Raw genomic sequence first — 72,089 nt, 5'->3', positions numbered from 1 at the left:
GTTTTGTTGGATAAGTATTTATAACTAATTTCATACCTGAATACTTTTTTTACTTTCCTGTATTGAAATTCTGGTCAATTCAGTCTCGGCATTACACGAGATTGTTTTCCAATAAGAGTTGTATCATCAGTAAAATCAAAGATATTTTCATATTATAATGTTCAATTAAATTATGAAAATCTAGAGCATTGTATGCTTTTGGGAGATAACAGTGGTCAATCGAACAAAAATTACTTATAAATCTCTTTTCTTATTTTGACGAAATGGTTCTTGTGGAAAATTAGAAACAAAACTAAATATGATGGGATAAAAATGTCATCTACAGATATTTTGAATCTTTTGAAATCAAATATGATAAACAATCTGAAATATGTACCCAGCTATATATCTAATAATACAATAGACAAAGAAAAAATAAACATATTAATTAATTATATATGATAATAACTAACCGTAAAGGAGAGAACAGTCCCGATGTTATGTGGTCTGTTTTTAATGTACTCTTTAAAGTGTATTACGTAGTCTATTGCTCAGCGGTGCACTCGGTTGTGTTGTAGTGTTATATTATTTAGTATTATTATCTAGAAAGCTGGTTTTTTTTCATTTATTGTCGTGTAAAATTAAAAGAATTTTTATTATTATACTACTGTTTCATGTAATAAATGCTGAATGATTTTGTTTATCTTAAAGAACAAAGTGGACTTTTGTTTTCAGGCTCCTGCTTCCCGGTCAGTTTCTTTTAATTGTTAGCGGGATCCTTAGTCTGCATCTTGGCCAAAAGAGAGGCTAAGGACACCAAAGGAACAATCAAACTTATAAGTCGAAAATAAACTGACAACGCCATGGCAAAAAAAGAAAAATACAAACAGACAAACAACAGTACACAAAACACAACATAGAAAACCAAAGACTGAGCAACACGAACCCCACCAAAAATTTGGGGTGATCTCAGGTGCTCCGGAAGGGTAAGTAGATTCTGCTCCACATATGGCTACCGTCGTGTTGGGCAACTGAGGAAATTGTAAACAGAAAAATGTTTGAATAAACAAGTACATGTATCTATTTAAAAAAAAAAGAAAAAAAAGAGTTGTATATGACGTGGCTGTATGCAATCTTTTTGAATTATGTAGCAACCGAGCGAAATGATGTCATTTCAGCAGATTTATGAATTGCGAGCAGTCTTCAATGCGGTATAAAAAATTTATTATTATTTTGTTTTTACTTGTGCTTTTGTTAACTAACAGAGGGGCCCGGAATTGCGACATATCTTATACTTTACTGAAGTATCTGACATATTTTCTTTTTTTACTTTACTGAAGTATCTGACATATCTTTTACTTTTCTGAAGTATCTGACATATCTTTTACTTTCCTGAAGTATCTGACATATCTTTTACTTTTCTGAAGTATCTGACATATCTTTTACTTTCCTGAAGTATCTGACAAATCTTATACCTCAATTAAGTATCTGACATATCTTATACTTTACTTAAGTATCTGACATAACTTATACTTTACTTAAGTATCTGACATAACTTATACTTTACTTAAGTATCTGACATATCTTATACTTTACTTATCATAAGTATCTGACATATCTTATACTTTATTTAAGTATCTAACATAACTTATACTTTACTTAAGTATCTTACATATCTTTTACTTTACTTACGTATCTGACATATCTTATACTTTACCTAAGTATCCGACATATCTTTTACTTTACGTAAGTATTTGACATATCATTTCCTATACTTAAGTATATTAAATATCTTTTACTTTACTTAAGTATCTGACATATCTTATACTTTATTTAAGTATCTGTCATAACTGACACTTTTTTTAAGTATCTGACATATCTGTTACTTTACCGAAGTATCTGACATATCTTATACTTTACTTAAGTATCTGACATTACTGATACTTTACTGAAGTATCTGACATATCTTATACTTTACTTAAGGGTCTGACATAACTTATACATTACTTAAGTATCTGACATAACTTATACTTTACTTATGTATCTACATATATCACACACATATATAATGCATTTGTAATGTAGTTTCTTTTTAAAATGCAGATTCATTTATCTTGGAGATAACTTAGTTTTAATCATGTACAAATCCGCCCGATGATTACATTAAGTTTGATTAAGTTTTGTCTTCTTATTTTTAGTAAAGCATTTTCTCTGTGACTGTTTTGTATAACTTTTGTTAGCGTATTAATCGAGTTTAAAGAGCGGCGGGTTTGAGATCTAAAGGTTTTAGCACGTCACCTGTGTCATTCAGGAACCTCGTCAGTGGTTATTTTAAGATATATCTGAATGTTTGTGTTAGTGGAAGATCCTTGATCAGTTTCTGTTTAATTTATTCCCTGGACGATTTAGAGCTTAAACTATTCTATGGACACATGTCTACTGTTGACGACATGTTTTGTCCTCTAGAAGTGTTTTAGCTACTAATATGTTTTTTTTTTTTTTTTTTTTTTTTTTTTTTTTTTTTTAGGGGAGATGAGGATTCACCGACATATACCCTTAAACTATTTTCAAATTTATATTATATATAATTCCTATAGAAGGTCAATTGTTGGTTTCAATCATTGGATTTTTTGCTGATCTTGGATTATTGACAATTTCTGCTGTTAACTGTTCTTGCCTATCTATATGAGTTTTCAATATAAAAATCAAATTGCTTAAAATAACACAAATATGTCCTATAAAGGCAATAACTACTATAAGGAGTCAATGGATTGTTCCTGTTACTTTGTAGTTTTGTCGATGTTGTATTGCTGGTCCATAGTTTATTCCTGTTTATATAATAGTCAAAACCGCTAAAATCGGTCAGTCATTGTCATTTCATGGCAAGAACTCCTAACAGCAGTCGTCTAGAAGTAATAGCGGAAATGGAGAGTTTACAGAACTTGACATTCTTAACATGTTTGTTCAGTAAGATTTCTTGTGTTTTTTGGGGTTCTCAATATATTAAGTACTTTTAGCTTACCCATGTGTCTTATATTTAGCCTGATGACCACATATTGGCTGATGGACCAAACAAAAATAAGAAACTATACTATACACCCTTAGTATCAATCATGTGACATACGTCAAGTGATAGCACATTGGTTAGCTGAGCTTACGATTAATGAAACGAGAATCCGCTGAACAATTAATGTGGCGTTATGTTTCACTGAGTTACAATAAAGCAGTAAAATACAATTAAACCTGTTTTAAATACTTTATACATTTTAATACGTGTGACTTAGTACACATAACTATCAATAGTTTTGGTCTTCAAAAAGCAGGATTTATGTTGAACGACTTCAAACGTGTTGTAGATTTGTTTAAAATTTGATTTGATCTATTTGAAATATGAAGAATATGGATGACAAAAGATTTTATAATTTTTTATCAATATGCTTTGGATTAGAGTTGTTTACAAAAGGAATATATGATTTCGTGGTAGATAACATAAAAACTGAACATACAAAATTGTACAGAATATGTGCAAGTGGTGCATGTACAAAACAGAACTGTAGTAAAAGATTTAAAATGTTTAGCAATTGGTGTCAGAGTTGCAGAAAGTGGAAAGCGGAACTCAAAAAGATAAAAAGTGGTGAATGCCGTCATTGGAATGAGATAAATTGGCAAGAATTAAGTTCGTCGGACTGGCCGCAATCAATCGATGAAATGGCAAAAGTATTTGTAAAGAATCCAAGCTTACATTATAGAAACGGTGTTTTTACGACATTTGTGCCGTTATGTCCATATTTACAAATATGAACATATTTGCGTTAGATAAAACAACCATGAAGGAAATCATACGCATAAGAAATGATTACTATGGTCACAATTATACAGTTGGTATTCATGACGCCGACAGAAATATTTTTTTGATAGAATTTTACATTTTATTAGACTCCCAGCAATACGTGGATATCAAAGTGCTATTGAATGTACTCTGGCTTTGGAAGAATTACAAAAAACTAAACATCTCTCGCAGAAACTACTGGAGAAGCTTTTGGATAAGGATGGTTTACACGATGTTCGCGATGTTCTTCTGCATAATGTTCCCCGTATCGATTCTCGCGAATGAGTGATAGTTGTTCAAAACCATCTTGGAGGAAATTAAACGCATAAGAAACGAATACTATGGTCACAATAATACAAATCATTTACACGACGCCGAAAAAAATATTTTCTTTGATAGAATTTTACATTTTATTAGACTCAAAGAAATACGTCGATATCGAAGTGCTATTGAGCGTATTCCTGATTTGGAAAAACTACAAAAAACTGATGACCTGAAGAAGCTTTTTAAAAAGGATGGTTCAAATGATTTTCGTGATGATCTTCTGCAAAATTTCCCTCGTTTCATTTCTCCCGAAAGAGCGTTAGTTGATCAAAATGAAATTGCAGCCAATAGCCAGTTATATTCAGATTTTAAAAGTCGTTTAGATGAACTTATAGTTAAAGATGAACTAAAAAAAGAATCTGAAATTATAGACAGCAGATCTTTTGTCAAGAAACAGACTAAATTATGGACTAAATTTAAAATGAGATACGAACATCTATTGCGATTACTGTTGTTTTCCGCACTAATTGTGATGTTGGAGAAGCCGACAGCTGACCCAGCAGGTATTTCATTTTAAATGTATATCAGTTAACGTCTTTGAATAATATTCTTGTTATATACATGTTCTGTGTGTTGGAGCTGATATTGCTCAATCGGACAATATTAGTTTAATCGAAGTATTTTAATAATATTTTTGTTTTTTGATTATTATTTCAGAAGTGAAAACTATAACAACGCACATGTAAATATAAATATAATATGCAATAATTGTATTAAGACATGAAGGATCCCCGAAAATTGTGATAAAAATGGATTAAGACAAAGAAAACTTTATTTCAATTCGGCATAGTATACATTTGTAAAACATATAAACAAAAGCTCAGTGACCGAATATAAAATGAATACAATAACATTAACGGTACCAATGTTTCTGCACCAGATGCGCATTTTTACAATAAATGTCTTTTCAGTGATGCTCGAGGCCAAAATATTCGAAAATCCAAAGCTTATTAAAAAAAGAACTTTTTATCAACCAAAAATGACAAAAAAAAAGTATAGCCAAAGCGGGGCAAGGAATCAGAGCACCAGATGCGCATTTCGATATAAATTTCTCTTCAAAAAGAACCAAAAATAAAGTATAGCCAAAGTCGGGCAAGAAATCAGAGCTTTGCACGCCGCCTTTTAGTTCCCGAGGGTATCACCAGCCAAGTAACCATTTTAATTAACAGTTAATAAAACTTAGAATTTTTAGAAATACTAATTATTTTCTACCCCAGGAATAGCATGGAGCTTTGATATAATTGTAATCTTTTACATTAAAGACAAATTTCCACAAAACAGTCCACTGTAGTAGGTGCAACTACATATGGATCTTTTGTGTCCATAAACATAAATTCCGCCAAACAAATTTAACCGAAAGATAAAAGATTGATCTCTTTAAAGCATTTATATGCATCTCTACCCCCTATAATTTTTTTGGGGAAAAATTCTAAAAATTAGCATTAATTTCATCGAAAAGTGAAAGTCGAGTACACCTTTTTATAGTCAGGCGTGTTTGAGTTCACTATTTTTGTCTTGAAAACGTATAAATCAATTTCCCCCTGACAATCTATCTCAGGCGGAAACCCAGTTGAAATTAAATAAAAGAAATGGAACTCTTTGTTAGAGAAGGTAAAAAAAGGCCAAGTTGGTATTTTTTGAATTGTTTACATCTGTTATTATGGGGTTTTAAAGTTAAAAGAATGTGCCTAACTTAGAATTGTATGCATCTTATGCATTTGTTTTTATTAAGTTATGGTATGGAGCTTCGAGATATTTGTAAACTTTTAAATTATAGACAAATTTTCACAAAACAGTCGATTGTGGTAGGTGCAAATACATGTGGATCTTTTTTGTGCATAAGCATATAAAATTCCGCCAAAAATATTCCAAAGAAAAATAATAGATTGATCTTTTTAAAGCATTAATATGCATCTCTGCCTCCGGCGACAGTTTTTTGGGAAAAAATCATCAAAATGGGCAATAATTTTATCGAAAAGAGAAAGTCGAGTACACCTTTTTATGTTCAGGCGTGTTTGAGTTGACTAATCTGTTTTGAAAACGTATAAAAGAAAACTATTTGATACATCATCTCGCTTCAGATTCTATTATTTTTATATATTTAGGCTCTAGGTTGATATAATGACATTAAACATTTACAGTAGTAAAAAATAAAATATATGGGTCAAGTGAAATACCTTTCTAATGAGTCATAACAATAGAGTATGTGTGTTCGAATAACAAATTTTTACTAAAAGTACTTGACGACAGACTTTTCAAGTGGATCTTAAAAATGCATAATTTCAAAAAAAACTTCATTTTTTTGTGTGTGTTATCTAGGGTAATTAGTCTTCAACCGACATATGACCTTGAAAAATATCAACCGGAAGTGACCCTGAGTAAACTGGAAGTAGCCATTTCTGCACTGATACCATTGAAAAGTACCTAGAAACTATATATTTTTAAAAAATGCATAAATAAACCTATCATTTGAGACCGGAAGTGACCTTCACTAAACCGGAAGTACCTAATATCTCCCTTATTACGGGCAAAAGTATATAGAAACCTGTATTTTTGGAATCAGTGTAAAAAAAGCTATCATGTAAGACCAGACATTATTAAAACCGGAAGTTGACAATTATCTCCCTTATTTCAGGCAAAAATATAAAGCAACATTTATTTATTGAATCAGTATGAAGAAACCTATGCTTGGACGCCAATAGTAACTTTGAAGAAACCGGAAGTTGCTTCTCATCAATAATACAGAAAATAGATGTGGAAAGACCTTCAATTGTTCTCTGAACAAATGGATTTTAATTTTTATTATATTTGTGAAAAAATCTTGAGATAAACTATACTTTGGAAAATTATAAAAACAATCTATCGACTTTAATTTAAACCTCCATTTATCTTTTTTTTTTATTTCTTGTCCGGGTCCTTTTTGCTTTTATCGGCTAATCAACGATCGTATTAGGTTTTGGATTTTCTAATATTTTGGCCTCGAGTATCACTTAAGAAACATTTAGCGCCGCAATGCGATACTGGCGCAATAACATTATACCGTTAAATGTAATTACTGGGGCGCTATTTCTGCTGGTGGATTTTAAGTCCCGAGGGGTATCATGGGTATCACCTGCCTTGTAGCTGGAACTTCGGTACTGGCATGGAAATACGAACATTGTTCATTAACATTCGCTGAAACAAAAGTTTGTAAATCATTCTAAAATCGTAATATACCATCTTTGTGCATAACTCTAATTCCTATTCCACGTTCGGCTTTACTTTTGGTCTATTTTTTTTAGTTTTATCAGTTCTTCAACATTAATATTAATATCAGGTTTTTTTAGATTTCCAGATAGTTTTGCCTACATCATGACTGAAGAGACATTAATTGTCGAAATACGAATCTGGTGCAGTAAAATTGGTACCGCTAGTATTACTGTTAGGATCTACTATATATTCAGTGAAAATAACTGGTAAACTGGAAAAGTACATCTTCAAGAGACAAAGGTTACAAAACCAATACTTTGTTTTCATTAGTAACAGTGGTTTATTGATCATACACATTTCAATCCCCGGTACAGCAAAAACTTTTTAATGGTAAATGTTCCTGTTTATTTTTGTTCATTACATTATGAAAGGATTCTGTCTTATGATAATACAACATTAATCTTCAATTCGTGAACCGAAAACAACCCCTTTTTAAGATAATTTATATCTCGGGAATAATATACCGGTATGCAAATTAAAAATTAAAGATGAATTGTTTTTCTTGTTTCTTGACATTGTAGAACTTGTTAATATTTTTCTCAGTTTGTTCTTTGATAATCATCCACAAGTAAACCGATTTTGATCTGAAATGGTCACTTTGACCTGAATAGCTCATAAAAGACTGAACAATAAATTATTAAGTAACTTTTAGTCTATTGGTAAATTTTCAGACTAATCAACGGTGGTACTGTTTGCTTTCAGTCAATTAAGATCTGTTCCACCTGTCTTCAGACTGTTCCGTAGTTTTTATTTACCTTTACAAATCAACAACGTACTGAATTATATGAAAAGTTACTGTACAGAACTGAATTGACCGAAAGCGAATCATAATTTAGCACTGTGGATAAGTCTGACAATTGACTGAAAAACTGGACATGACTTAATAATTTATTCTTCAGACTTTTCAGAGTAACAATATTTTCCACTGTATTGTTGTGTTCAGTATAAAAATGTTTAGTAATAGCGACAATTTGTCCTTGTAAAATGTAACAGTCATAATAATTAATTAATTAATTACTATGACAGCGATTATTTTGGCATTATAGTAAACATTTTATTTGCTAAATGCCCCTTCAATGTTGCATTCTTGCTGTGTGTCCAAACAATCGCTAGAAGTGTTAGATTTCTATTGATGTTTGAGTATGCGATTTCAACATTCCTGGATGAGCGATATAGATTTTTATTTTTACATACATGAGCTTTACGATGCCAGTATAATGGATCGTGTCTGGATGGAACCTGAAGTGACTTCCGTTCTTAAAAAGAAAAAGGATGTATTATTATCAGCACAACTAGGCTACGGAAAGTCTTCCACTGTTTCACAGATCGTATGTGCTGAGGTGTACTCGCCTTGGAATCACATTAGAACAATGACAGTTGCCTATCATATGTGCCGCTTTAATCACAAAGATTCGATCCAGTCTTATATTTTCATTCGTAATCTTGCAGGAAAAATTGTGAATGATGTCCCTGAACTAGGTAATGCCATATTGGCTGATGAGTATGCACTTGACTATTTAGATTTTAAATGTAAACAGGACCCGTTTTCGTGTTTAGAGGTTGTTTTCAGTTCTCCTTTGAAACGTATACAAACTGATACAACATATCTTGTAATTATTGATGCATTAGATGAATGTGATACACCGATGGGAAACGATCTATATGACTTACTAGCAAAAAAATTAGCGGATTTCCCATCATTCTTTCAATTTCTTTTTACATCTAGAAAAATAAATAAAATACTTTATGAGTTAAAGACACTTCAACATATAATGGAAATCGATCTGAACAGTTTCACAGAAAGGAATATCCTTTACGCACAAAGATTCATTGACATAACATCAAATTTAACCGTCGCAAACAAACTTCAACTTATAAATGTTTCTGATGGAAACTTGCTTCATGTTAACTCGTACCTTGATTATTGTAGAGGAAATATATCATGTGAGTTTTCAAAAGTTCCAAAAACGTTAGAGTATATTTACCATGTTAATCTTGAAAGAATTGTAGGTACGAATGGGGCTTCATTTGAAGATTGGACTGCGATATTTGAGGTTCTATGCGCTGCAGCAAACCCTATCAATATTAACCAACTATTCGAAATTACAGGTTTAGACGATGACAAACAAAGAAGAAAATTTTCATTACTTCTAGGCAACGAATTTGGTCACTTCCTAAAAAAACAATCCGATAAACTTTCTTTTCAACATAAAGCGTTCAAGAAATTTCTAACAAACGAGTCGAGAAAACTTAAGCTATTTTATATCGATATAACAAAAGGGCATAAGTTATTCTCCCGTTATTATCTACATTTACATACACCACAAAATATATTTGAAGAAAAGGATTTAGTAGATATAGCATATCATGTGGCTTTAACACATAACAAACAGATTGAAAAAACATTTCTACAGTTATACAATAAGACAAATTTACAAAATGATAAAATTTTATACTATTTAGCACGCGAGGTTCATTGCTATGACACAGCTAATCTGGTTATTCATTTAATTAATCAGTCTGGTTTAAGCAGTTCAAACATGTCTGTTGCTGCGTTTACTGCCTCTGCAAACGGCAATCATAAAACATTGATTTCATTTCTTGGACACAATTTTAACTTCAAATCGGAGAATAGTGATATTCTGGAACATACAATGAAAGGAGCTGACTTAGTATACATGTGTTAATTTATGTTTTTCTGTGGGTACAATGCATTCCATATTGCGGCTCAAAGGGGATATGTCGAAATAGTTGAATATTTACTGGAGAATTATCCTGATATTCTTTATGAACAAAACAAAATTCAGTTGAATGCATTTCAACTTGCTGCAGAAAACGGACACACCAAAATAGTCAAAATATTTCTAGGTGTGAATTCATCGCTTGCAGATCAGCATTCTTTATATTACGCGTCCCAACAAGGACATAATGAAATTGTATCACTCTTGTTAAAGTATGTCAACGATACATGTTTACCATGCAACGGAACTATATATTGGCTACCACCCTTATCATTTAGGAAACAAAAATATATAACATTTCCAATTGAGGCTCTGGATAAAAACTCCATTCACTTTCAGACTCTTGACTTTTTGCAAATTGATCAGATATTAAGTAAAGCAATACTGATGGACGACTGGCGACTAATAACGTGTGAAAGCGCTTTAAACGCAGCTGTCAGGAATGGCCACTTAAGAATAGTAAAATCTTTACTGGAAGAAGAAGTAAATGCTTTGCATTGTTCAATGTTTGATGGGAGTACACCCTTAATGACAGCAGCAAAGTATGACCAAGCAGAAATATTTAGATATTTACACAATTCCGGTGGAAATCTTGATGATCGCTGCAATAGTAATTTGTCATATGAGGATAAAATAGAAATAACGGAATTAGATTTATTAAAGGAAAAGGCATGTCCAGAAAATGGAAGTATTTCTCATTTGCTAGCAATTCACAACAGCTATAATATTATTAAATATTTGCTGAATAAAGGTTTTGACAACTGGGAAACACATGATAGCAATGGACTTACTCCTTCTCACTATGCATTTTGTTGCAATAGCAATAATTTTATAAATTTTGTTGTATTTGCTAATGCAAAGACGGGACATTTGAATCTTAAAGTAAAGTCACCTAATGGATCAACCTCCTATCACTCTGCAGCAATCTGTAAATCCCTTATTCTATCTCATTATTATTGATACGACTATCAGAAAGCTGCCCGACCTAGTTGACAATAACAACCGAAGTATTTTACACTACGGACTGATGCCACCAGTAAGTCAGGAAGATGCACTAAGAATTGATCGAGTTGGAAAGGATTATTTTTCTGACTTATTGCTAAGAGTGACTATAAACAATAAGCATGACTATCTGAGGGTAGACACCGATGGCAGAAACTTTTTGCATTATGCGGCATCGAGTGGTAACTATTGGACGTTCTTGAAGATATTACAAATTTTAAAGAAAGATGATATTAACGTACTGCTTAATCGTAAAGACAATATAGGAAATACTCCGCTAACAGAAGCATTTAATTCTTTGACTCATCGATGAGCGTTTGAATCGCTAAAGATACCATTTAACTGTACTCTAAATGAACTATTTTCAACCACATGCAAGAAAAACTTGTCAGTAATTCTTTTACCACATGAATATTTGATATTAACTGTCTCTAAATACCTTTCAACTACAAAATATTTCATGTCATCAAATGTAAAAGACTATTTGATTCTAGCTATAAATAAGTCACGTATTTATCCTATTTTAACGTTGAAGACGTACGCATCGAAAGAATTTGACGCAATTCTGTCATCTTTTACAGAAATGCCAACCTTACTGGCTAAGTCAGATATGCACATCATAGCTGAGTATATATTTAATGCTGATAATTCCTTACGGTGTAATAAAACTGAAAGCCCGTTGCACCAGCTGGTGTTAAATGCAATGAAAGGTCAGGATATTTTATCGTAAATTCTTTTCTTATTCCTTTTTTAAAAAAATTTTCGTCTCAATATCTGGATTGTTGTTATGATAAATAGGGATATAATATATTACACAGAGCTGCAATGGGAGGAAACATTCACACAGTTAAACTTATGCTGACAAAAGGAATGAACGTTTCCTATCCATTGAGGAATGACCAAAATGTCCTTGATATGTATATATACTCTTCGCCATTCTTAAAAAATTGGCACGTTCCTTCATATTATGTTAGCGGTCCTAGATTTCATATCCTAGAATATGTTTTCCAATCAGAGACATTAAATATATCTATTGACAGAACACGAATTGTTGACTTTGATAGTACCGCAGATTTCCTAGTGAACGAAATGTCAAGGTATATTGAGAAAAATAGAGACAAACAACTACTATGTGACGACAAAAATATTGGTCTATTGCATATTGGAGCAGCCAAAGGTCTCTTGAAATTCTTAAAACGCGTACACTCAATTTTTGGTACGCACATTCTTCGTTGTAGTTAAAAGTTCAACGTTTCGCTATATTACCTTGCTCAAATTTATAGACAAACAGACATTGTGAAATGGATGAACAATATACAACTTGAATTTAGAACGCCTACAAAAGTTATTCAAAACGTTCTAATATACAACTTCATTTCGAATTATTTGACAGTATCGCAACATGACTGGACTTGCTTCCAGGATTATACATTCAAATACCGTGGACTTATGACAAACCAAGCAATGAAATGCCTTGCTCGAGTTTCATCTACGAAGATACTTTTCAAAAATGAATATCAAAGGAATGTCAGTGCATTTGTGTACAAAAGCATTTCTTCCGATCTTACAGAGGTGAATGAATATACAATTAACAGTGAATACAGATTCGTCATAGAAATATGGAAAAACACGCGTCAAACAGTCGCCAGCGACCTTACTCAGTTATTTGCTTTCTGTCACATGAAAAGATTTGCAAACATTATTCGGAAACAATTGCTTCTTTTTCATGAAGAGGATGGAGAGTTTTTCTTCCGTTATTTACAGACCAAGGGGATGCAAACTAAAGAACCATTACGTGATTATGAAATAAATGAACTTTATCAAGCTGTCATTAGTAAAACGTACCAAGATTTTCAAAAACTACAAGTAAGGAGAGATTTACATAAACAGTGGCTTCATGATTTGATAATAGAAAAAATAGGAATTGACTTTGATGTTCGCGGTTTCTTCAAGTTTATAACGAAACGCATAAAAATTACATTGAAGCAGTTTAATGATGCTTTGCAGTTAGGGACGCACCACAGTCTGGAACGTATCAATTTTGCAGTCTCTGAGTTTGATTTTGGTATCTCTTCTACTCACGAGGAAACATGCTTTCTTGTATTTAATTATATTTTGCAAATTTTATCTATAAACGATTTTCGGCAGTCATACCTCAAAATTCTTTTTCTATTTGACAAAAGGGAAGTTGTTCACTATGTTGAATGTTTTTTTAGAACTATCATAGATCAGGTCGATGATGAGTATACGAAGAAAATAAACAGTTTGAATTCATTAATTGACAAAGCACTTCAGAACAATAACTGGGATATGGGTGACTTTCTTTCAAGCTCTTTTCATTTTGTTCTTATTCAAATTCGTGACCTTTACACAAAATATTTTGAAAAAAGGATTGATTATACTGTTTTTTTGTCTTGACATACATTGCATAAAACATAAATCATTTGATAGAAATTATTTAGGCATAGTGTATATTATATCATTTAAATATTTTTGAGTGATTAGAGTTTCCTCTACACTGGACCATTCTAGTCCCCCATCACTGAACCTATATACTATCTCATCAACCGCTTAATTAGCTCTTTTTTATTTTTTGCTTTCTTTACCACATGGTTTTCATTGATTTTTTATGGGATTTCATTCAATTTTAAACTTTTCATGAAAGATTAAAAAAATATCAAAAGCGGCAGAAGATACTATAGGGAGAATAAAAAGAGAAGTCGAAGAAAAAAACAGACAATACATGTACAATAGTCAAAAAGATAAAAAACAACGAAAAGACAAACGACTGCCTATAAAACAGAAAACTAAATACTGAGCAACACAAAATCTACTAAAACATTGGGGTGATCTCAAGTGCTCGGAAGGATACGCAAGTCCGGCTCAACTGATGGTACCCGTTGCACAGTTGCAACACAAACGAATGTAAATCAAAACACTTTTTATACTTCATTTGCTGGGGATCATATGAATGTATGACTGAATCTGATGAGTGAATGTATTCACTAAAAGTAAACAAACACTTGCTTGGTTAATCATAATTAGTTATGTAGTTGATTGATTGTAAGCATTATCATGATTTTGTTTAGGTGAGAGCTGTACATTTGAAAATTTGATTTAATAAATGAAACTAATTTAAATATAGAGTTCACTACTAATAACTGTGAAATTATGAAATTTTCTTTGATAAAGTCCGTTCACTATTTTTTATTCTTAAAGCGGTGACATTGTTTTCTTATACGATATTCCCGGGCTTGTGTTTTCTATCATGATTTCCTTGATAGAGGATTGCTGCTCACAAGGAAGCTATTAAACCAAGAGTTCCAAATGGTGAAGTTGAAATCATCCCTTCGTAAATTTTACGGACGCCATCACGAGTTGGTTGAGCGTTATGGAATAACCGTTTCACAGATGATATCGGATATGTTCCTTATGTCGTAACTACAATACCTTCCCTTTTCACGAATGTGACTTACCGAATTATACTATTTACCGGATTTGTAATAAATAAGCAACACGACGGGTGCCACATGTGGAGCAGGATCTGCTTACCCTTCTGGAGCACCTGCGATCACGAGTTTTTGGTGGGGTTCGTGTTGCCTAGTCTTTAGTTTTCTATGTTGTGTCATCTGTACTATTATTTGTCTGTTTGTCTTTTTATTTTTGACCATGGCGTTGTCAGTTTGTTTTCGATCTATGAGTTTGACTGTCCCTCTGGTATCTTTCGTCCCTCCTTTGTTGGGTTTTTTGTTGTTGTTTTTGGGGGGTTTTATTTTGTATTCATATTTCTGGGCTTTGGTGTATGGTCTTTTTGTTTCCAAAGATAAACATGTAAGTAATATGGGAAATTTTGTATATGGGTTATTTTATGAAAAGTACTGGTAAAGTTTATTCAAAATGCTTCCACGTTTACGCCGTTCTTATATTTTCAACTTTTTTATAATAGGACGCTCATTTGATTTTCTAAGAGGGCTAACGATTTTTTCCGGATGGAATATTCATAGTCATTTATTTTTTGTACAGCTTATTTATTTTCAATTTAGTACACAACTATTTTCTGCATTGTCCTGCATCTTGTAGGAAAAATATACCTTCCATCCTGTCTAGGACAAGGCTATTTTTTCAGATATTACCCGGTTAGAATATAATTTCCAAAATCCTACACTCTCCCTCCCCAAGAATATCCAATTGTCATCCTCTAAAATCAGATGGTATTGCTTGGTAAACTGTTAGACGAGTTTGCTGGTAAATTCTACTCCTGTATTAGAAATTTACAAAAATATTTGACTTCGATGGGGGAACGTCTGTCGTATAGTTGTAATATATTAGACTAACATAATAAATTAAAGTTTGGTGTGACGGCATAGTAAGTAACATCATCCATTACTACAGACAAAACATTGCTGATCTGAAATCCATACGCGTATGATCGGGGTAATAATAATACCATTAACGTTGAAAAGCTTCTTTTAATGTAACTAAGTGAACAGTTTAACAAAAAGTCAATTAGTTTACCAACAGGCACTTGAGACATTGAATCCTTTTTGCAATTTTTTTGATGGTTACATCTTTTTTTTAGTAAATTAAATATTCAGTCAAATTAGTTTTAGTTATTAAATGCGTTGTTTCTCATATTCATGCGATCTTACATTAACCGTAGTTTATACACGCTGTCGCTCTATTTTTACGTGCAAAACTAATTAGAAATTAGAAGAATTTTGTTTTCAAACTCATCTCAGCACAGAGTGAAAAAACCAAAACAAAGACCATGCCCTAAATACGTGTGGTAAATTATTTAATTCCAATTATTTAATCAAGTTTCCGATATTGAATCTATGAAGGAAACACATACAGGAGGAGTGGCCAAATTTTTTTCATACCGACACCCAACTATCCTCCAACAAAAATAAAGAACAAAGAAAATTTAAAACCTTCATATTATTTGATTTCCAATGAGACAACCTCTGCACCAGAGACCATATGACGTAGAAGCTATAAATCAGAGGTCTGCGTGCGGCCTCTAACAATGAGCAAAACCCGTACCGCATACCAAGCCATAAAAGGCCCCGAAATGTCAAATGTAAAACAATTCAAAAGAGAAACCCAACGGCCTGATCCAAGTACAAAACAGGAAACGAGAAAACAAATATGGCACAGCAGCAAACGACAACCACTGGGCTACAGGTCTTAGATTTGGGACAGGAACAAAAGTTATGCAGAATTTGGCGGGTTAAATGCTCTTGCGGGAGCTCCTTCCCCCCGCCCCTCACCCACCCAACAAACCCGAACAAGAGCAAAAAACTAAAAGAACAAACCACAAAAACCAATTGAAAATGGTTCAAACCATCAGATGGACACAATAAAAGCACAAAAACAGTAAGAATAAACCAAAACCCTAAAGACACAAAGTTAAGACCTGAGAGCACTCTCAGACACTAAAAACCAGTCCAAAGACTGAAATATCAATCCGTACACATCCAACATCTAATGGATTTAGTCTAAAGACGTCATTAACAGTCAGAGAAAAGCATGACAATGCCAAAACATAAGTAGCGACAGATTGTAGGACCATTAATGTTTATATGTGTATAGCTGGGTTATAATTTATTGATAACAAAATCAATATTTATACCGAATAAAAAAATATTCAAAGATCAAATTACAGTTTTGAATTGGTTACTTTTTGGAACAAGTCTATTTAAAGGATCGATAAGTTTACGGCTCGGTAAACAGCATAAAAAAGTGCTACCTCGTTTGTAATAAGTTTTCCACAGGAACAGCCAAACTTCCAAACCAAATATTTGTTTTTATGAAAGTGTTTAGTAAAGGTTTTAAGTAATTTGTGGTAACGAAATACTTGACTTTATCATTTATCAGTTATACATAGATTACGTTTATTGGAATCCAAGACTTCACTACAAACATGGGCATAGCGAACGAGTTGGGATATATAAACAACCCGTAAGATTGGGCTAAATGAACATCACTGTCCAAAACAGGAACATTGATAATAGGGAACGAAAAATCGTCTTCTTTGTCTTAAATATTTGTGTAGAGTTTCCAGCGTGAAACTGAGATGTCTAAATCTAGGAATGGACAGTTATTACTGTTTATATTTGATTTCCTTAAAGTATGTTCCTTTGGGTACATTTCGGCCGTATATTTAGAGAATTCTTATTATAACGAAAAAATGTCATCAAGATAACGTTAGGTGTTGCTGAATTTATCAATTAAATGGAATTCAGATGGGTCTAAACTGAGTTTGACCATAAATTGTGATCATAACAATACAGGAACAAGTCTGCTATATAAGGGAAACAATTGGTCCCAATAGGAGTACCTACAATATGTCGATACATTGTATTGCCCAAACTTACATACATGTTGTCCGGAGAAAATTTACAGTGTTAATAATCTCATCACACTTCTACTAAGTATTATAATTTTTAGCAAATCTAAACTTTTCATTACAGAAGAAGACTTTATATGAGTTGCAGCAGATAAAATTTGCAATCATTTTGAATACTAAGTACGACCATTTGATTAATTAGGGAAACTGTTGTTTGATAAGATTGTTTGGAAGTGTTGTGTAAAGATTTGAAATTTAAAAACTGCCAACCGAATTAAAAGGACCATCAAAAGCACGCGTAATTTATCTAAAACATCCAAAACCTTCTACTCTAAAAAAAATTGTTAATTCCTCTTTTTTCATATGCTTTATTACAAAAGTTAATGATAATTTCTTTAATAATAGTTAAAGTGCTAGCCTAGTTAGTCTTTTTCCCTTGAGCTAGTTGTGTTATGCATGCCAGCATTAACACGACATCACTTTTAGAGCAGCTATTACATTTTAAATCACATGCTTTTGTGAAATACTTTTACTTATTCATTTTTTAAAGCTGTTACAAAAAGTTCAGTTTTTGGCAATTAAACCAGAAAAAGACAAGATAGCACAGTAGTCGATATTGCCATACAAAAGCAGTTATAAGGTTTCATTTGATGACAGAAAAAAAGACGCAATTAAGATTTCATTCCAACTACGAAACATCTTCTGAAAGTGTTCTGCATTTAGAAAATTTGAAATAATGACCATATTTCTGTTTTATCAAAACTAATTGCTCTTTTAAGAACAAGAGAAAATTAAGATAAAATAATTATTTATTATCTATTTGTAAATCAGATGTAGTCGTCTCATATCTTCGGGGTTGACCGAATTCATGAAAAGAAATGTGTATATATTTTGATTATGTACACTTCACTGAGCTGCATCTGACATCCTGTACTTGCAAATAATCAATTTTATCGATATACAGTGACACACACGATAAAGGTTAATAGTTCGATAATAGCAATAACATACTGGGTGTCCATATTCAATTTTTTGTGATTTTCATTCGACTGCTTTTCGTCCTTTGTGCCAATACGGAAAAGGCCGTCGTGTTCCATGGGCTATTAATAATCATTTCGGGTTACAAATGTTATAGGCCTCACCAAACTTTGGTTGTATTTTGGTGCATAAGACATTTTGTTTCTTGTTTTGTTATTTTTAATGATGAGGACAAGTTAAAATTATATGTCCCTTGCTTTGTTACGACTGAAAATAAGAAAATCCACACATTCGATATAATAAGGCTGTAAATTTTTGTTTTCTGCTTCAAGTCGCGTTATCTATAATGACATCCGTATATGAATCAAACCTTCTTACAAACTCGACATGTTAATATATTTTTAAGTTTCAACATTCCCTTTACAGAAATTGTAAAACTTTTATTGATATACTTTGTTGCCTGATCTAGTCTTAGAAAATGAGAAATGAGCACTCTGCTTCAAAAAATGTTTATACTCTATTTGAGGTCTTGATCATAGTGGTACATTATAATATGAATTATTTAATTTCTTTTTTGTCCAGCCTACGATGAAGATCACAGAAGCAAAACATGGCGATATTACATTTCGAAGTAAGCGTCGTCAGCGTTGTAAAAATTTAGGTTTAGTCTGTGGTTGAAGTTTATTTAGACATCAACAAATTTGTCAAGCCGTCATGGAATTATATGAAGCTTGCATAGAAGCGTTTTCATGAGAGAAAAAAACCAACATAATCCATAGAAAAATTTTGAAAATATATTTTTTAATTTTTCCGTATTTCATTGATAAATGAATTGGTTTTTTTACGGTTAGCCTTTAGATACATTCTAGTGTATGGTGAAGGTTTTTCAGTACGTTTGTCAAAATTCATGGATTTTAACTTCTTCTCGAAACTTAGAAAAAAGCTTCTTTATGATTAAAAGACAAATCCAAAGGGAAATTTGGAAATATTTGTTTTTTTCATTTTTTTATTCCGTATTTTTACTGATAGATACTCGTAGATATTTGCAGTTAACATTTACATACAGGCTAGAGAGTTTTATTTTGATATCAATAAGTTTGTAAACCCTTCAAGAAATGTACGATACTTCTACAGAAGCTTCTTCATGATTATGAAATAACATCTGAATAAAAGAGCCTTATTTTTTTTTCACACCCCCCTCCTCCCGTATTTTACTGATAAAAGAACCTGGTTTATGGCACTTAAAATTACACTTTTTACACCAGCGAGCAGCAATCGCAGACGAAAACAGAGTTTATATTTAAGTGACTATTCTCAATAAGCAAACTTAATAAAAAAAAAATATATGTATACATCTTAAACGTTCATATATACACCATCTTTTATGGTAATATTCTATAGAAAACAAACATGTCGTCATTCACCTCAAAAGCTAACCAAACATTTAAACAGCATATTCAGAAGGGGTATAGTTACAATACTGTTGTCAAGTCATTTTTTGGAATTAGTATTGATTCACTCGTAGGGTCTTTGCATCGGAAATAAACACCTTTATTCTAAAACCAGTTGTTGGCATGATGCTACACAACTAACGGGAGGGATTGTGCTAGATTTTTATATGATGGAGACATAATCTTAAACATAATCTTTCGATCGGTTTAATTGTGGTCTGGAGCTGGCATGTCAGTAACTGCAAGTAGTCCTTTGTTAATTTATGTTAATCATTTTAAATTTGCTTAGTTTCTATTGTAACCTATTTTAACGAGGATTCAGACTTCTTCTAAAATGAGTTTCACTGTGCGTGTTGCTGCGTGTTTGTTTATTCCACATTGTTATAGGGATGGGTTGAAATCTCACAAAACATGGTTTAATCCGACGCATTTTTGCGCCTGTCTCAAGCCAGCAACCTCTGGCCTTTGTTAGTCTCGGGCGTTTTTTTTTTGTTTTTGTTTTTAATTTTGGTTCATTTACATGTTTTTGAGTTAAGTGTGGCGTCCATTTTCACTGAACTAATATGCATTATTGTTGAGTGGCCAGCTTAATCCTGACTCCGGGTGCGGGATTTTCTCGCTGCGTTGAAGATGCATTGGTAGCCTTGGACTGTTTTCTGCTCTTTAGTCGGGTTGTTGAAAATAAAAAAAAACACATCGGGTTCGTACAATATCATTTCGTTTTAGACATTTCAAAAGTAAAAGGCCCCATCCTAAACAGTTTTACGAAAAATTATCTAACAATTTTAAATTATAATATATTTCAACAAATAAGAAAATTGTTAAAGTTATTAAGTTAAAAATAGATACAGGTTTTCCTTTAAAGCCAGAAGTGTTAAGTTGACAGAGGTAAGGGGAAGAAAATGTAGAGAAGAGATGGAACAGCCGAACGCCAAAGAAAAGTGACATATAAATATTGCAAATCAAAGACAAATGAAAGCGGTGTCAACACAACGAAATGTAAACAACACATGTACTATCAAATTAAGTTGTAACAAGTTGTTATAGAGGAACAGTATGCAAGGGCTCCTCTGTAATGTTTTGAAAAGGAATTATAAACTGTTATCCATATTTATAGACAGAAAACACAACGACCTAAAAAAAAACCCAACAAAAATCAATAGAGCACGATATAAGATTTAAACCAGCTTTCCTGGAATCAGTGGTAGCCACTGTGCTGTTCACTACTGAAACATAACCGTGGATAAACCAACATTTAGTGAAGGTAAGCCACATCGTAAATAGAAACATGAACATTTCATTGATATAACTTTTATGCAAGAACACATCGGCCAGTAACAAGAAAATTTCTTCTTACCAATTGTATGAAATATTTGCCACTGGATTTTAAGCAACAATCAATCAATCAAGCTTACCAATTAGATAGATGTCTAATAGAACTGAAACATGTAAAATTGGAACTGAGAAATTTGAGTTTGGAACTGAGAAATGTGAGGTTGGCACTGAGAGACGTCAGGTTGAAAGAAAGAAATGTCAAAATGGAAATTAGATATTTTCAAAATAGAATGTCCCTACCAGTTTTTCATACAAAACCAATGACAATGCAGTGGCTCAAGAAGAAGACCAAATGTATTAAAGTGAAGGGCAAATATGTGAAACAAAATTTAAACGAAAAACTTTTGTGTTGTGTTGTCTTTGGGATGTTTTTGATATTTATGCAAATTCAATTAGTCTTTCAAAATATATGAAATTACTCTGTTTTTCAGACTAGTACAATAATTTTGTAATCCCTGTTTTTGATATTTTGTTTATCCCTTAAACTAAATCGTTTTTTTTAAGCTGGCACAATAGATAGAATAAAAGAGATAGTTAACGACAAGTCGGCGTTTTGGTTTGGGACGGGTGTCAAATCATTATGTAGCAAAGAACGGCCTACCTTTGCTTGTAAGATGAATAGATTTCCAAGGCAATCTGACAGTATTATTTCGAGATTTGGAGGAAGCATAGACATATCAGGTGTTGACAGATTAATGAAAATACAATACACGTATGAAAATGGTAAGCACAAACTATACTATGTCCTGTAGATGACACTTAGATATACTAAAAATTCATAGTGTAATTAAGTGTAAAAACCTAACCGGTTTGAGTACCAGAGATTTGTTAACATAATTGGTCTTTTGTGAGATTACAACTTTTATATTTCAAAGGATTCGCCTCATATTATGTCTTTCGTTAAATGGAGATAACCCTGGGTTCTTTCAAAAGTTCTATTCAACACTAAAACATTTATAAACATTATTTCGTGAGAGGGCAGACTAGAAATTTTCAGAAAAAAAGACTAATTGCCACAACAAATTTGAAAAAAAAGAAATATAATTTTATACCCTTGTTTAATTGTTCCAAGAAAATCGAATGAAAATACCAGTAAAAAGAGCATACTTTAAGTTTTAACAATAAAATAACGCAATTTTTTTTATTCAAACACATCTACACTGTTTTGAAAAAAAGTATAGAATTTAACACTGCTCTAGTATTTATTGATGTAGGAAAATGTACTCTGGAGTATTTTTATGAAGGACTGTTAAAGTTTTCCCGAACAATGTATCATTAATAGTCTGGAAAGTACAAAGAAAATGACCATTGCATGACATATGCAACATTGGGGCGTTGATAAAAATAAACAAAATAATAAAAAAAAATGTTGAAATTGCATCTGAAACTGTATGAAATCCATAAGAAATCGGAGGTGGAGATGCATAATCGAAAAAGATTTATTTTCTATAAGATGGGGAAATATATTCATACCATACATTGTTTTACCAATGGTTTTCTCTTGGTACAATTATACTTTATATAAATCTTTAATCTGAACATTTTTTTTTATAATGTGATAATAGGCACTGTGAACGCTTGCAACGATGACTTTTCACTTCCGGGAGGTAGTTTAGAAGTTGACCCACTGTCTCCGACTGTAAACCATGCATGGCAATTGCGTAATTTACCAACGATGAAATGGACAGCCAAGCCATCAGATTATTCTACATTAGTGTTGTACGATATTGGGTTTACGTATTTACATGCCTTGTATGTAAATATTCCTGGTAGCAACATCACAAAAGCCGATGTAAGTTGAATTCATTTATATTTTTATCATTGTTCTTTGTCGTAAAAACTGACGCAGGAAAAGGTATATTTTCTTTTCTTATTTTAAATTGCATTATACGATTGAGTGAATTAGAAAGAAATACTGAATGACAGTACAAAATTAACGTATATCCGTTCTTTGGGGCAAAACAATGCAATGTAAAGCTTAGTTTCTTGTGAACGGCATGAGTATTAAGTTTTCGTTGAGTAAACAAAGTGACAATCACATCTTCTTTAGGGAAATTATTATCACTATTTGGTTTTACCACCAAGGAACTTTTAAATATAGCACCTTTCTTTAATTTCTTTATTTAGTTAACCCTTTTCTTTGTGTCAACATTTTACTTACCTTTATTGTAACCATTTTTAGATGCAATATTATTAGTTACATAGTGTGCTAGTGACCTAATACGATATATATATGAGATCAGTAAATTCCATATTGGGTGACCCCATATATATCGTATTGGGCCACTAGCACACTGTGTAACGAATTTATCTTACCGACTATCTTAACAAGTTGTATTTAGACTAGTGGCCTATCAAAGTGATCAAGTTTTCAATACTTAGTATTAAGAACCTACTTCCATTGGTCTATACAAAAACGAATGCCAACAATAACAACTTGTTAGCTTTAAATGTGTTTATGAATTTATTTCAATCGTTCATCATTATCAAAATCGTCTGTTGAAACCTTTCGGATTTTTCCTCAAAATCGTGTTGTTTTTACAAAGGGACGTAACACCACTACTAACCGTGTATTGAAATAAACCATGCCTACTAACCCCACATGTAATAAACACGGTCTCCACGCGGTTGCTTTTAACCAATCATATTCCTAGAAATGTGTAGGAGGTAAGATAAAAAGCAATATTATATCACTGTAGGAAAAATATAATCTTTTTTGTATTCGATACGCATCTGTAAAAGGGCTCGAAAAACCTCGCCCATCCCAAGTTTCTTAGCCGCACACAAATGTTATGGTTTATATAATTTAGGAAGTACACCAATACAGAGGACCTGGCAACCCAACAGAAGTTGTCAATCCTTATATTTACCTACTTTATAAACAACAAGATCATCTACAATTAACAGACCCACTCCGACAAAACTTGAATAAGAAACCGCTAGAAACTTTACATAATGAATCTAATTTCTATGGTAAGTATGATCTTTAACTCTTCAATCTATTGGTGTAGGCATTACAGAAATTGTCAAGATGATTAACGGCAATGCAACGATGTTCAGACTTTTTGTTATTGGTTCATTATTGTTTGTTGTAATTAATGTCAATACATGATTTCCAATGTGTCCATTTTCCTAAACAAATTTGACGACACAAAGCAAATTTCTTCACTTCCTATGACGCTTTTCTCCCGAATGAACCCAAGTCAACAGTGCAGTTGATTAATAGAACAAATATTAGAAACTGGTCTATGTCTTCATGTATGCAATATTTTGCACTTATTAGAATTTCATCGTGAAAGAAAAAAAAGTGTTGCTGAATACTTTCACTTCAGGTTCCAATATACTATATTCAAAAGATTGTCATGTATGCTTAAAAAGATATTTAGAAGATACCAAGTGGACATTCAACACTCATAAGTCGTATAGAAACTGACAACGCCACCGCAAAAACAAGTCCACAAAACACTACATTGAAAACTGAGCAACATCTTTCCTTTCTAGTCTTGTTTAGTCTATTTTTGGCAATATCCATTTGACGTGGCTCGGTACTTATACATCCCGTCATTGTGTTATTGCGCTTTGGTAAATTTTTGTATTCTTGTCTTTCGTTTTTACTAATGTGCTTTGTCTATATGCCTTTTTGTTTTTCTTTGTTGATATATTTGTTTTCATAGTGATTAAGATTATAACACAATGATGACTGCTGTACCCCTATTTTTGACATTTTTACCTATGATGTCTGTTTGTTTTGTTCACAAATCGTTGTCAATATAATGGAATTTGATGCGACTGTCATACAAGTGAGAGGTTTAGCTAGCTATAAAACCAGATTTAATCCACCATTTTCTACATAAGAAAATTCCTGTACCAAGACAGGAATATGACAGTTGTTATCCATTCGCTTGATGTGTTTGAGCTTTTGATTTTGCCATTTGGTTAGGGACTTTCCGTTCCTCGGAGTTCGATATTTTTGTTATTTTACTTTGTCCTTTAAAAATGTCTCTTCCCATCACTAATGTTTTAATCTAGCGACTTAAGTTTGTAAAAGAGACGCAAGTAAAAAAATAACAACAGCAAAAAATCACATTTCTATTGAATTTGCCCCTATGTATATTTGAAATTATGACTTCTTTTCAACAATAAAATTACATGTATAAATTTACGATATAACGAAAATCTCATATTTTCTGTGAAATTGTGTTAAAGGGACAACAAACTATACCAAGAACGTGATAGCGTGCATGCTCGCCTCTAGTGCGAGAGGTCGTGTGCTCGATCCTCGGTAGGGTCAAACCAAAAACTAGGATATTGGTATTTGCTGCTTTTTCTCTAAGCACGCGGCCGTTAGGGTTTTGAGTGAAGACTGGTCGGTCCGGAGTCAGAATAATGTGTTCGGGTAGCATTAAGATTGTTACCTAGTGAAATAGCACGTTAAAATCCGACTCAGCGTAACTGTCTAGTAAAAAGCAAGGTTCATATTTATCAACATTGTTTTCGAATAAGCATTTAACTTGCCATTGGGCTTTTTTTTTTTTTTTTTTTTGTCTTGTTACAATTTATGTTCTATTGAAAAGTCAGATTATCATTAAATAAAAAGTTGAATCTATTAATAGATCAAACTTTATTTCTGAATTTGTTTTTGAGTTATTTGCTTTCAAATGATAATGTGTGCCACTAAATCGGTTTCTACCTACACATTGGCAATTTCACTAAAGAAATAAGTAATCTATACCGATCATTTCAGGTCTCAGATGGTCGCCCGAGTTGTCATTCTCCCAGTTTACATTAAAACTTTACAATATATTACATACATAATCACGCTCCAACTTCTCATTTGCAGATTTGAAATCTATTTCATGGGTACGAGTTTCGGCAGATCCATTTTCTATTGGTAGGGTAGAAAAAGAACATACAGTAAACAACTGTCCTCTATTGGTCTCAGAAGGTGAGTAAAGATTCTACTCGATATCTTTTGTAAGTGCCAGATTCTACATGTTTAAGTCATATCAATACTGTCTGGTATTATGATCACATGAAATAATACAAGGTATGCGTTTATCGGAAACTTTTATACTTGGAATGCAATTTTCCCCACCGATAAGTTTCAAATTTCTCTTTCATGAATAAAAAGAAGAAAAAAAGCTAAATATATAGCAAATTCAGCAATTATAAGTTAAATTAACTACCACTGTGTTAATATTACGAGGGTCTGAATGGATGTTACAGAATAGAGAATAATTCGACAAAAAACATCGAAAATAAAGGACAAAATGAAAGGAAAAGAAAAAAGGCCAAAAAATGGAGAGCTGTAATATAAAGATTAAAGAATAAAAAACAATGGATTGATAAAAATGGCCAAAAAAAATACAGAATATAGGAACTTAGGTGTCCGCTCCTTAACCTTATTGTATTGTTACATCTTTGACTATCCATGACACCATTGTGGATAGATGACGATAAATCCATGTGTATGAACACAGCATACAAATGCTATATCACAAATCATAGAGAAAGGATAAAAGGAGATGTTTCTATTTTTATGTATTTTTGTATTTATCTAAATACGATTTCGCCCTATTTTTTTTATTCAAATGTAAACTTAAAAACTTAAGATGTGTTATAGTCAACCATTATAATAATTTTGAATTTTGTTATCGAACATTCTCCCTTATATGATGGATTTTAATTAAGTTTTGAAAAATGTTTCAGGTTTTTTTTATTTATTTAAATGTACATATAACTTATTTATTCGTTTTAAAACTAAGGAACTATTCGAAATCTAGACCATCGTAGGAAAGAGTCCAATATAGACTTAGGTTTTGACAACCAACAAAATATTTAAGCAATATCATATATTCCCATAAATCAAGAAAAATAAGTCGATGATTTATTTAAAATGTTTAAAGTCTATCATACGCATGATAGTTTATTTTTGTTTAATTTTCAGCACTTCAGCATCAAGATAGACCGTTTCTACCTCATAATTTTAATCTTAACATGTCTGTCGATGTGTCATATTTGCCGTCTGCTATTACTTTTAAATCATGCTGTAAGACGTATGTTTATCGGTAAGTCAAATATTTTTTTTTCTCATCTTAACTTATTTTCAGGTTCTATTTGGTCAACTGTTCCGGTTCTTATGCATCCTGGTGTTTCAAATATTTTAGAAACAAAGGCGTCGGCTCTCACAGTTAACTCCTCCTGATTATTTTGCTTTTAACAAGTAAAACCTTGAACAGACCAATACCAAACATGATTCAATTGTATACAAATATTGCTAGCTAAATTAATATTTGATTGGTTAATGCAATCTCACGTGACATTGAACACGATGTCGTATTTTCACATGATCATCGTAGTCTTCTCTGAACATCGATCGTTATACAAATAAGGAGATGTGGTTTGATTGCCAATGAGACAACTATCCACCAAAGTTCAAATGCAGTGGATGTAAGCAATAATAGGCAACCATACGGCCTTCAACAATGAGAAAACCCCATACCGTAAGTCAGCTATAAAAGGCCCCGACATGAAAAATATGAAACAATTCAATTGTTAAAACTAACGGCCTAATATATCTACATCGCGTAATGCAACTCGCAGTTTATGTTGGTGTATTATAAAAAAAAAGTCATATAATTAAAGAGTTAATTTCTGATGTACTTTTGTTGTACTTTTTATGCTATGTGATTATAAGAAACCAAGGGGGATAAGAGAAATTTCATGTTACTGAATATCCCCTATTAAGGATCTCAAAAACAGGTATATATGTATTGGAATAAAAGACTCATATACCTTGCCTATATATGTATTGGAATAAAAGATTCATATACCTTGCCTATATATTTATTGGAATAAAAATTCCATATTCCTTGCCTTAGGGACAATTCAACATACTTAACATTCAAGGCGAGACGTTAGAATATCCATTTTACTATTATAGAACTTACTTTGCAATAAACTGTTAGTATATGTCACCTTGATATGACATTTGCCATATTCAAACATTAAATGCTTTTGAAAATATAATTTGACGTGATAGTACATTCGTTTCATGTTAGTTGGTTTATTTATAAAAAAAAAAAAAGAGGGATGTGGGATGATTGCCAATGATTCAACTATCCAGCACCAGACGTGGATATAATCAATTATACTATATATATAACATGGTCTTCAACAATGATCAAAAGCCGTACCGTATAGTAATTTAGTCATAAAAGGCATCAATGTGACAAATGTGAAACAATTCAAATGAGAAAACAAACGGCCTGATTTATGATGTTTGGTTTTGTGTTTTTTGTTTAAGAGAAACGTCAGTGGAATTAAATCCAATTGGAAATATGACAGTAAAAACAGCTCATGTCAGATCATCACAAATGCCTTCTGTAACCTTAACAAAACAGGATCCTTATTTTCGAGCCAACAAGTTTTCAGGTAAATACAGTATAAACAGCTCATGTCAGATCATCACAAATGCCTTCTGTCACTTTATCAATCAAATTAATTTCAATATAAAAATAAATGACACTTTGGCGATTATATCATTATTGCAAGTTTTATCCAATGTTCACGCGTTTTTAAAACCAATTTCTCTTATAGTAAAATCATCTTTTTCCATTTCGCAAGCTTCACTTCAAATATAAGTTCGCTTACGGTCTTGATGATATTGTGTCAGTAATTAAGACTGTTGTTAACATCAGACGTTTTTAAGCTTTCTGTGTGCTTCACAATTAAATCAAATTCAAATTTGACAAAAAGAATATTTTGAGGTGAAACATGTGAGTGTTTTGTTTATTAATGAAGAAATCACACATCTCCGTTGCCATGGGGAAATGTGACCTTTAATTGACTTAACGAATAGCTAGTGGAAATGGCACGATTTCGAAATACATCGCAGGATAGGTCGAACAAATTAACGAACTTTTGTATCATTTATTCATACCACATTCCGTTAAGTGTAATACAAGAAATATGTCTTCATGTGGGAAATGACAGGCTACAAACATAAGAGAATTAGTAATAGCTAAAACACGAGTGACATTAAATACAGCGCGAACAGTCATATGTTTGAACATACAGTTAACACCAACAGACATAGAAATAAGAAGATGTGGTATAAATTCCAATGAGACAACACTCCACCATAGATCGTTTTTGCACGCAACGATAAAAGATCTTTGAACAACCTTTACAATTTCCCCTAGGATGAGCCTTTACAAGATCATTGATAACTAAAAAAACTACAATCTGTTTTGCATATGAACCTTTTTGAAACAAACAATACTGTTAAGGAGATGTGGATTTTAACGTCAATGAGACAAAAAAGTGCACAAAACACTACAAAGAAAACTAAAAACACAAACGCCACCAAAAACTGGGGTTGATATTAGGTGCTCTAGAAGTGTAAGTAGATCCTGCTACACTAGTGGCACCTGCCGTCAAGTATTTTCAAACTTTCGTGCGGACAATTGCAAATATCTTAATTCACAGAGTATAATTTATTTTCATTTTCGATTATAGATGACGAGTTATATTCATTGATAATGGTAGATCCTGATGTACCAAACCCTAAAGTCGGCAGTAATTCTCATCCTTTGATTCATTGGATGATTCTTAATATCCCAAAAGGGAATGTAAATGATGGTGTAACAGTTAGAGAATACAAAGGTCCACAGCCACCTAGCGGTGTTCATACTTACTACTTTCTACTATATCTACAAAGTTCTCGAATAAGTCCATCAGTGATCAGTAATTACACCACATCATGTACTAGGTAAGGAAATCACCAGGATTAATCCACCATTTTCTACATCAGAAAATGCCTGTACCAAGTAAGGAATATGACAGTTGTTATCCATTCGTTTGATGTGTTTGAGCTTTTGATTTTGCCATTTGATTAGGAACTTTCCGTTTTGAATTTTCCTCGGAGTTCGGTATTTTTGTTATTTTACTTTTGATTGAATAGAAGATTCACTTGATATATCAAAAATAGGTAATTTGTATTTGTAAGCACCTGTCCTAAGTCAGGAGCCTGTTGTTCAGTGGTTGTCGTTTGTTGATGTGGTTCATAAGTGTTTCTCGTTTCTCGTTTTTCATATAGATTAGACCGTAGGTTTTCCTGTTTGAATTGTTTTACATTAGTCATTCTGGGGCCCTTTATAGCTTGCTGTTCGGTGTGAGCCAAGGCTCCGTATTGAAGGCCGTATAAAACCTATAATTGTTTACTTTTTACACATTGTGACTTGGATGGAGAGTTTTCTCCTTGGCACTCATACCACATCTTCTTATTTATAAATTCAAAATAAGGGCATGGAAACAGGTGCTGTAATTGTTGTTTTTACTTTGTTAACTTGCCAGAAATGGTTTTCATATTTGCACTTGTAAACCGTTCTGGTCTTACAACCTATAATACGACGGTTTCATACACTCCATGTAAATCAAGAATGAGTTTTGAAATATAATAAAAGAAGTATTAGATATGTTACACTTTTCGATTACCTTATCAAATGTTGTCAATTTGCAGTTTAGAGTCGCTTAATGTGATCAAGGGAGAAAGTATTGTAAGGAATAATATAAGGATGTGCGTAAAACACACAATCAAAAATATGAAGGAGGTGTGATAAATGGTGAGGTAACAATTTTGGCTCTTTTAATCAGAAAATAAAAACATGATTTAAATCTTCCAAGTTGCACCGTTTACGTGTTCACAGGGCTTTAGTTTGTCAGATATTATTCATAGTAATTTGAAATTTGTCCTTTAAGGTGGTACCAAACACCTGGACTAAAATTAATTTGGCTGGTTTAATTTTCATAAAATGTTCATAAAATATTTACTTTGACCCTTTGACAAAAATATAAAAATTTAAAAAAACTTGAACCACACACTTTATCGGAAAAAATTCATTGGATATATAACAGTTTGACAAACACTAATTTTGATCATTGAGAAGCTTAATATTTCCCTAACAATGAAACGCGATTAAAACGTTCAGCTGATTTTTACAGAGTTATCTCCCTGTATAGCTATGTACCACCTTAAACTTCTTCCATTGAAGGAAAAGCGATCAAGATTGACTCTATTTGAGAAAAAAGTAAAATAAGAAAAATACCGAACTCCAAGGAAAATTCAAAACGGAAAGTCCTTTATCAAATGGCAAAATCAAAAGTTCAAACACATCAAACGAATGGAAAACAAGATTTTTCCTTCAACATTTAAATATGAACAACCGATTGGCTCTACAAGATAATTTGATACCAGTTGTTTTATACAAAGAAGTTGAAGAGGGTCAAATATCTTGTTTGGGGTAAAGTTGTTGCTCATATCTGACGTTACCCAATAATTGTAAAATAGACTTTGTTTAATGTGTCAAATATGTCGTCGAAATGTTATAACATCGATGATTGGTCACGTATGGATTTAGTGTAGTGACCCAACTTTATCGTTATATTAATGGTAACAAAAACAATTGAAATTATTTAGAAAGACTGAATAATTGTCTCTTTTTGCCAATTCAGGGATTTGATGATATATCTCTTCAAACCTTCTCCTTATCAGCAACCTCGTAATTCTAAATTTGTAAATTTATTTTTTATCTAATTCATGTGTTCATGTTTGTTTAAATAATTCGATAAGAATTTATTTATTAAACATCTAAATTAAAAACGTATATATATAGACAGAACAAGAACTAAAATAATATAAATGAAAAAAGATGGGCGAAAAAAACAGCCGTGAAGTTATAAAGCTATCTTTTTTAAGGCGAAGGTATATTTTAGACAAGAGGAGAGGTTTTCGCTGGTTTGAGAAATTAATAACGTTATATGTTATATGCTTACCGAAAATATTAGTAGTTCTACCTGATTTATGTGTTTCACATAATTGGCCTGATTAATGTACAAAACAATTAACGAAAAAAAATATGATATACAACAACAAACGACAACCGCACTGAATTACAGGCTACTGGTTTGGAACAATATGTGGCGGGGTTAAAAATGTTTGCGAACGTGCCAATCCTCATGTAATCTGGGGCAATCGTGTAACAGCACAACATAAGAACAAACTATAAAATTGAAAAGGGTTTCACTCACATTACAGTTTGGTTTTGATATTCCATAGGTGTCTGTTTGATATAAACGATTTTACAATGGATCAAGGATTCACGCTGGCAGGCGCCACTTAGTTTCGAGCTGAATATGATGAATATGTTCGCCATCAGAAAGTGTATGAAAGCGGCAAGGATGCAACAGCAGAGTGTGCCAAAGAACCACAATATCCACAGTCGTGTTCTGGCGTATCTATATCTCATATAGTTGGATAGTTGTTGTGTGTTATTTTTATGACAAACCGTTAAAGACTTGAGTTTTGCCCTTGGTATCGGTTCCTGTAAACTTCTATTAGAACAGGAATTTTAGCTCCTACTATTCTGAAAGACTTCATAAGAATAATGAAAATGGGCATGCTTTGAAGATAAAATAATTTAATTGTTTTGAATTATTAACATCTGAATATTCATGATTGTAATATTGTGTTTCAAACTCTTGTTGAAACCCCAATATAAATCTGTAAATCCCAAAATCGCAAATGTCCCTTGATTACATAAAGCGACTTTAAACTGTACAGTTGTCCTAATGATAACATCTTTGGATCGGGTAACTATCTTAAACTTCTCTAAGGATTCACACAATGTTTAGGTCACACATCACTAGTTACAGAACCACATTTATAGCAGAAAATGCCTTAAAGACAATGAGTTTGTTTCGATTTTAGTTTCTTCTGTGTTGCCTAATTACTTGTTTCTTGCATTCTTCTTTTTGGATAATTGCTTGGTTGGGTTTTGTGTTTAGAGAAAGGGGTTTTGTTTTGTTTTTTTGTTTTTGTTTTTGTTTACGGGTGTTTCATATTATTCATTTTGATTTTCTGATAACCTTAGTCTGTATGGTTAATTTAACCGAAACTCTAGGTCTACACTCCTAAAGACGCCATAGGTATAGGACAGAGCCTAACAAACAGACCAGGATGGAGATAGTAGGCCAAATTTGGATACACAAACCAGAATAGAAATGTTCTGTCCTGAGCTTGCGGCCTTCTGCGTCGTTGAAGAGACATAATAATTGTCGAAATGCGCATCTTGTTCAGTAAAATTGGTACTGTTAATGTTATTTTCAGACAACTTATGTTTGAATCGTATTGGATTTTTTTATCAATCTAATATGTGTCCTTTCCCAAAAAATGAGACTTGCATCAGCGCTTGGCAATTTTTTTTTTTTAAATTTCATGAAACAAATTTGGAAAAATGCTTTCAAACTAATGTGAAAATTGTGCCTAACAAATATTTTACAAGGGAACTGTCTAATGACTCTATTTCACTAATACCTAGTTATCAATTTCCGCCATTCGGTTTATCTAGCACGAGTCCGTTGATCTTTATATAAAAGTAAAAACGTAGTTAAATAGAGAAAACTGACAACAACAAAAAATGTTTATGACATATATTATGTAATAACAATTTCGACAATAAAAATTTGGTTTCTAGCAAATTGAAGGATTGTCACTTATCCTATGCAATAACGAAAATTGGCTCTTTCTGTTACAGTATTAAGAAAAAAAAATACAAAATGTGCATATTCCTTTAATTTATAGAAAACAATAAATTTGAAATCAAAATTTCTTTGATGCTTTACATTTATTGATTAGATTATTTTCTAGAAAAATGTTTTTGTCAAATGTAATGAATTGATATTCATTAGCTCAGATCTGTTTTTATCTAAAAGAAAATTCGGTTTACAAAATACATTGTATGTCGGTAACGGAACAAATTCCTAGATAATAACATATAATATCAACAGATCCGGAGTGCTTATTTAAAACAATGACTAACAGTATGATCAGACAGTTCATTACAACTGACTTAGCACTAGTTATATGTATTTAAAATTGTTTTGGGAGTATTAAAAAAAAACTTCATCAAAGATACCAGGCTTATATTTAACCTAGATGCGCGTTTTGTCTACAAAAGACTCTTCAGTGACGCTCTAATAAAAAAAAGTTAAAAGTACGAAGTTGAAGAGCATTGAAGACCCAACAATTTCGAAGGTTTTGACAAAACCAGATGATGTAATCTATTCCTAATGGTAAAAATCCTTAGTCTTTCGTTCAATTCAATTTTTTGAAACCCGGTAAAATAACGAAATTTGAATGATATGTCAGGACAACACGGAAGTGCTGACTACTGAGCTGGTGATTCCCTCGGGAAGGAAACTCCACCAGCGGAGGCATCGACATTGTGGTTGTAAATAAACTCACCAAAGAAACTAGGCTTATAATTTTGTTCGCCAGACGCACGTTTCGTCTACAAAAGACTTATTAGTGACGCTCAAAAACATTAAACGGTCAAATCGAGTACGAAGTTGTAGAGCATTGACCCAAATATTCCGAATAATTTGACCAAATACAGCCAAGGTATTCTATTCCTGGGGGTAAAACATTCTTACTTTTTCGAACAATTCCACAATCATGAACTATTAATCCTTCAGGACTTTCAATAAGTATTGACCTTATTTGATATCTTGTATGTTTCTATCTACTTTGCGTCACTTGTTGACAAGCCTGCAAAGAAAGGTTTTATCTGTATCTTACTTGTTGGATCGATATTTTGATTGTCTGAAATAGATAAGAAGGTCAAACACGTCTTAAAAGTTTATCAGGCCTGATCCCTGTATTTGTTGTTACGTAAACGGATCAAAAGATGAGACTGTTAATAATTATTTCTGCAATTATAGTAGTTTCTAACTGTTGCGAACAAATTCGTTCGCCATTATGTCATACTGGAATAGGATACAATTTAACAATATTTCCAAATTTAGCCGGTCATTTATTTCAAGGTGGAGCAATTGTAGGATTACAAAATATTAGAGCTTTAGTTGATCGAAAGTGTAGTCCAAATATCCGAGAATTTTTGTGTAGAGTTTACATACCGGAATGCTATCAAGGAAAACCTGTTCTGCCAAGCTGGGAGATGTGCCAGGAGGCTTACGAAGGATGTCACCAGTTAATGTCCTCTATTGGATATTCTTGGTCATTTTCTTTAAACTGTTCTAAATTTGAACGTAAGTAATAAAATTCCCTAGATACGTTTTTTTATGAGCATAGGTTTTGATTTGTTTATCCTTATAAAAATAATAATGTAAAGAGCGTATAGCTAAATACGATGTCGAACTATAATTCTTCGTATAAATTCGGAAATAAGATGTACAAAATGTTTAATTTGAATAATTGATAGAAGCTGCAGGGGCAGATCCAGCCATTTTTAATAGGAGGGGTTCCAACCATATGTCCCCATTCAAAAGCATTGATCGTCAAAAAGGGGGTTCATACCCCCGGACCTCACCCCCCCCCCCCCCTTTTGGATCCACCACTTGTTCAAGCTGGAGACAATTTTTTATGTTTTCTTCCCTTCACTAAATTTGAACAATGTTAGGGAAATTTTGACTTTTTGTCTATGGTAGGCGGAAAATGTCATGTTCAAAAATTTTAGAGTAAGTGAACACTTATAATCTAATACTACCTGTCCTTTCAACACAATAGTAGTTAATAAATGTTTAAATAAACTTTCGAAAAAAATTAGTTCTTAGAAGGGTTTCAACAACTTAGCTTAATACTGTTTAAACTTTACAATGAGAGTTTTTTGGGGGGTTTTTCACATTCATTTTATTCGGTTTGTATGTCAAAACAAATCTTGATTTGTTCAATAATAAAACAGATGTTCCGTTTCACACACAGTAAGATAATAAAACAAGGGAGATGTCATTGTTAAAGAATTTTAACCTTTGAAATTGTTATTTAATGCAATATAAAACGTTATAATTGTTAAGTCTTCCAAAAGAATTTAATGCATAGACTTTTTGGGGAAATTTGAATATAAAGTTTGAAAATGGATCACCCATCATCAAAAGACAGTCATTCCACAAACGCGTGTCGTCTACACTTAAAAAGGTAGCATACGTATCTTTATGAGGAAATATCTGTTAACAGCTATAAATTCGCAATGAATTCGACCTGTATGTACCTAAGAACTATCCAACACATCCCGTTTTATTCTGCAGTAGTTTACCCTTTGATAATGGTACAAATAAATGTGTAAACATGTAGATTAGCAGATTTAAAAAAAATCTAAATCAGAACGCCTTTGGTTTCTATTTTGAATTGTTCACATTTCGTTGTGTCGTTGCCTTTTAAGAATTAATCATTGGTATGGTTATTGCTCATTTTAGACCTATACTTGTACTTGTTCTCAACTTCGTTCATTTGTCTCTTTAGCAATTATAAGTCATCTCCTTATTTTCATATTATTTGTCGTTTGCTAGATAAACTAGTGAACTGGGCTGAATGTTTTCTTCCATAATTTTCAACTTGTCTTTTCTTTTTTGATTTTGGTATTGCAGTACGATGGAAGTTTTTACTTCGAGTTGTAGACCTTACACATCAAATAAATAACAGCAGTTTAAGCGCTGTTCATTTTGCTTTTTGGTTTTATCACGCACGTGTATGGATTTTGTGTCATGAATCAATGAACTATTTTTCTTCTTTTCCTTTTAAAATCATTGTAAAAATGGGCTTGGTGTTCGTCGGGTTTGTTGGGTTTCAGGTACGAAAAAGCCAACTAGCTATGATCTTACCAGGACACTTATACATAATTCAATTTAATATTTAACAATTTAAAACAGTTCTTTTCCAGTATAAAATATTCTTTGCATAATTAAACACAAACAACATAAGATTATATGGGATATTTTATATTTTTACTAGAAAGTACAATTGAAGCTATAAAGACTAAATCCCATGATAATACAGAATTTTGGTTTGGAACTGGAGTTAATAAACTGTGTAATGCACCTCATGCAACCATTGCATGTAAAAGAAACAAGCATAAAGGTCACATGGACAGTATTGTGGCTAGATACAATGGAAATTTAGACACTTCACAAGTAGACCGATTAATGCAGATCAATTATACATATAGTGCAGGTAACGTATATTATATAATTACAAAACATTAACTACCTTCCTATTGAATTTTTATACGGACATCCCTCCATCTGAGCGCTCAAGTTACGTAAGTCAATTAAATTGTATATTAGTATTATAGATATAATGTTAGATTATTGGCAATATAAAGCCTTTTTTAACAGTTAAAGGACTACAACGACCGTATATGACGTTTGCGGAAACTCAACGGCAGCGGCAAGATTCCAAAACAATTTCTTTCCCCAAAATTCATCAAAAGACATTTAATTTAATTGTTGTTTTTATCCTAAAGTAATTGGCATTATTTTTTTTTCTTTTTCATTTCCTAATTATTTCCACAAAATCACTCCTTGGTTAGTCATAATAATACTTATCTAATCATTTGATAAAATTGAGAATGGGGAATGTGTCAAAGAGACAACAACCTGACCAAAGAGCAGAAAACAGCCGAAGGCCACCAATGGGTCTTCAACACAGCGAGAAAATCCCGCACCCGGAGGCGGGCTTCAGCTGGCCCCTAAACAAAAATGTGTACTAGTTCAGTGAAAATGGACGTCATACTAAACTCCAAAACATATAAATGAACTAAGATTAAAAATCATACAAGACAAACAAAGGCCAGAGAATCCTGACTTGGGACAGGCGCAACAATGCGGCGGGGTTAAACATGTTTTGTGAGATCTCAACACTCCCCCTATACCTCTAGCCAATGTAGAAAAAAACAAACACACAGCAATACGAACAGTAAAACTCAGTTTAAAAGAAGTCCGAGTCCGATGTCAGAATAGATAACAAAAGAAACTAAGCAAAATCACAATAATACATAAATTAACAAAGGACTACTAGCAGTTTCTGACATGCCAGCTCAAGACCTCAATTAAACTGATTGAAAGATTATGTCTTCATCATATGAAATTCAAGCACAATCCCTCCGTAAGGGGTTTAGTATCATACCATCATAAAATATATGAGAAGAACATAACCCGTATCATTCCAACAACTGTTTTTAGAATAAATGTGTTTATTTCCGATGCAAAGACCCTATGAGTGAATCAATATTAATACCAAAATATGCCATCTTTAATGACCTGACAACAGTATCGTAACTATATCCCTTCCGAATAAGTTTGTTTAAAGGTTTGGTTAGCTTTTGAGGTGAATGCCGACATTTTTATGCTTTGTAAAGAATATTACCATAAAAGATTGGATGTGAAATACCTGAACGTATAAGATGTCTGCATGTTGATTTATATTTACGAATGATGTCCTTGTACCGATGATAAAATTTAGTAAATGTTTTGACTAGTTTGTGATATCGAAAACCCTGGTGTAATAATTTTTCCGAAATACAGAGATCAAATACGTTGTAACATACACGAGCAAATCGAACAAGTTGAGATATATAAACACCATAAGATGGTGACAAGGGAACGTCACCATCTAAAAATGGATAATTAACAATATGAAATGAAAAATCATCTCTTTTTTTTCATAAATTTTAGTATTAAGCTTCCCGTTAAAGATATAGAAGATCCAGGAAAGGGCAGTGTTCATTGTTAGTATTATCTTTATTTAAAGTCAGTACAGCAGGATAAATCTCTTTAGTGTACATACTGAAGTCGTCATTATTGAAAGCCAATATATCATCCAAATATCTAAAAATGTTATTAAATTTTTGTATCAGATGTTGTTTCGATGGATCTTTGCTGATTTTAGTCATAAATTGTAACTCATAACAATACGGAAACAGGTCCGCAATAAGTGGTGCACAGTTAGTCCCCATTTGGAATTCCGATAACTTGACGATATACGGAATCTCCATAGCGAACAAAAATGTTATCTATTAAAAATTCAAGGGCAGTTATAGTATCAAAGCAGGTCCAATTGACATAGTTCTTTTGTTTGTTGTTACTAAAAAATTACCTAAAAGAGTTTGAACATATATATTCGCATTCTGACTTTTTTAATGCCCATTTCATTAGGTGTGTGATTTTTTTCTTAAAAAGATTATGAGGCAAAGTGGTATACAGGGTAGAAAAATCAAAACTTTGAACAGATTCGAAATCACCAATATAAGCATGTAATTTATCGAGTACTTCCAAAGAATTTTTGACACTCCAAAAGTAATTAATTCCACTATTTTCAAAGGCCTTATTTGAACAATTTATTACCAGGTTTTTGATTGTACCAAGTGTACTAGTAAGTGGAATAGACAGTTTAGTAGTGAACAATGGCTTGAAGACGAAATGAATCTATATTTGTAAGGTGTTTTGTGCAGCTTCGGAAGCCAGTACATTATTGGAACTTTCATTGTGGTTGGTTCTGCTTGTAAAGAAGTAGCTAAAAGTTTATGTTTGTTACATATGTCATTTTCCGAAGAAGCTTTTCACGATGAGAAAAAAAATTTGGAACACATTCAATCACCAAATGGATCTCAATTAACGTACAATGGTAGGATAAGAACATAAATAGTGTGTAAACGATGTAAATTGATAAAACAGGACCCTCTCCTTTCCCCCGTTTCCTGCCAAATTAAAAAAATAAAGGCAAATAGGAAGCAATTTTTACACAATGTACCTTGAATTTGTTCCAAAAAAAAATACTCGAACACAGACATCATAATGTTTATGATGCTGTTCTGCACTTTTTTAACTTTGAAAAGTTGAAAATTACCTCAAAATTAAGATTTGATTCACAAATCATGATATGCATATACAAGGATACCTCAAGCTGTTTGTATTTGAATTACAAATAATCGTGTTACAGTTGTTAATTACAATGACACATTTTGAAATTTGGAAATGATTTCAATAAAGGAGAACATTGCAGTATAGAAATAGGAAGGTGTAGTATGATGGCCAATTAACAACTATTCAACATAGGCCAAATGGTGTAGATGCAAGCAACTATGAATTCAACAATGAGTTAAACACTCACAGTATAATAATCTATAATAGACCCAGAAAATACTAAATGTAATACATATACTAGTATGTTATCATGAAAACATTGAAATATGAAGCCGACTGATATCAGGAAAGTTGTAGTTCTTGCAATGACAACATTAATGGTAGTACCAACTTTTGCTACACCATATACACATTTCGATAATCGATGTCTCTAAATTGATTATTGGGTTCAAAACATATAAAAAAACAAACCTAATACATTGGAAATAACTAGGGATGTCAACGAGTACTCGACTACTAATATTCGAGTATCGCTCGGTAGTACCGAGTATCGAATACCTAAACGATACTCGACTAATCGGTTTCCTGTTAGAATATTGCTGTCTTCTTTATATAAAATTGATCTTCTTGAGAACCTCTTTCGGAAAATTAAATAGGCATCACTGATTAACCAAACTAGTAAATAAAATACATTTTGTTTCGAATGCTTGTGCTAAATGGTCATTTCAAATGCCTCCGAAAATACGTAGGTTATACCTAGGCTAACACTTTAAACTAAACATGTCTTAGCCATTCCGTCACATCGGTACGGTCAGAACAAATATTTTCGTCTGCAAGACTGTAATTTACAAAGTTGCAAAACCGACTGTCCCCAATATTAGTTGTCAAGAAAAATGTTTCCAAATAAAATGAATGCATTGCATCCTCTGGTGACCCTCAGTGAATAGTTAAACTTCTAATCCTTACGCCTTTGTAAACATTAAATGTGTTTTCTTAACGATTACCAAATACTATTGTTTGATATGGGTTTTCCTTGTTATAATTTATAGATAGGTGTTCATTAAATTATATTGATTAGATTATTGTTTTTTTACTTAATTAGAACTTGTAGGTAATGAGCTATTAAATATGGGGTGTAATACCCTGTCCCAGATACTTATGTAGATGGTTTTTCGTGCGTTGAACAACAAACCACAGAAAGTAAAATACGTATTTTTGTGTTTTCCGTGTTGTAGATATATTCCCAAGCGAGTACTCGAATATTGCTCGATAAAACCAACGAGTACTCGATTATTTATAGAATAACTAATCGAAGAATTCAAATAGAGAAAAATATTCAACGAGTGACCGAACAACACATTAATTCACGAATGCGCGTAGCGCATAAGTTAATTATCAGTGTTGTTCGATCACGAGTTAAATATTTTTCGATATTTGAATTCTTTGATTAATTATTCTTTTTATTACATTGGCAAATGGCTTTTTTTAATGAAATTAATGTAGAAAATGTAAGGAACTATATCTTTTTTCTACGCATTCACAATTTGTTTTGATCCGACGTTATCGACGTATTGACAACGCCTACTGTTGTATGACGTCAGAGAGTGAAATAACCACGTTTATTTCACATGTGAAATTATCGGTTTTTATTTGACTGGGAAATCAATGTAATTCATTGCTACCAATGTAATAATAATTGTTCACCGAGTTGACATTCCTAGAAATAAAAGTTGATAAATTTCATACGTCCGAAGCGCTTTTTAATATATCTTCATCAGGAACACTTGAACCCTGGAAAGCCAGGAATGTATAAATACGCAGAGACGTAAGGAACAAATTTGATCTTAAAAATAACTCCAACTTAATCTAAGGTCATCTTTGCCGGAGGCGTTGGAATAAATGTAAGAAATCATGTCAGTACCGAAGTAAAGACAACTCATGATACCTTCGGGTACTAACAGTCCATCATCAGTGGTATCGACCCAGTGCCAGTAAATGAAAATAACACTTTATAAATTGCGTGCATCCAAAGCGCTTTATGGATTAAAACTGAAAATCTTTTTCAAATAATGACTTTATCATCAAAATATCGATATACTAATCAACTAATCTTAGTAAATATGTATATGATTGTATTGATATGATATAATCATGGCGACAAGAAATAATATTTTTTCAGGGACTATCACATCTTGTTTTAACTCTTATTCGATGCCCGGTGGTAGCTTTCAGGTTGATCCATTGTCTCCAGCAGTACATCATCCATGGGAAGTTCGAAATAACCCAACTATTACTTGGACAGCTAACCCATCTCAGTACTTTACATTGGTCCTTGTTGATGCTGGAATGGGTGGAAACGCTTATGCCGTGTTTATTAACATACCCGGAAATGACTTTTCTCGACATGAAGTAAGTAAACTACACCATTCTTAAATATACATTTTAGACAAAATGGAAACGGTTGAACTTCTTTAACTGAATTAAGGACATTACAAAAACTGAGACACTTGAAGAAAGACATTACAAATTTCTTTTTAGTCGTTATTAAATACTTGAAAACACCATTACCTTTGGAATGATACTTACGAAAAGATATATCTTTATAGCATGCAAGACTGTATATCTCTTATAAATGTAATGACATTTTTCTTTACGATAATATATTTGGCATGTTTTGTCACTGCCATCAGAACCTTCTGACATTTAAATATATGAACAATTTGTATCATGACGCCAGAGAACTGAACTTAGTGATATTTTTTTATCTAGTTTTAAACTAAGCTCTACAAAACTACTGAGGCTAAACACTTTACTTTGACTCCCTGTTATGGGTATCTGGTACAAATCATAGAAAAATTAAGAAAGGGAGGATTAGATTTGTATAAATATTGTAAAGAAAAGTTTGTTTAGAAAATTGGGAAATATCGTGCTATTGATAAATTAAAATCGAAATGGTTGTCTTTTCTCCATAATATGTAAATTCTTGAAAGAAAGTCTCGATCATATTTCTTTTGCCGACTATAACTAGTACAATCAATAATAGTAACGGTTAACGTTGCTTTGATTGACCTGCCATTTCCGTTCTGCTGACACGAACCTCCCGACTTACTGCTAAAATGAATTTTTCTACTGGATAACAAAGAATTGGAAAGTTCCTATTATATGTGTGCAGCGATTTGCTAAGTTTATTAATTCATAGCATATAAGTCGAATTTACGAGTATATACATGTCGTGTATTGGTCGAGAGGAGAAATTTGAATGTGACTTTATTTTCAGGTATTACACATCATGCATACAGACTACAATTTCCGTTTTATTCATCTATGAGATGAATTCACCAAATTTTAAACAACATTTATGATTATCAAAAATTTTGGCCTGATCATTACTGAAGAGACATGATTTGTCGAAGTGCGCATCTTGTGCTTCAGTTAAATTGATAATGCTTAATGTTATTGTGTTTACAATATTAAGGTTGATCATTAACCAACCGTCCTAACTTTTTGTATGATTCGGACCAGAAAACAACAATACGTTTTAAGCAACTCGGTATTTTGGTTCAGAATTAATGATTGACCAGGCATAACACTATAAGCTTTGTATCGATATATTTTGAATATGGATTGAAAATATACTCGGTCTCTTTTTTCTTTGATTTGCTTTTTTCAATACATTTTTACTCTTCTATTAGGTAATAATACTTAAGTACATTATTTGTTTTACATCTACTTTTCAGGCGGTAGTAGATTATCGAGCACCTATGAACCCAGCAGAGGTAGATAATCCATATGTATTCCTACTATATGAACTATTTTTTCAGGCGGTAGTAGATTATCGAGCACCTATGAACCCAACAGAGGTAGATACTCCATATGTATTCCTACTATATGAACTATTTGTCATGCGGTAGTAGATTATCTAGCACCTAATAACCCAGCAGAGGTAGATAATATATATGTATTCCTACTATATGAACTATTTTTCAGGCGGCAGTAGATTATCGAACACCTATGAACACAACAGAGGTAGATAATCCATATGTATTCCTACTATATGATCTATTTGTCGTGCGGTAGTAGATTATCTAGCACCTATAAACCCAACAGAGGTAGATAATCCATATGTATTCCTACTATATGAACTATATTTCAGGCGGTAGTAGATTATCGAGCACCTATGAACCCAACAGAGGTAGATAATCCATATGTATTCCTACTATATGAACTATTTTTCAGGCGGTAGTAGATTATCGAGCACCTATGAACCCAACAGAGGTAGATAATCCATATGTATTCCTACTATATGAACAAACAGGACGTATATCAGCTACTGGAAGTCTGATACAAAATCTTACTAGTAATACCATAGCTACTATGCACTCAAATTCTCATTTTAGAGGTACGTCACGCTTTTTTCCCTACTAAAATTTTTTTTTTATTTAAAGCTCTTACACCATCAGTTCACCTGCTTACTTTTTTCCCTGGTAAGTTTACATAAAAATGTAACATATTTGTTTGTCAAATTTGTCCAGAGATGTGTGAGAATCATTAACACAAATGTTTAAATATTTCTTTTTTTTTTTGACAAATGTCGCGCTTTCATCAATGCGGAGGGAAAATGTCTTTTAATTTAAGTTTACTGACATAATACGCTAAAACGATTTATTATTATGTAAAGCAAATTTGACCTTAGATTGATTTGGCTAATATTTTTATGTTCTTTTGGTCATATAGCTCTTCAACTATTTCGGTTCTTATACATCCATGGCTTTCAAATATTCGGTTTTGAGCGTTACTGATGAAGGTAAATCCAGAACAGCGGTTTAGGCGCATGAAATTTATATAAAGTGTTGTTTTCATTTTTTGGCGTCAATTTCTGCTTAATGGTTATGATAATGGTCTGAGGCAAACGCAAAAATAAAACTGTTATAGGGTAACGCTTTAAGTGCATGTTCTGGAAGATAAAAAAAACATCAACTTCCTGCCCTAAAAGTCATATCATAAATCAAATATTAGTTGGTCGGCAATAGTGGAGTAGTTTTGTACCAATCGGCAACATTTTTATTTGTGCGAACATTTTGTTCAGAAGTTGGTTTCTAGTATTTGTTTCTTGGTTCTTTCTGGTTTACCTGATTTTTTTTCTGTATGGTACAGTCATTTCTTAGAAAACTTATAAACAAAAAGAGGTCTCTGCTTAATTTTACCTGAATGAGCACAACATTAAAATAGCTCATTAGGTAAAAAACTATTCCTGAAATGAGTAATATTCATAAAATATGAATAGGAAAGAAATTTCATTTGATTTGATAGCTTCTGTTGAAAATGACCTATACAAAAGTTTAATCCTGGTGTCTATGATGAGTTTATATCAATGTTAAACACGGTTCAACGTCACCAAAAAACTCTAGATGACTTGATAAAAACTATTTCTTTATTGGGTCCAGCAGGTGAAAATTCAGTTTAAAAAAAGGGAAAAGTTGTACCATTCGAAGCGATATTGACATGCTCAATGAAAAGTGTCAACTCGAATCTTTTCACAAAATAATAGATTTAATTGGACATGGTTATTCATTTGTATGACTTTTTTTTTTATTCGTTATGTACGACCTATTTATATTTTTAATTTGATTAATAAGTTTCTTCTGTAAAACAAGCGTACCCAAACAATAAGCGCTGAAACGAAGTGAATCGCATGTTTTTATTTCCGTGATCGTCGCGATGTTCCATTTTATTTGGATTCAACCCAGCCTTTATATCATACATGATTAACGACATATATAGAATTTGATGATTGTAAGTCTCTCGATAGAATCACCATCATAAAACCGTACCACACATATCCCTTTGCAACATTAATAATACAATATTCGGTGATATTTATTATACTTTCATTACTCATTCATGTAACTACTTTACAGCTTGTTTATTTTCTAAATGGATAAATCAATTATTGTGAGATGTTTAAGAATATATGAAAGTAAAACTATCAAACTGGAATATATATATATATTTTTTTATTTAGGTCCTAAAGCAATATCTTGGGTCAGAATCAGACAAGATCCGTACTCTATAATGTATCTTGGAAGCCAGAGTGTCGTAAACAATTGTCCTTCTCTTGTGTCAGAAGGTAGGTTTAGCTGATGGCTTTATAGATGAAGGATATCTAACATTTTTTGTAATGTATAAGTATATTTGTAATTGTGTTAAAAAGTTTACTTTCCAGTACAAAAAGAGAAAAGAGAATGAATTAAAACAAGAACAAAAAGTCATTAATTAACATAAATATTTACAGTTCGGGTATTTTAAATGTGATCATGTGAGGAATATGGTTTTTAACTTTGTCTTACGTGTATGACAAATACATACAAAAGAATGCGACATAGGAGACATTGATTAAAGATCATTTTCAAGAATATTTATCCGTGATTTTATTTTTATTTTTAAATATGAGCAACAGCCTTACCCAAAAAGACATCTTGCCTACACAAGTGTTCCAAAGATTTCTTGTTAGTTAGATTTTTTTTTGTGTGCTGCTATTTTTTAGTTGTAGTTTTACTCCAAGCATGTGAGATTGTTGTACAATTTGTCAGTGATGATGTGTTTCTGGCATTACAGTGACAGTCCAAAAAGAAGAGGCGAAGGGATACAAAAGGGACATTCAATATTTTTTCCGTAAATAATCAAGAATTCTCTAAATATACTGCCGAAATTTACCCACAGCAACTTACTTTAAATAAATCAAATATTAACAGGAATAAGTGTCCTTTCCTAGATTTATATATTTTAGTTTTACACCAGAAACTCTACACAAAAATTTACGACAAAAGGGATGATTTTTCTTTCCTTATTGTTAATTTTCCTTTCTTGGACAGTGATGTTCCTCTGGCACCATCTTACGGTGTTTTTATATCCCAACTCGTTCGTTATGCCCGTGTCTGTAGTGACGTTTTGGATTTCTATGAGCGTAAATAAAGGCAACAGTAGTATACCGCTGTTCGAAATTCATAAATCGTAATCTATGTATTACTGGTAAATAATAAAGTCGGGAATTTCGTTACCACAAATTACTTAAAACCTTTACTAAATTCTCTCATAGATACAAAGGTTTGATTTGCAAGTTTGGCTGTACCTGTAAAAACGTATTTCAGACGGAAAAGAACATCCTAAATTTTACGGTGATGTTGTTTACCGAGCCCGGAAATTTATATACGATCCGGGTAAACTTATCAATCCTTTAAATAAACTTATTCTGAAAAGTTACCAATTCAACAAACACTGTAATTAGATCTTTGAATATTGTTTTTATTGGTATAAATATTGATTTCGTTATCAATAAATTAAAATCATACTAATAGTTTTGTTATACGCATATGCACTATGACGGTACTACAATCTGTCGATCCTTTATTTTGGCATTGCACAAGGTCATGTTTTTCTCTGACTACACTAAGTCAATCGGATGTTGGATGTGTACTGATTTATATTTTAGTCTTAGATACATGATTTATTTTATTATTTGTAATTTGCTTTGAACTAGCTGTCAGTAACTGCGAGTACTCCCAAATCTGTACTTAGTGTCCTTTTTGTTGTTAGGGATGAGGGATTATGGATAAATACCCTGCCACGTCCGCGGTCTGTGTTTATGTTTGATGTTTTTCTGTTTTGTATCGATCTGATGAGTTAAGCCTTTTTCAACTGATTTTTATATTTTGTTCTTATGTTGTGCTGTTACAACACTGTCGACGTCCCAGGTTAGGGGTAGGGTTGAGCGCTCATAAACATTTCTAACCCCGCCACATTCTTTATGTGACTGTCCCAAGTCAGAAGCCTGTAATTCAGTGGTTGTCGTTGGTTCATGTCTGTCATATTTGTTTTTCGTTAATTGTTTTATAAATTAGGCCGTTAGTGTTTTCAATTGAATTGTTTCATATTTTTTATGTTTTTATAGCCGACTATATAGTATGGGTTTTTCTCATTGTTGAAGGCCGTACGGTTGCCTATTATTGCTTACATCCACTTTATTTGCACTTGTTGTGGATAGTTGTCTCATTGGCAATCATACCTCATCTCCTTATATTCAAACTCATAAGTCGAAAATAAACTGACAACGCCATGGCTATAAACGAAAAAGGCAAAAAGACAAATAACAGTACACAAAACATAACATAGAAAACCAAAGACTGAGCAACACGAACCCCGCCAAACACTGGGGGTGATCTCAGGTGCTCCGGAAGGGTAAGCATATCCTGCTCCACATGTGTCACCCTTCTTGTTGCTCGTGTTACTACAAAACCGGTGATAAGTCTTATTCGGTAGGTCACATTCGGGGAAAAGGGGACGGGATTGTAGTTACAACAATTGGAACATATCCGTTGTCATCTGTGAAACGAATACTCCAAAGTGACAAAACTATATGAATTATCAATAATATCAACAAACTAAATAATATGTGTGGAAATTTCAGAGTTCACGAACGGCTGTTTCCATAACTTCTCCTTCAGAAAAACTGATTATTTCAAATAGTCAGTAAACTTAAATATTATCCATCAGGACCCTTTGTAGTCACGAATATTAAAACTTAAAACGAACAATAAGAAAGACTAATAAAGCATTTAATTTTAACTTCAAATAATTAGATATCATCAATATTTAAAGATGTCGTGGTTTTCACAGCCTTTAGCTCTACATGATCGTAAAATTTAAAATTAGATTTTAACTTCGAATTTATTATTGATTTTTCGTTTTGTAATTTTTCAGCTTTACATCACCACCCAGAATCATTCATTCCTTCTAATACCATACTGGATATGTCTGTAGATGTTACATACACACCATCCAGTATTAGTTTTATTTCATGTTGTAAGACTTATGTTTACAAGTAAGTTTTACTTCAATAACTTCACCTGGTTGGGCTTTGCATATATATGTGATACTAGTAAGATATTTCATACTAGGGTTACCCACCGTGAGAGACCCTTATGGGAAGTAGAGGTCGTTCAAAACCCGCTTAGTAGTAGTTCTCGGATTAGTTAAAGCTGTTGCGCATCGCTGGTATCGTAAAACAAATCTACCAAAACTAGTCAAGTGTAGTACCTGGCCAAAGACCACAATTAACGAATATAGTTCCTTTTAATTAGAGTGTATTTTTTCTTAATTTTTTTTCTTTCCCTTCCTCACTCATTTCTTAGATTTTTTTGGATGGAAATGAAAGAAGAGAGGTGAAATAAACTTTTGGATGTTGTATTTTAACTGATTTTGATATGGAAAGAGTAATTAGGCCAGGTGCAAAAAGGTGATATTTACAGTTTTCGGAACATCTCTTGACTTGTCCATAGGGGTATGGATGTGTATTGGCTAAATTTGTAAGATGCTGGGGAGCGATATTTCTGAATGTTTGATATATGTTTGGACTAGTACTGTACTTTACACACACAAAATATTTGACAAAAAGAACCGGAGCATTTTTTTTAATGAAACAAAACGTTATAAAGAACTAATAGAGAATTTAATTGTGGTCTGTGGCCACCTGGTGTGTTTCTCCTGCATACACATTGAGCAGAAATTGTTGTTTTTATGCATAGAAGTTTACAAATGTTAAGTTCTGTCTGGTTTTCCGTAGGTCGTCTTGTATAATTATATTAATATTTCAACCCTTTAGTTAGGTTGATTAATTGACGTTTGCATTGCTTAAAATCAGTTGCAAATTGCTCATGCATGTTCAACAACCGTTTAACTTAACGATTGCTGTATTAAGGCTATTTTATACTTTTATGTCGTGCACAACTTCCATCACATTACATAGATTACGTAACGACTTAAATGTCAATCACTATTCTAATTTATTTGTTTGTAAATGTTATTTGCTAATCTGTTTACAGTGAAAAGTCATTTTCTCTCAATCCTATTGGAAACAACACCGTGAAAACAGCACATGTCCGATCGTCTGCAATTCCATCCGTTTCTCTTTCTAAGCGAGATTGGTACCCTGACGCCATCCAGTTTGCAGGTAATCATTTCATTAAATGTATTATCTTAGAAATTTGAAATCGATTTATTTAAACACAATTGATAATTGACACACCAACCATGAATTCAATATACTTATCTGGTCCAATGGCAAATAGTTCATGCATAATCAGGTGTGTAAATGGCTGCTGTAAGATAATGAAAATAACACTAACTAGATGGGGTGCCTCCGAGATGATTTTTTGATTATATCTTCACCAGAAACGCTCAAATCAAAAGATTTGTAAGTACCTGAATACGTTCAAGACTTATATGATCAAAAATGTCTAAAACGATTACTAAACTTCATCTAAGGTCAACTTTATCCAAGAGAGTGATGCAACTAATATGAAGCTTTTCTCATATAACTGCTTAAATTGACGAACTTTATGTTATTGTTATGAATGATTTTCTGTTAACCACAATTACTCACTGTGTAAACTTTATTAAATAATTATATTTGAAATATATTAATACATGAGTGAAATTTGAATCAAATAACTTTTCTGTATATTATAATAAGTAAAAATAAATTTGTGTGCATGGTTAAATATTAAAGATTTCAAATTTCCTTTCAAATTAATTCACAAACTTTACGAACTTACTCCTTGTAGAGGAAATATTAGTCATATCAAATTTGAACAGTTTAAAGTGGTCACAGTATACATGTCGTTTGTTGGTTCGTCAGTACATGTGTTAAACGGTTGTTTATTTTTCTGTTAGTCTGTACACGTGTTAAACGTTGTTTATTTTTCTGTTCGTCAGTATTTGTGTTAAACGTTGTTTATGTTTTCTGTTCGTCGGTACAAGTGTTAAACGTTGTTTACTTTTCTGTTCGTCAGTACATGTGTTTACAGTTTTTGCATTGTCTTGTTCGTCAGTACATGTGTTTACAGTTTTTATATTGTCTTGTTCGTCAGTATATGTGTTTACAGTTTTTATATTGTCTTGTTTGTCAGTATATGTGTTTACAGTTTTTGTATTGTCTTGTTTGTCAGTATATGTTTTTACAGTTTTTATATTGTCTTGTTCGTCAGTATATGTGTTTACAGTTTTTGTATGGTCTTGTTCGTCAGTACATGTGTTTACAGTTTTTGTATTGTCTTGTTCGTCAGTAGATGTGTTTACCTTTTTTTATATTGTCTTGTTCGTCAGTACATGTGTTTACAGTTTTTGTGTTAAAAGTTGAGTATTGTCTTGTTCGTCAGTACATGTTTTAAAAGTTGCATATTGTCTTGTTCGTTAGTACATGTGTTAAAAGTTGTATAATGTCTTGTTTATCAGTAAATGTGTTTAAAGTTGTATTAGTCTTGATTGTATTCTTTGCGAGAAAATAAAACATAATAAAAATATATGTCTTCGATAACCACTGGCTAGTCTTATTTGACGAAACGCGCGTCTGATGGACCAAATCATAAGCCTCGTATCTGACGATATTTTGTATTGTTTCCTTTTCTATAATAATGATCTAGACTATTATTATATAAGCTGGATCTCTCCCTGGCAGCGAACATACAGGTATCTGAGTTACCCTTATTGTCAGAGCCAAACATATAAAAGGAAAGGGAACCAGTCTTAACTTTTTTATGGACAGATTTTTTTCATATTGTAGACAATGAACTGTATACCCTTATGATGGTAGACCCTGATGCAGGATCGTCTCCACGTCTTCACTGGCTGGTATTGAATATTCCAAAAGGAAATGTCAACGATGGTGTTTCTGTACGAGAATATAAAGGTCCACAGCCGCCAAGTGGTGCGCACACATATTACTTCCTCCTTTATAAACAGACCGGCAAAATTAATCCTTCTGTAATTGGCAATTATACAACATCTTGTTCTAGGTAAGAAACTATGACAATAACTGCCCTTGGAAATGAAAAGTTGATTTTTTTCTCTAATAATTTTAATCTAAATATGGGGAAACAATGAAATTTTTCGGAAATAACACACGAAAAACTTACTCTGATAAGAAATGAGTTAAGGTAATGAAAAACCATAACTCGTAAACGTGAAAGAAAAATTTCAAATTGTAAACAAAACCAAAATATAATGCAAATTATACTAACATGACGGATACAAAGAGCTCACTCGAACCAAACCTCGGTGAATACTCTGATTATTAAACATTCAATCACAAACTTATCAGTTGTCCAAACACCTAATAGACTTGTAATAAAATTCGAAACCCAAACAGAAGAAATAAATAGTATCAACAATGATATATACATCAAAGATTGCATTTGAGACCGACTTCAAGCCGTTTCTACAGAAATTGAAAATCAAACTACAGTCGTAGCCAAAGTCAGAAATCAAAATATAAAAAAACTACGGAATTAAAATTTAATGAAATCATACGTGGTAAATTTAGAAACTAAACTTGATTGTCAACTACTAAGTAAGTCAAATAGCAAACCTTGTTGAACGTAGCATGAAGGAAAATACTTCTGTAATAGGATTTCACAAACGAAAAGACGAAAATATAAAACCTGAATTAAACTTGATGTTCAAGTATGTTTTGAAAATAAATTAAAAACTCCCAATGTGTCCAAACGACAATATATTGATATATATGTGATACCCTTTTCAGATGCACATGTAGTAGCCGTTGTGTGTGTGTTTGTGGTGGTGGGTGGTGACAAACAAATTAAAGCTGTATTTCAAAATGTTATTTTGTCATGGACCAAAACAAAATTTAACATCATTATAGTAAAAATTACGAACAAATATCGAAAAAAAATCTAAAGCATACAAAAAGACCATAAGATCTGTGCACATCGATGTCAGATACATTAATTTGTACAATACCTCAACATGTAAGTAAATCAGTCGCAGCATAAAATAAGGAATAAAAAACAAACTGGTGTGGATAAAGCAGACGAAATATAGGTTAAAATGTAAATAATAAACAAATGGATCAAATAAAGCTTTGTTTTATTTTTTATTGTATTTTTGTAGATGTGGCTTTAACATCAATAGCTTCGTAAGTAATAACCATTTGGATCTTAAAGGTGCCAGTTGGATGCTAGCATCTCATGATGAATACGTCCGCCATCTTCATGTAGACGAGAGTAGCAAGGACAGGGCACAGGTTTGTTCTGGTCAGTCGGGATTTCCAGCTTCATGTACTAGTGTTGGTTCGTCCGTAACAGTTGGATGAAATTAGATTTATTTAAAATAAAGATTTTTCTATTGTCTTCTGCATTGTTAATGTCGTCGTTAGAATTGTGGCAGATAACAAATTATTCACATTTGAATATAATTAGAAGGGTTTCATGTGTTGAAATCATCAAAGACTAATAAACCACACATGCCCTGCAAAAATTAAGAAAAACATTATGTTCAAAGCCATTAGAGCTGCGCTATACAGTCATGTTTGTATCTCATGAAATTTAAGAAACAATATCAAATCCCAAAACTACGCAGGAATTGTTGATCGTGGTTTACATAAATAATCATGAATGTAATACAAAATGTATGTCATGTTTTGTTGAAAGATAAACACAAGAAGAAATGTGTAGATTTAGCTTCAAGATTGCTTCTTTACCACGGTTCAGTAAACATATGATAAGTCCAAATAGAAAGAGAAAAACTTTGGAATGAAAACAATAAGTATTGTCTGAACTGTAAATAGATTGATACCAACAGCGTCGACACGAACAGCATCTTCAATCTGCTACCCATGTATCGCACGCTTTACGATATTAAGTCATGTGTCAAGTAGTGTCAAAAACAGGAACATGATAAAACAAGTGATAAATGTTCAGCGTGACAATAATTGCCGTGTAGGATCTGCCATATGTCGTGAAAGGAGAAGGATGATAAGAACTATTATTTGGCCTCTAAAATAAAACATAAAAACAACTATCCTTTCAATATGATTATGTTCTAGCGATACATTTTAGTTGTGATGTAACTATAACGTTAATGACATATTAAAATTGACGTATTTGTTGGAAAAGGGCCATTTTACACATAGGTTTTGACAAAATATGATATGAGACAAGACCTTACCCAAAACAATATTTAACTTGCATTAACATCGTTGTATAAGACATCTTGCAGAACAATATCTTTTTTTGGGGTGAAACCTTGGCTCATATCTAAATACTAATGACCATATCTCAAATTGGGTCTAGTTTGACAGATATATGAATACATTTCTTGAAGTTTTACATAAAACACATAAAACATGAAGCTGTTAAATTACGGGAAGTCAATTCTTATGACGGAAGTAGATGAATGGCATTATTTATATATCGACTGAAGGCGCCGTATGAAGAATTCATGAAATCCGTTTGATTCGAAAGGTTTCCTATATTTTTTTTTATTTTACCCTTTCAAACTTATCGGACTTTCTGATTTCATGTATTGAATGCGGAGTCCACGGCGCCTTCGTTCGATTTAATCATTCTGAGGACTGTACATTTAAAAATTCTGAATAGCTGAGTGATTGTATATCCAAACCACTAACAGAAATGAAAAGGTTTTTTTTTTAAATCGATACACGTCATATTTTATATGGTTGATGGAAAAAGTGCATAAATTGCACCGGAGGCAAGCAGATGCAAAATATTTAAATTTTAGATTTGTTCTGCCTTGTGTAAAATTAGAAGAGAGAGGCAGCATATATTAATACATTACTGTTGTTATATTGTTGTTGTCTGCCTTGTACGAATCATTCGTAGCAGGCCTCCCCAAGTATGTCAACCGTAATTATTTCGTCTACCAACAGCGGATTGGAAATATAAGACTCGTAGTAAATAGTTAATTATAACTGTCCCTTTGGTATCTTTCCCCTCTCTTATATATATCTCGGTTTCTGATTGGTCAAGTTTTATGGGAAGGTCTAATGCTAAAAATAAATGTTTCTTGGAGTTATCTCATTTTATATGTAAAGTCCAGAGAATGATATTGATGGAATGGGAAAATTTGAGTCTAAAAATAGAAACTTGTAACTCTTTAGACATACCTCAAATAACACTTGTTATATTTTTTTCACGGAATCTTTTACAAATTTACTATATGGATGATAAGTTCAGACAAAAACTAACCGGTTTTTGGGAAATACTTTTTATAATCAATCGTTTACTGCGAGTCTTATATTTCCAATCGGCTGTTGGTAGACAAAATAATTACGGTTGACATACTTGGGTAGGCCTGCTACGAATAATTCCGACAACAAAGGTAGGCGTGTTATACACCATTGTGTAGATAAATCAAGTCAGATTTACGACATAACAAGTTTTAGTGGGATTGACAACCGAGAAATTGAAATATAACGGAATTTCGCGACAGGGTGACATTTTTTCAAAAATGCGAGTTAAGTACCAATTGTGTTATATTAAGGTGTATAGGATTTTTTTTCAGAGACAAGTGCCTGTGGTGTCCTTGCCCAAATCCTCAGTGATTTGTTTTACTTTTTAAAAAATGTGTTAAAAGGAAAAGTTATGGCGGTTTATAGTTGTCATGTTTTAATAGCTATACATGTAATAAAGTAGAATATTAGTCTTGATTTTTTAACAGTGAATAGCGAAAAGGGAAGTTACATCAGTCTTGTGATAAAAAGATGTTGTTGATGGAACGTTTGTCGAAAACATCTTACTTTTTAAAACAGGATTAGAGTGGACTATCGTTTTAAACTTTGTTCTTTATTGCCATGCTAGACATTTCACTTTTTCTGTATATTTCATTCATATGTAAATAATGGAAAATTACTAGAAAATGACATGTCCAGGATATGTTTTTTTAATGACCCTTTTATCAGTTTTAGTTTGTCTATTATGTTTGAAAAGAAATTAAAATATGAATAAAAGGAGGTGTGGTTTATACGTGAACGAAACAGAAACACAATGACAAAAATAACTTGGAGTCATCTACAGTCTTCAATAATAGAAAGATGTCTATCATACGTCAAACTCTAAATAGAAATTAAGTCTAAAAAAAATCTGTATCGTAATTTTTTAAGCCATTATAATTCTTTATGCCCTTTATTCTCTATTCTTTATATTTTAGCACCCCATTTTTCCATAATTTTTGTTGGTCTATTTTTCTCTATTCTATTTTTCTTAGTGATTTATTCTGCACTTTTTGAACGCAAGTCATTTCATGGATATTATCAAAGGCTCATGATCATTATTGCAGAGTGGCCGCATGAATATTAACGTCGCCAGCTACCTTCACACTAATACTTTTTGCACATTATACTCTATTATGTAAACCCCATCCAGACCCTCATTAAGATCAACACCAAACTCACAAAGTAACAAAATTACTAAGATATGACAAAAGACGAAGCTTAACGATGTTCTCATTTGGCGGGGTAAAACTGGATTTTTAGATGAAAACCCAAGCCACATTTTATCTGGATCAGAAGACTACCAAAAGGTACATAAAAGAACACTCACGAATAATCAGTACAGCAAAAAGTCAAGCTCAGATTCATAGAAAACTGGTTTTTGTTCAAACCTTCAGTTCTACAAAAGTTTTTCTTATCTTCAAAATATAATTTCTCTATGCCCCTTAAGAAAAGAAAAATAAAATAATCGTAGAATGATGGTCTATTTTATTTGTACTTTTCAATTCAATAAGTGCGCAGTGATGTTTTTTTTTTTAAATTAAAGTCAAACAAAAACACGTTGAGGGCATGTCACGGTCTTTTGGAAAAAAATATTATGCAATCTTTATTACACTGTGAATTTATTAAGATAATTCAAGCCATTAATAAACGTATATTCTTGACACTTTAATTGTAATTCAAAAGTAACTTAGTACATGGGCATCGTTGTTCCCAGCTTCGAAGAATCAATGATTTGGGCAAATTCATTTTTGTGAATGCAAATCTATAATTGGCTTTCCACAGAAGAAAAACACCACCATAAAAGTTATTCTGGAAATAAAAGGTCCAATGATAAAAAATCTATCAACAATAAGACATTTTATTGGATATTTAAACCGGATCTCTAAGCCTGAGTGATATCGTCTTTAAGTTCAGGAATGCAGTTCAAGTATAGTATATATACATTGTACATAAACACGAAGTTTCAATGAGTTGTTTAGCGAACAGATACAGGTGCATCAATCATTTATCATTAAAACAAAATGCTTTACATACTGGTTGCTCTCGTTTGTCTGTTCGGATCCCTTCAAGCAGACGACACTTGTGAAGAAATTACAGTACCAATGTGTAAGAATATCGGATTCACTTTGACAAAGTTTCCTAACAGCTTCGGTCATGAAAAACAGGATGACGCTGGACACGAAATACACCAGTTTAGTCCATTAGTACAGAAGGGATGCAGTCCTTACTTACAACAATTTCTGTGCGAGCTGTATATTCCTAAATGTGATCCATCCGAAACCAACTCTCCGATCACTCTACCTTCACGACAACTCTGTGAGAAGGCAAAACAAGGTTGCGATTCAACAGCTTCAGAATTGGGAACTTCTTGGCCTGAGGGGCTAAAATGTGATAAATTTGATAGTAAGTATAATTTATAATTTCATTAGTATTTGGTTATAAAATGTACAAAGAAACGAATATACAAAAATGTAACAATGTTTATATTAAACGTGTGGCTTTATAACTACTCCGACTATATTTAGCGTATTCCGGGTGCATGTTAACTACTCCGACTATATTTAGCGTATTCCGGGTGCATATTTTCGACTCGAATGATATTTATTTTACAGGTATGATCTGTTGTATTTGTTTAAAAAAAGTATTAATGAGGGGGAGTCCATGAAACGTGACAAAATCAAACGCTCGAGTATATCAACCAAAACAACGGTCATATTCAAAACTTATACAGACATTTTCCGGGGGAACAAATTGGTTTTATGGCTAGCTAAACCTCCAACTTGTATGAAGGTATAAATTTGAGAGCGATTGCATTTAAATTTCAATAATCATACAGAACGGAAGAGAAAAATGAAGATGTAAGCATAAAAACATGAGTGCATACGCCTAAAGCACGGTATGACGTTTAGATGTTTCACATTATGGTATAACGGAGGTCTTTTATTGCTTATATTATGATATGGACAATATCAATCTATTGAAAAATGGTGACTTATCGATTTGTAGTTATTCACCTTCACATGTTTAAGTCTTGCTTTACAGTTGTCTCATTTCTAACCATACCCCGTTCTCTTATTTTAAAATTTATTCCTATATTTCAAATCTGCCTCTTACTGAAAAATAACATTTACTGTGCTCAAATCTAGTGATAACTATGTGTCTGGTTTGTGTTTAAGATGGCCCTACTACAGATGAGGATGAGGATGACGAGCGACCTTCTTCGACGTTTCAATTAAGCATTAAATATTCCGCTAATGCTATAACATTTGAATCCTGTTGTCACGTTTATTATTATTCGTAAGTATGATATCAATAACCGATACATTGCTATTTGTAAGGTATTGTATGTTAAACTTGCTTTTTAAGTCGAAGTCTCATTGAAATAAAATCCATTACATTTATGTCAAATATGTGATTTTTCATAATATAATTGAATGCTGTTTTTTTTTTATTTATACGAAATGAAAGCAAGTGACCATGAAATTCGATAATAATCTTATATTATACATTTATATCTATACCCATATTTGAAAAAAACTACGTTTTTTTTTAAACTGATTACAATTTTTGATTTTTTTTAAAAACCATAATCGTTTGCACGAAGAACTTGTTTTATATTACAGTAGGTGTTCAATTCATTTATTTTAGGCTGAAAGACAAATCATTTGATTCCGTCACATGCTTTCATTTCGTATGAAAACAACCCATGTCGTATGAACGCAATTCATTTGAAAAAATAAGTTGACAACATATATCGTGGATTATAGATAATTGATATAAATACATATCAATAAACTTTTATCCAATGATAACATTGATTTCACGAGAAATGATACTGCTTTCGTCATACTAGACAATTTCTGCTGCAGTTTTGAGTTCAGATTCAAAATATTAAAACACAGTGACATTTTATTTTTTTTTTGTTTCAAAAATTTGTAAATGTAATAAATTGAATGCTGTGTTTTTGAAAGTTTATACGAAATGAAAGAAAGTGATTTAATTCGTATAAATTTAAAAAAAAAAAAACATCATTCAATTCTATATTGTATATTACTTTTCATTATTTCCTTTGATAGATATTTCTTGCTGAGGATTTCCAAATGATATCTTATGTAAAACAGAGGCCTAGAGAAGTCCAAACTAAATACTTCTAGACTCTTTTTATTGTAATACCTTTCAAAGTTATTTTGAACAGATCACTTTATGCTTCATTTACAAAAAGTGGTATGCATTTAGTGAAAGAAAACTCGTTATTAAACGAACTTTATTTTTAAAGTTATCTGACTGACTTCTAAAATTGTTGGGGTCAAGGTGTTATTTAAGAAGTTTGTTTATGTGTTTAAGGATTAAAAAAGAATAAATACCTTTGTAGACAAAAAATATTCTTCTTGCCCTCTGATGAGAATGTGATGGTGAAAACAGCAGATGTTAAATCGTCAAATGAACCTAAAGTCACGTGGAAGAGGGAAAGTGGATCAAAACGAAAAGGTTTATTTTTGTATTTTTGTAATATTAAGCAATTGTTGATGATCACCGTGAAATAAACTAAAAAAGATGGTTACAAAACCCAAAAAATACTGAGATATTAAGATACCGAAAAGGAGGGGTGATTGGTCAAAACTATACAATGGGAAATAGAGTAACGACGGAAAGAGTAGCAAAAGTCCAAAAAACAATTCCAGAACTTACAATTGAGCAATACGAACCCCACTGAAAACAGTGACAAAATCATGTTTTCAGGATGGGAATATCAAAATGCTAATGACATTTTAAGTCCGGTGACCACAGTCGTATACGGTCACCGGGATGATTAGTCATGAAAAAAGGACAATTTCATAAAAATGTCAATATAAATACACAAATCTTGCTTTCGGAAGGGAAAAATCATACTTTGTAATAAGTTACTTTAATTCTAACAGAAGAGAGACAGAAAATACCAAAGGGACAATCAATAATCATAAATCAAAGAAAATCTGACAAAAACATGGCAAAAAAAAACGCCCAACAAAACAACGAAAAGACAAACAACAGTCTAACAATATATTAAAAAAGAAGATGTGTTCCATTTGCCGAAGCCAAAACTCCTTCCTTCTTTCTTAGGTTTTATGCCAAATAACTTTTTAGGTTGTCGTAAATGTAAAAACGCATACTTTTGTATCATTACTGACTTTTTAGCCCAATGACTCTTTCCGAATGATAAAGTGATCCTTTTCATTACAGGTTACTTTGATAATGTGTACACTGAAAACTACGTGTTAAAAATATTCTTAAACATTTTGACCCTATATTATAATGTAATGTTATTGATAACCATAACTCATAACTTATAATAGCAACATTTGGCGTTGAAAATATATGGCAATTTTGCAAGACTGTAATTAATTTCGTTGCCTGTTTTGATAACACTAGACCACATGTACTCTTTATAGGTGATTATTCGACTTTATTAATGGTAACTGGTTACAAGAAGTCTTCTAACAAACAAGACTACCAGCCTCTTATTTACACCAACTGGATGGTAGCTAACATTGCTAACGGACAGGTCTCCAGTGGAATAACAGTGAAAGAATACGAGGGTCCACAACCAACACCTAACACTGACAATAAAGTTTACTTCCTATTATATCATCACTCAAAACCTCTGGAAATATCTTCATTAGGAAAATACAGCAACCCAGAAAACTCAAGGTAAAATTAAATTTTTGATAATATCAAGCCAGGTTTAACCCACCTTTTTCTTCGGAAAATGCCTGTACCAAGTCATGAATATGGCAGTTGTTTTTTATTTGTTCTGTTGATTGATAGTGTTTGATTTTATCAGTTTTTATGGACTTCCACTTTTGAATTTGCCTTGGACATGTATATTTGTTATACTTTTTTGAACAGATAGAATACCAATATGAATAAATGGAAATGTGGAATAAACTTCAATGATGTAAAAAAAAACCTTCACACAAATTATTAAAAAAAACAAGGTTCTTATGTGCCTAGTGTCTATGCTACTAGATATTTCGTCAGTCTAAATGTTTTAGCACTTCGGGAATTTGGTGTGATGGCAGCTCTGAGATAGTCTCATGTTAAATTCATTCAACATTTTCCTACATTTGGAGCAATAACAGCTTGACGTATTTCATCAACTTCAATTATGATAGATTATTGTTTTAAAACATTATTGTATAACTGTCAATTGACATGTGATTTCAGAATAGCATTCATAGAATATATAGCGACACAGATTTTGCATTTTCGCTTTGTTGTCATCCGTCAAATTCTTCTTTCAAGGAGTACTGCAAAAATATTGCTACAGATATTGCAACAAAATATACTTTTGGTTAGAATGGTCCGGAAAATCGTTTGATCTGCTATAAGATTTATTTCTGGGGCAATTGTTTCGTACAAAATCACTATATTTTAAGATGCAAGATCATTCAACAGCAATAAAAATTGATTATATGAAATAAGGCCAACAAATATATACTGCGTTCCTGCCTCCATGTAGGTTAAAAATAATTGTGTTACTTTAATTATTTACATTTATTATATAGGGAAGTACATTTACATTTTTCTCAAAAAGAAAAATCAGAATTTATCAGATCAGCCAATAATTTTAGAAATCCGTTGGTGAATGTTAGACTGCAGTACTGAAATTATAGTGTCTTTGTGTGGTAATGCAATCGTTGTAACGTTATAGGTGCACACCATTTTAATACACATTCTCCTTTACAACAGTCGTAAAAAATTGCATGTTGAAATAACGAGCATATGCTTTAACCCAGATTTATATAAAAAAAAATGTTACAGTACTGGATCATCTGACAAGCCGACCGTTCGAGACTCACAGGGGTCTTTAAACATCAACGCAGTTTTCTGACAAAGTTAACAGAAGTAAACACTGCGAGAAATTTAGATAAAATTTGATATAAACAATTTTGAACTCCTTTATTAACGTAATTTTGAACTCCTTTATTAACGTAATTTTGACTGGTTAATTACTGGTGAGCGCTGAATGTCCAGTGGCAAATATTACATTTTAAAATCATTTTCATGTAGTTTAGACGGAACACCCGGGTCGGATACAGGATTTTTGAAAAAAAGGAGGTGGGGGGGGGGGGTAACTCCATACAACGGATTATATATCGAAAAATCATATAACTCATAAAAAACATGAAATAAGATGGTGATCTAAGAGGGGCGTACGTCCTCTATGGCCCCCTCCCTGGATCCGCCACTGGACATAGTGGCTCTTGAAAAGCTACTTATTTATCCCGATATGTACGAATAAGGTGTAGGTGCTGTAGGTATATGCTACTGTGATAGTATGCGGATATGGAAGGGGGTCCTTCATTTCTATATTCTTTAATTTTTTAAGACATTTTTCTGCATTCTTCATATTTTGTGCCCATTATTCTCTATTCTTTATATTCTAGCACTCCATTATGCCCTATTCTTTATTTTGGGGGCCTATTTATCTTTTCTTTATTTTTTGGTCCATTTTTCTGCAGTATAGGCCCATTATTCTCTATTCTGTTAACCCCATTTAGACCCTCATAATATGTATACAACACTGTAACCTCTTTAGAAAACTATATTTAAATAATTATCAACATACTCGAACTTATATATTTAGATACCAGCTGGACTTAGATGCAATTTTGAAGGATAACAAAATGGATTTAACAGCGTCAAAGTATATGTTAATGGAGGTTGATGAATATTCTCGGTTCAAATCGATTCAGGACTCAAATAGGCCAGAATCTGAAGTTTGTAAAGGTGTCATTGGATATCCAAAACTATGTGGAAAGACACTGCGAAAGAATGTTCCATTGACCATCAACAGGAAATAATAAATAAAGAGTACCCAAACTATATTATAAGAACATTTCAGATGTGAGTGTAATACTGGTAACGTTTCGATGGCATATTCTATGGAACTATTTTAAACTGTACTATATATTATCATGCATGCAGTTTTTTTTTTTCATTTATTTTTAGATAGATAAATTAATAAAACATATAAACGTATACATGTATATCCATTTTCAGTGGCAGGTGACACATGGTCTCTTTTTTATGAACGTAACATTTGAAAATGGCTTTATACATTCACGACAGTGAGTGGCTTGATATAGCTCAACTTAAATCACCACGTATGCATTTTATGCACTTTAACACAAAATCTTAAACACACTAACACGTTAAAATAAGTTTACCATTTATATCTGATGCAAACACAATTGAATAATAAAGACAGAACAAAACTTAACTAATTTGAATCACTTTCGTGTTTGACCCGTGCGTCATTAAAATATCGATGCAACACTTCACAATTAACTTGAATGAACACTTCACTGTCATTTCCATGACCTACTATCATGATTTTTTCCGGCCTCACTTACGAATACGCACATATATAATAGATGCACCCCAATATTGTCTAACCAGACGTTAAGAAAGCCATTACTTTGTCTAATATTTACCAATGAGAATACTTTAACAGAGTAACCCCATTGTGACTTGAGGCGTATGACTATTTAGACCGCTTTGCTTAACTTTCACCACTGTTTCGGAGTTCTTATAAATGCATTAATACTAGATTAAGGATGTATGAGTTAAGTTGCTTGTGTGTTTTTCTTTAATGAGTACACAATGTAGTTTGTACACTCGATCATCTGTTATTTCGTACTTTATTTGGCCTTTTGTTGATATATTGTTGTTTTTCCTTAAGCTTTTGTTTTGTGTTTCTAATCAATTGTGTTGAATATATAAAAATGCTTAATTAATGGACTCTCTTGATTTTCTCTAGTCAACCAGTTTATTATAACTTTGAACATTTAAAAATTGCATTTAAACACAATAATACATATAGGAAGACAAAAATAAAATAATAAAAATACCGAACTCCAAGGAAAATTCAAAACGGAAAGTCCCTTATCAAATGGCAAAATCAAAAGCTCAAACACTTCAAACGAATGGAAAACAACTGTCATATTCCTGACTTGGTACAGGCATTTCCTTATGTAGAAAATTATCCTTACAAAGCAGGTTTGATTTTTGATGTTCTGTTTTAACCATGGTATAAATAAAGGCAACATTATTATACCGCTGTTCAATAGTCATAAATCGATTAAACTGAAACAAATCCGGGTCACAAACCAAAACCGAGGGAAACACATCAACTATAAGAACAAAACAACGGAACAACATAAACACTGAACTGCTACAAAAACAAACGCCAACATACATAGAAACGGACTATTTGATAACAATTGCCATATTCCTGACTTGGTACAGGACATTTTAAGAAAAAATGACAGTTTGTCTGACATCTTATTCGAACAAAACATGTTTTGCGGGAAAAACAATGACCTCTGATCTTTTCTCTTCCTATTTGTTACCTATATATGTCAACAGACTTAATATGATAACGATTCATCAAATGTGATCCATGTGAACATTTACTTCTGGCAAATTACAGGTTACAAAGTACTAAATAAAGTGACTTGTGCGATTTGTGAAGGGAACATTAACTTAGTTTTTGTAGCTTACGATAGTACACTGCACTTGAACTGTAAACTATGTCATTTTCACGGATATATATATGTAGGACTCTAAAGTACGATGGTCACGCTAAAGTGTGATGGTCTGCGCTAAAGTGCGATGCCTTCATACGCTAAAGTCCGATGGTCCGCGAAAGTATAGACGTAAGAAACGTAGTTGGGTTATGACGTTAACAGTCGTTTATACAAACCAAAAATGTACATGCTGGAAGGTAAATATAGATTCTACCACTGCATCGAGTGTAATACGATATTTATCCACTCGAGACAGTTAAATTTTCAAATTTAAAACGCGAGGCTCGCCGAGCGTTTTAAATATTTAAAATTTAACTGTCGAGAGTGGATAAATATCGTATTACACGAGATTTGGTGGTGGAATCTGTTTCTCTAATGATTTTCTAACAATATGCAGGCAAAGTTATTCCTTCTATTCGAATGATCTGCAAAAAGATGTGTTCTTTCTGTGTGACGTCATCAGACATGGTCGCCTTTTTTCATGCCTTCACAATAGGAAATTCAGAGGAAAGCAAGAAAATTCGACGTCATAATCGGATTTTAACCAATGATGAACTGAGATCAAACGAACCACACGTTGATTAAATTTTTTTTACACAATGGGTGCAGAAATGGATAAATTGACGGAAGAATTAGAGAAATTAAAATATTTGATTATCTACTTTAAACCAAATGTCCATGACTTTATTTCAACCTAACTGTGCTTTGTCCGCTGAAGCAAATGTTAATTTTTTTTCGGCTGCAGGATGAATGACTTGACAATGTGTCCTGCAGTCGACCATTTTACTATATAGATACAAAATAGTATACGCATAGGTATCCTGTATCCTGCTTCTATTGGAGTCGAACGGATACATTTGATTAAATCATTGTATACGTTGCAGTTCACTTTGCAGTCCCCGTTAAAATATTGTCGATTTTATTGAAAAGTAACATCGGTAAAATAAAGGTATATGTGTTCAGTCGTAAATTATAACATAGTTTGTACATTGTAGGAAAATATAACATATATTTGTACTCGCTACGAAAAAAGGAGGAAGCTCGGCGAACTTCGCCTTTCTCTCGCATTTACATTAAAGCTTGTACAAAAAAGATGTTACTTATATTCCGACAATGAACTAATTTTGTATTTGTAATTTACAATGACGACCGTAAGGGGAGATGTTCAGATTATTGATAGACTGTGTGAACGGCAAGCTACACCAATTATCCAAATATTTAATACGCCCGAATTGTTAAAAAAAACATTTACAGGAAATATAGTATTTTGTGACATCTAAATGACTTTTTTGCAATTATTACCTGGTCGGTCTTCTAAATTTAGAAACAATAACGTAAGCCTACCGGTAAATTATAAAGCTTGTCACATATGTTATACCTGAGCATACTAGCTTTTGAAAAAAATACTATTTTTTAACATCCATGTACTTTAACGTTTTAAGCCCTCGAACCTTACCTTATTCGTCCATCGCACTTTAGCGTGATATACCATCGTACTTTAGCGTAGACCATCGCACTTTAGCGTGACCATCGCATTTTAGAGTACCATCGCATTTTAGAGTCCTACATATATATATCTATATATGTAATTACTCTAAATATCAGCACAACAATGTTAAATCTGCAAATTTACGGAAGCAAATTTTTGTTCTTCCTTCGCCGGGATTTGAACTCATGCTACTTGGATAGAGACAACACCGCCTACACTGTGTCCAGCGCTCTAGACTGCTGGGCCACCAAGACTGAACAATTTAAACAGCTTTCGGTGGCCCAGTGTTACCTCTCCTCGTCAGTAGATTCTAGAGTTGTAATACAGTACATGATATATTAGGCATGATGATGGAATTGATTGCAGATTAGCTAAATATCTATCGTAAAGGATCGTAAGATACAGTCATAGAAATAATTATTTTGATAAATACGTCTAAACGAGTGACAACTCTACGACAGATTCATCGGATCACCAGTGAAGGTGATACACGGCTGAAAACACATATTATATTCATAGTTACTCTACATATCAGCACAACAATGTTAAATCTGCAAATTTGTGGAGGCAAATTTTTGTTCTTCCCTCGCCGGGATTCGAACTCATGCTACTGTGATATCGAGACAACACTGCCTGCACTGTGTCCAGCGCTCTAGGCTGCTGGGCCACCTAGACTGAACTAATAATTCAGCTTTCGCTGGCCCAGTGTTACCTTTCCTCGTCAGTAGAATCTAGAGTTGTAACACAGTACATGATATATTAGGCATGATGATGGAATTGATTGCAGATTAGCTAATAGTAAATATCTATCGTAAAGGATCGTAAGATACAGTCACAGAAATAATTATTTTGATAAGTACGTCTAAACAAGTGACAACTGTACGACAGATCCATCCATTGGATCACCAGTTAAGGTGATACACGGCTGAAAACACATATTTTATTCATAATTACTCTAAATATCAGCACAACAATGTTAAATCTGCAAATAATATATTAATATATATATATAAAAATATGATCCGTTCATCCTATTTTGACTCTTCAAAATTCAAGAGTCTATCCTAAATTGAGGTAAATTATATGGCCTTCCAAGTACCGTTTCGATTCCTAACATCACTGAAGAGACATTAATTGTCGAAATTAATCCGGATATGGTGTACAAATTTTTGCACCTCATGTTTGCGGTATACCATCTTTTCCGCAAGTTTATTGTTTTCTGTTTGGTATTAACAGATATTAAATCAATAATAAAGATCCATTTAGTTACATCTTGTGATCCGTTTAGTTGGCAGTCAGCAGGGTTTAAGAACATCCGTTGTTCGACCTGTTAGTCAAATGCGTTTTGTTTAAATATACTTTTTCACCTTTTTGGTCTTTTGGAAAATGTTCTTTGTGCTGTATTTAGACCCCTCTGCCAAGAAATTTGTTTTGCATTAATTCACACGTATAAAAATTGCGGTTTTTATCCAACGCAATCATAGGTTTGAACGTTGATTTCAATTTAGACTTATATATATATATATGTATTATTGAATATATGTATATAGTCACTTACAATTCAATAATACACAGGAATGACAGTTAGTACAAACGAATGGACATTACGACAAACCATCCATTAATACTTGACTGCTACAAGAGAACTTAACATCATGGCAGGAGATAAAACAATTAGATTTAATCCTAGACTTGGAATTTATCGCATTAGATAAACGCACCAAACTACATGTAATTTGAAGTAGATTTATCTAACTGATGTGGACTCAGAATTATAATAATATTAAAGCCTAATTTTCGTTATTACTCTTGAATTTAGGTTGAATCATCATAAACATTAAAGTAGACTGACAAATCTTTCTCAAACCTGATTGATATAAAAAAAGCTTGAGCGTAGGTATCAAGCAAGGTGACAGCACCCATCAGTCTAACTTTTCAAAGAAAAAAAATCTTCGAAATTATTGCGGATAAGCTTTGTGGTGTCACTCTGTCTTTGAAAAAAATAATTGTTGTCATTCTATATACGCAATGAATGCATGGAGTCGAGAAGAATAAAGTGAGATAATACGTTTGTTCATGCGAGCTTCATGATTTTTAAAAGAATGAGATCGCTGTAGAGGATTATTTAAGAAACAGTATTGCACACCACGAAATCATAAATTAATAAACTGAAAGAAAATGCGTTTTTTTTCTTCATTGTTTTAACAATTTTTGGTAGTAACCAAATTTGTTCTAACAACAAGAAAACGGATCGAAGATATTCCTTCGCAAATTCTTGATATTTGATATGACTATTTTAAACAGAATTAAGTGTATACGTTTCACTTTGGAATCTGCGGTAGTATTCATTGTGCGATAGAACTGCTGATTTTTTATATCATTTAAATCTGCTCTTTTTATAAATTACGCAACTGAAGTTTGAGGTTCAATGTTGTTACTAGTCAGAGTTTTCCAGTCTCTTTTATCTATAATGAAATAATTTACAACATTAATTAAGGCCAATGGTGAACACCTTGGTCTTGTCGCCTGTACATTATGTCAATATATTGTGTTAAAAGTACAATCATTGGGTTAACAATTTTTTTCGTTTTGATTTTTATTTCGTTTCTCTCATTGCAACTATTTTTTCATTTATAATAATAAAAGGTGCGATGAATACATATTTGTAAAGTAAAGAACTAATTTGTATCATATACAGTATGATTTTATTAAACCGAGCCTATTTTATTCATATTTTGATGTATGACATTGCCAATTGTCTATCAATGTTTCTCAGATGTTAATTGCTACATACGAGATGACAAAAACATATTAATGAGTTAGAGTGCATATATATTGTTGTAAACAGGGTTAACAGTTAGGATATGTTTCTCGAATGCTTTAAAGGGAAAAAGAGGCGAAAGATACCACAGGGACAATAAAACCCACTTGGTGAACAGAATCCTGTAACCTCATAGTTAAAAAGATGATAAGACGAAAAATCAAGCAACAGTTCACAAAATACGACATAGAAATCTTAAAACTGGGCATCAAGAACTTGCCTTAAAATCCAGATGTGATCTTTGGTGTTTATATCAAGTAAGAATTCGCTTATCAATCTCATTTGGGTAAGGAAAAGGGAACGGGATTGTTGCTACAATGATAGGAGCATATCGTTAGTCATATGTGACACATTTATTCAATAACGATCAACCAAATGATGATTGCGTCCGTAACACAATTTAAAGGATGGTATAACTTCACCATAATGAACCCGTACTTCAATAGCTTCCTTGTAAGCAGCAACTACCAGCCCAAAAAATTTCAACACAAAACGAAAGCTCTGAAAAAGTGTATCAATTCGGAGTGATATATACTACATGTGCAGGTGTGGATCCAATGCTGCTAAATGGAAAGTTCACAATAGGAAAGCTGAAATCCTTTCTTTTGTCTCAAAGTGCTTTTTAATACATACCTTCATTGTCAATTTCTAAATTAAAATCATATGAGGCAGACTTTCCTGTATCTATCATAGAAAAACAAAGTAATGGTGTATCCATCCATGACACAAAGTCAGTACATGCACAGCATAAACATATAAAAAGCAAAGGAACAGCGCTTTTATTGCTGTTCCTCATCTCAAAGTCACAGTGAGGCCTTAAACGTGGAGTCAAAAAATTTCACATCGCTGAAAGTTTAGAACGACCCCTTGCACCGGTTTGAGTGGAATTCTTTGCAAAATAATTCGGATAGACTTTTAAATGCAACACCACCAATTCGGGACCGGTCAAAAAGATCATACTGGAAAGTAACATATATTTAAAACAAAACAGTTCCTATGCATAGGTGTAAATATCAAATTATGATGAATATATTTTGGTTATTTAGGTATCAAATGAAAGGTGATCCTTGTAAAAACCTTTTGACTGATTATTTTGAAAAATACAAAAAGGTATGAATAAATCTAAAAAGGAGGGCATATATTGACTGTTTCTCAGATATACATTTCATGATTACATGGAATATTTTAATCAAGTTCGATTTTTAAAATGCATTCAGTATAGTCAACAAACATGGAATTATTTAGTGAGGCGACATCATCTTTAAAGCGGAACGTTAAGTTAAAGGATAATGCTAGCTTCTTTTCTATTTTCTAGAAAAGTATATGTATAAATTTTTAAAAGTTTACAAGAAGATGAACACAGTTCATTCCAATAGGAACACTTATTGTTGTTTCATTTTTAAAGAACACTTCTTCCAGTTATGTGTTTTCAAACTCAACACCTTGTTGTTGTTACTTTCAGATAACTTACTTTGATAATAATATCAGTCTTCGGAGGTCAATCAATTGATGGTTAATTAGATGGTATAAGAATAAGAAGATATATATGATTGCCAATGAAACAATTCTCCACCAGAGACCAAATGACATAAACATTAACAACTATCGGTCACTGTACGGCCTTCAACAATGAGTAAACCCATACTGCGTAGTCAGCTATAAAAAGTTCCGAAATGACAAATGTAAAATAATTCAAACGAGAAAACTAACGACCTAATTTATGTACAAAATAATGAACGAAAAACAAGTATGATATACAGAAACAAACGTCAACCACTGACTACAGGCTCCTGACTTGGAACAGGCACATATAGAATGTGGCGGGGTTAAACTAGTTTGAAGGCGCCAACCCTCCCCCTAACCTGGGACAGTGATGTTATAGTACAACATAAGAACAAACTATAAAAATCAGTTGAAAAGGGCTTAACTCATCAGATAGATACAAAGCAGAAATACATCTAACAAAAACAAAGAGTGGACGTGGCAGGGTATTTATACATCCCCACAATAAAAAGACACTAAGTACAGATCTGAGAGTTCTCGCAATTACTGACAGCTAGTTCAAAGCCAATAACAACAAATAAAAAAAATCATGCATCTAAGACTAAAATATCAATCAGTACACATCCAACGTCCAATAGATTTAGTGTAAAGACGTCATTAACAGTCAGAATAAAACATGACCTTGTGCAATGCCAAGATACAGGTATCGACAGATTGTAGAGCCATGAATGTGCATATGTATATAAAAATGATATTTAGTTTGATTTTAATTTACTGATAACAAAATCAATATTAATACCAATAAAAACAATATTCGTAGATCTGATTATAGTGTTGAATTGGTAACCTTTTACAATAAGTTTATTCAAAGGATCGATAAGTTTACCCGGATCGTATCTAAATTTCCGGGCTCGGTAAACAACATCTCCGTAAAAATTGGGATGTGCTATCCCGTTAAAAATAATTTTTCTACAGATACAACCAAACTTCCAAACTAAATCTTTATATCTATGGAAGAATTTAGTAAAGGTTTAAAGTAATTTGTGGTAACGAAATCCCTGACTTAATAATTTCCCAGTAAGACTGAATATTTTTTAAACTCAATTTGAAAATAAACTGACAACGCCATTGCAAAAAAGAAGAAGACCAAAAGACAAACAGCAGTATATAAAACACAACATAGAAAACTTAAGACTGAGCAAGACAAACCCTACCAAAACCGGTGGTAATCTCAGGTGCTCCAGAAATGTAAGCAGATCTTGTTCCACATGTGGCACTCGTCGTGTTGCTCATTTCAGTACAACACTGGTGATATGTATAATTCGGTAGGTAACGTTTTAGGGTAAAGGAGGACGGATTGTGGTTACGCCGATAAGAACATATCCGTCGTCATCTGTGAAACATATCTTCCATAACGGTCAACCAATCCGTGATGGCGTCCGTAAAATTTTCGAAGAGATGATTTCAACTTCACCACTTGGAACTCTTGGTTTAATAGCTTCATGTGAGCAGAAACCATCTATCAAGGAAATCATGACAGGAAACGCAAGCCCTGGAATATCGTATCACCTTGGAGAAATATACACCATATACAGGCGGTGCTGGAATGTTTCTACATAGAAATGGAAAAGTTCACAATTGGGAAGCTGAAATCATCTATTTTTT

General features: G+C 32.5%; 3 protein-coding genes across 3 annotated transcripts; all 3 read left to right on the top strand.

The window, feature by feature from the left end:
* Positions 1–27,204: 27,204 nt before the first annotated feature.
* LOC127710979 (uncharacterized) lies at positions 27,205–32,547 on the top strand. The gene is made up of 4 exons (XM_052216925.1): positions 27,205–27,305; positions 28,544–28,671; positions 29,758–30,010; positions 32,357–32,547. The coding sequence occupies exons 1-4, from the start codon at positions 27,235–27,237 to the stop codon at positions 32,418–32,420; spliced, it is 516 nt and encodes a 171-aa protein (XP_052072885.1). The 5' UTR covers positions 27,205–27,234; the 3' UTR covers positions 32,421–32,547.
* Positions 32,548–36,977: 4,430 nt separating this feature from the next.
* On the top strand, positions 36,978–53,156 carry LOC127711542 (uncharacterized). The gene is made up of 8 exons (XM_052217625.1): positions 36,978–37,264; positions 42,134–42,363; positions 44,191–44,353; positions 45,977–46,081; positions 48,712–48,832; positions 49,833–49,960; positions 51,572–51,803; positions 52,918–53,156. Exons 1-8 carry the CDS (start codon positions 37,021–37,023, stop codon positions 53,117–53,119), a joined length of 1,425 nt encoding a protein of 474 aa, XP_052073585.1. The 5' UTR covers positions 36,978–37,020; the 3' UTR covers positions 53,120–53,156.
* A 6,261-nt stretch (positions 53,157–59,417) lies between these two features.
* LOC127711544 (uncharacterized) lies at positions 59,418–62,893 on the top strand. Its single transcript, XM_052217626.1, has 3 exons — positions 59,418–59,527; positions 60,469–60,727; positions 62,667–62,893. Exons 1-3 carry the CDS (start codon positions 59,449–59,451, stop codon positions 62,881–62,883), a joined length of 555 nt encoding a protein of 184 aa, XP_052073586.1. The 5' UTR covers positions 59,418–59,448; the 3' UTR covers positions 62,884–62,893.
* The last annotated feature ends 9,196 nt before the right edge of the window (positions 62,894–72,089 follow it).

The sequence above is a fragment of the Mytilus californianus genome, unplaced genomic scaffold (genome assembly GCF_021869535.1).
Source record: "Mytilus californianus isolate M0D057914Y unplaced genomic scaffold, xbMytCali1.0.p SCAF_8, whole genome shotgun sequence".
In the NCBI taxonomy this organism is placed as follows: Eukaryota; Metazoa; Mollusca; class Bivalvia; order Mytilida; family Mytilidae; genus Mytilus; species Mytilus californianus.
This window is presented reverse-complemented; position numbering and strand designations above follow the sequence as displayed.

Excerpts from the sequence above, each read along its gene's own strand:
- LOC127711542 (XM_052217625.1), top strand. The coding sequence starts at position 37,021 with ATGGGATATTTTATATTTTTACTAGAAAGTACAATTGAAGCTATAAAG. Across the intron at positions 37,265-42,133 it reads CAATTATACATATAGTGCAG|GGACTATCACATCTTGTTTT; the intron begins GTAACGTATATT and ends ATATTTTTTCAG. Across the intron at positions 44,354-45,976 it reads CTCAAATTCTCATTTTAGAG|GTCCTAAAGCAATATCTTGG; the intron begins GTACGTCACGCT and ends TTTTTTATTTAG.
- LOC127710979 (XM_052216925.1), top strand. The coding sequence starts at position 27,235 with ATGTCTGTCGATGTGTCATATTTGCCGTCTGCTATTACTTTTAAATCA. Across the intron at positions 28,672-29,757 it reads TCGAGCCAACAAGTTTTCAG|ATGACGAGTTATATTCATTG; the intron begins GTAAATACAGTA and ends TTTCGATTATAG. Across the intron at positions 30,011-32,356 it reads TACACCACATCATGTACTAG|GTGTCTGTTTGATATAAACG; the intron begins GTAAGGAAATCA and ends GATATTCCATAG.
- LOC127711544 (XM_052217626.1), top strand. The coding sequence starts at position 59,449 with ATGGTGAAAACAGCAGATGTTAAATCGTCAAATGAACCTAAAGTCACG. Across the intron at positions 59,528-60,468 it reads AAGTGGATCAAAACGAAAAG|GTGATTATTCGACTTTATTA; the intron begins GTTTATTTTTGT and ends TACTCTTTATAG. Across the intron at positions 60,728-62,666 it reads AGCAACCCAGAAAACTCAAG|ATACCAGCTGGACTTAGATG; the intron begins GTAAAATTAAAT and ends TTATATATTTAG.